General features: G+C 44.9%; 1 protein-coding gene across 1 annotated transcript; it reads left to right on the forward strand.

The window, feature by feature from the left end:
- Window positions 1–5,542: 5,542 nt before the first annotated feature.
- Window positions 5,543–54,609, forward strand: JAK3 (Janus kinase 3). Its single transcript, XM_060232538.1, has 24 exons — window positions 5,543–5,599; window positions 10,784–10,994; window positions 14,720–14,843; window positions 15,993–16,104; window positions 17,667–17,812; window positions 26,111–26,396; window positions 27,059–27,181; window positions 28,674–28,831; window positions 31,287–31,398; window positions 32,568–32,754; window positions 33,958–34,082; window positions 37,145–37,297; window positions 37,899–37,983; window positions 39,265–39,398; window positions 40,211–40,349; window positions 41,411–41,562; window positions 42,405–42,555; window positions 43,008–43,132; window positions 44,010–44,199; window positions 44,911–45,035; window positions 46,451–46,623; window positions 48,819–48,927; window positions 50,654–50,764; window positions 53,887–54,609. Exons 2-24 carry the CDS (start codon window positions 10,793–10,795, stop codon window positions 54,001–54,003), a joined length of 3,339 nt encoding a protein of 1,112 aa, XP_060088521.1. The 5' UTR covers window positions 5,543–5,599; window positions 10,784–10,792; the 3' UTR covers window positions 54,004–54,609.
- The last annotated feature ends 6,035 nt before the right edge of the window (window positions 54,610–60,644 follow it).

Genomic DNA, 60,644 nt, shown 5'->3' on the forward strand with positions numbered 1-60,644 from the left:
ATAAATATTGGCCTGGAAAGGGCAAAGCAGGTTCCCTTGGCACCAAAAAGTGGATGTTTGGATTTATGTCTCCTGTCACTTCTCTTGCAAAATCAAACAGCATCTTTTGTCTACTGAAGTTTCAAAGAGGTACACCCATTCGGCAAGGCTACTACTCTCTTGCACAAATGCCTCTGGTTGAGTGCCAAGAGGGAAGGATTTTTCACATCTGCAATACACCTCTGCTTGGGCTTGTGGTTTCATAAAGCTCCTTATCCCACCATCCTGATGGCCTGGGGCAGGCCACAACACTGCATGTGTGGCAACCTTTGAGGCAATTTCCCCATCAGAAACTATCCAAGTATAATCCCCTCCAAATTCCAAATTAATGGGGCCAGGCTTTCTTTTTCCTGCTTCATTCCTCACATTGTCTAATGGATTGCCAAAAAACAGTGAATGTATGCAACAAATCCCATCCTGCAGTATAACTGTAATGGAAAGATGTTGCTAGTGATGATTTCAATAGCATCTTTCTCTGCTGTTTGGTTCAGGAAATTCCCATTTTGAGTTTGTTTCCCCATTGTGCAAACCAATGAGGTGCAATGGTTAAGAGTGTTGGACTACAGTGTGGGATACCCAGTTTTAAATCCCCATTCCTGCCATGGAAACTCACTAGGTGACCCTGGGCCACTTACACTCAGTCTAACATACCTCACAGGGCTGTCATTGTGAGGATAAAACAGGGGAGAGGGAAACAATGTCAGGCCCTTTGGGTCCCCATTGGGGAGAAAGGGGAGTAGGAAATTAAATAAATAAATAATGTAAACACATCATTCTTGTGACATGTTGTTTCCTTGTACCAAACATCTCCCATCATTTTTGTGCACTGATAAATCAATATTATTAAAGTATTCTCTCGCTGTCTCTTTCCACATGCGCACACACATCCTAAAGGTAGGTAAAGGTAGTCCCCTGTGCAAGCACCAGTCGTTTTCGAGTCTGGGGTGACATTGCTTTCACGACGTTTTCGCAGCAGACTTTTTACGGGGTGGTTTGTCATTGCCTTCCCCAGTCATCTACGCTTTCACCCCAGCAAGCTGGGGACTCATTCTACCGACCTCGGAAGGATGGAAGGCTGAGTCAACCTGTAGCCGGCTACCTGAACCCAGCTTCTGCTGGGATCGAACTCAGGTCATGAGCAGAGGGCTCCGACTGCAGTACTGCAGCTTTACCACTCTGTGCCGCAGTGGTCCACACGCATCCTACATGTGTACAAAACACAGATGAAGCCAACAGCAAAAAGCCATTCAAGAAGAAGAGGAGGAGGAGGAGGATTTGTATGATCAATCATGAACGAAGCTTCTCTGTGCATGTTCAGAGGACCACTCATCCAAAGCCAATGGGTGAGTTTGGCAGTCTCACAATTCCCTTGTTATTTAACCCTTTGCTATTGACAACAAAAATTATCAAGTGTTTAGGCTTGGGGCTTTATGTATATGGGGGCCGTGTTCTTATTTATCTAATCATTTCTATCCCACTTTTCTCCCCAAGTGGGGACCCCCAAAGCACCTTACAATACGAAAACAAACAAAAATATGACAGAAACAGACAAAAAAAAAAAACCACCAGAAAGGGGAACAAATGGCTCCGAAATGTAGAGCAAGTCTAACCCTCCATCCCTGAAAACTGATTTCCCCCCCCCCCTCATACATACACACCAGCTCTAGGCTATTATGACCCTGAAACTAACAGCCAAAACGCTCTGAATCATAGAATCATAGAGTTGGAAGGGACGTCTAATCCAACCTCCTGCACAGTACAGGAACTTCACAAATACCTCCCTCCATCCACCCACACAAACATCCCTAGTGAACCCTGCTAGTTTGGTGTAGTGGTTAAGTGTGCGGACTCTTATCTGGGAGAACCGGGTTTGATTCCCCACTCCTCCACTTGCACCTGCTGGAATGGCCTTGGGTTAGCCATAGCTATCGCAAGAGTTGTCCTTGAAAGGGCAGCTGCTGTGAGAGCACTCTCAGCCCCATCCACCTCACAGGGTGTCTGTTGTGGGGGGAGAAGACATAGGAGATTGTAAGCCGCTCTGAGTCTCTGATTCAGGGAGAAGGGTGAAGTATAAATCTGCAATTCTTCTTCTTCTTCTTGCCCAGAAGATGGCAACAACCTCCAGGATCCTTGGCCAAACTGGCCTGGAGAAAAAATGCTGACTGAGCCCAAAGTGGCAATCAGCATTTCCCTGGGCAGGTACGAGAGGGCCTTTGACTGGCACCCTTGGTTACAGATAGACCTTAGCTACCTTTGGGCAAAGTACTATCTTCTCTACAGTAGGCCAGCTAGCGGGATCACACTGATATCTTCCAAACCTTCTGCTTGGCTTCTCTCCCCTCAGTCTAGCTCTGTGCGATAGTGTCTCTTTGATATCCATCTAGTAGTCACTACTCTTTTGAAACCATAGCTGAAACTCTTTTTTAAAAGATGAAGTGGCTCTCAGTGATTTCCTGAGTCCTAAGGTAGCCCAAAACAAGCTGCTTCATGTCTTTGGTTCACTTCAGTTTGTTATAAGTACTGACCAGTTATCAGTTCAAAAGTACCTATGTGGTGGAGAGTGACGCCACCTACAGGTTTCAGCCTTTATAATATAAATATGGGGATTAAATTGAAAGCCTCTTCGTGAACAGACAGGAATTCCTTCTTATATCACACACATAATATAGTGGGTTTGGGATGGAAGGTGCTAATTTGCATCTGAAATCAGTAGAGGAGAAAGGCAGAACCCACAGAAATTTAGTGGACTATTAAAGCCCTTCCACTTTTACATTCTGAATGTTTGGGTGGCCTTCAAAATTTGTTTCGTTTCCAAAGATTCAGTTTGCTAACTGGGCAAGTTGCATTCTTGCAGCGTTCGCATTTTCATGCCAGCCCAGCAAAATTCCTGTGATATTTTGCTGAAACAGATGAATTTGCTACTGAAAGGTAGCAGAGGGGAGGGAGGTCCTCAAGAATTTACTAAAATATTGGGATCCTGGCACATTCCAAAACTGAACAGCTTGAAAATTCTTGTTTTCAAACAATGCACTTATGGAAGATGCTTTTATGACAAAGAAATATGTATTGTTGCAGTCTTCACCTTTCTTTCCCTATCCATCTGTGCTCACTCGGTGTTCAACTTTTTACCACATATCATCCTTATTCTTAAAACCAATAACTTGTTTATGCAATCTTAAGACAACAAAACCTTCCCCTTCCCAAACCCTGCTTTCCTCAGGCTCTGTCCCCAAAATCTCCAGGTATTTCCCATTTTTTCCAGCTGCACAACTGAAAGGCTTTGATTTTTTAATAAGAGATTATTTCTATAATATCTGAATTGGGCTGGCCCAGACGAGCCCAATCTTGTTGGATCTCAGAAGCTAGGCAAGATCACCCTGGTTAGAGGGTTGCTATGTTAAGACAGGCAGTGGCAAACTTCTGGAAGGGGAAGCCTTTGCACCGTCTCTTAGCCTCAGAGTTCAGAGGGGGCTACCAACAGGGCCAGCTCTAGACTGACTGGCACCCTAGGCAAAGCTAACTTCTGGCTCCCCACCCCCTGCACTGATAACGTCACTTAGTCACATGGGAGCACTCGAATTTGGCACCCCCAGAAGGCCAGCACCCTAGTTTGTCTAGTGACAGGGCCAGCCCTGCCAATGAGTCAGAGAGAGAAAGAGGCATAAGCATCCTTCATTTCTTCTCTACTGCTGTTCCTTTGAAGTGTAGATTGCCAGACTCTCCATCTTGGCACCATGAGAGCAGGACACGTCTTGCATCTCTGGACATCCAGCTAGTTAGATTAGATTAGATATAGATATAGATTAGATATTACAAGATTATGCATGGGATAGAGAAGGTAGAGAAAGAAGTACTTTTCTCCCTTTCTCACAATATGAGAACTCGTGGACATTCAATGAAATTGCTGAGCAGTTGGGTTAGAACTGATAAAAGGAAGTACTTCTTCACCCAAAGGGTGATTAACACATGGAATTCACTGCCACAGGAGGCGTTGGTTGCTGCAAGCATAGAAAGTTTCAAGAGGGGATTGGATAAATGTATGGAGCAGAGGTCCATCAGTGGCTATTAGCCACAGCGTATTGTTGGAACTCTCTGTCTGGGGCAGTGATGCTCTGTATTCTTGGTGCTTGGGGGGGCACAGTGGGAGGGCTTCTAGTGTCCTGGCCCCACTGATGGACCTCCCAATGGTGCCCGTTTTTGGTGGGGGGGCCCACAGTGTGATACAGCGTGTTGGACTGGATGGGCCATTGGTCTGATCCAACATGGCTTCTCTTATGTTCCTATGTTCTTTTATGCTATCTCTCATCTTTCCTATCTAGAGAATGGAGTTCATATAATAAACTCCTTATTAGTGTGAAATCTTAAGAAGACTCCATGTATCTTTTGTTCCATGCTTGCACACCCACATCTACAGCTGACCACATGGCTTGCACAGTGCTTACAACCTAGCATACTCTGTGCATATACAGGGATATGTTGGAATCATTCCCTAACACAAACCACCTCTGTTCATTTCTTACCTTGAAAAACCAACAGAGTTGCCATCAGGTAGCTGCAACTTGATGGCACTTTGCACACATAATTGCTATAATGGGGGCTGATTAGGCGTGCCAGTTCCAGGTTGGGAAATACCTGGAGATTTGGGGAATGGAACCTGAGGAAGGTGGGGTTTGGGGAGGGAAGGGACGGGACTTTAGTGGGGTATAATGCCATAGAGTCCACCTTCCAAAGTGGCCATTATCTCCAGAGGAACCAAATCTCTGTTGCCTGGAAATCAATTGTAATCCTGGGAGATCTCTAGCCCCCAGGTGGAGGCTGGCAACCCCAGGAAGAAAGCATACAGAAAACTCTCTGTTGATACTCCCGCTGGGTAAGAATGAATTTCAACAGAGGTTGGAGATGCCCCTTTCCACTTATTTTGCACTGGACCTGGACTCATTTTGCCCTGACACCAATACAATTATTTATTTCTGAAAAATAAAATGGACACGGGAGGGACAGTGGTTCAGTGGTAGAGCATCTGCTTGGTAAGTAGAAGGTCCCAGGTTCAATCCCCAGCATCTCCAACTAAAATGGGTCCAGGCAAATAGGTGTGAAAAACGTCAGCTTGAGACCCTGGAGAGCCGCTGCCAGTCTGAGTAGACAATACTGACTTTGATGGACCCAGGGTCTGATTCAGTATATAGCAGCTTCATATGTTCATATGATCTAGCATGATTATTCTGAAGAAACTTTGTTGGAAGGTAAAGCATCGATCTCTGTTTGTGTGCACACTGTACTTCTGCCCGCTGCGGGCAAAGACTGCTCATGCGGGCTGCCGTTTCAACAAGCAACAGGAAATCTGTCAGAGACCTCAAAGTTCTCAGAAGAGAGACAGGAAACAAAGATAGGGGTTTTTAAAAAATTATTATTATCAACCTTCTAGCCATCCACCTACACAGTTCCAGAAGCTTTGGCCTACAACAGCAGCTCCTGCCAGGCTCAGGGCTTTGGGCCCCATCCCTGTTCAGGCAAGGCGTCACCTAATGGTTTAGGGGAAGGCGGAAAGACCCTCAGCAAGGTAAATGGGTATACTTTGCTCTCAGGAGAAAGGAAGGGGATGGGGGCTCAGATGAGAAACGGATGGGCAATCTCCTTCTTCCTTGAAAAGCTACAAGGAACAGAAATTTAACCGCACAGAGAGAAACCTTAGTGGGCGACAGTCGTCAGTTTGACAACTTGGTTAAAAAGGAACTGGGGTTTTTGTTTTGTTTTTTTAAAGCAGGTATGCGCAGGAACACAGTTCCGGCTGGCTTGGTGTCAGGGGGTGTGACCTAATATGCAAATGAGTTCCTGCTGGACTCTTTCTACAAAAAAGCCCTGTGCAAAACAATGGTGATGTCAGGGGGCGTGTGACCTAATATGCAAATGAATTCCTGCTGTGCATTTATACAAAAGCCCTGTGTGAAACAATGGTGATGTCAGGGAGTGTGGCCTAATATGCAAATTAGTTCCTGCTGGGGGGGGGGGGTTTACAAAAAAAGAACAACCGAGAGGGTACATTTGTGCCGCTCACTGTGATAGGAAGTTTGCTCAGTGAAAGGGTAGGATAACCTCCCAAAATTCATGGGTTCTAGCGCAAGCAGCTTCAGGGAATGCCACAGTGGCAGGCATACAGAGAACTCCTCAAACTCGCTCCAAGTCCAGCTTTTTATACTGTTCCTGTCAAACCTCCAGTACTACTGCAGCTCCCCAGTGTACACCTTGAGCCTCGCCATCCCATCTTGCTCTATGACTTTGACCATCCCTAAGAAAATCCTCAGACTCACTGGCACCCTAGTACATCTGTCAGGTGCGGTCGTTAAAATCATTTGTGGGGTCTGTTCCTCCTACAGAAGCCAGGCTCCAAGTGGGGCCTGGGGATCTCCTGGAATTCCAGTTCATCTCCAGACTACAGAGATCAGTTCCTCTGGGGGAAATGGGTGCTTTGGAGGGTGGACTCTTTGGCATTGTACCCCACTGAGGTCCCTGTCCTCCCCAGGCTTGAACCCCATATCTCTAGGAATCTTCCACCAGGAACTGGCAACCCTACTTTCTCTGCTTCGTTTGGTAGCTACCATTTTCCCCTTCCCACCACTCAAAACACAAATGTATCTGGGGAGAGCAAAGATACGAGAGTCGACGTGATGTTGCAGAAACAGTGTCAAAATAGAACATGGGAGACCCAAGTTCAAATCCCTACACCACCATGAAGCTCACAGATTAGGGCTACTAACTCTAGGTTGGGAAATTCCTGGAGATTTTTTGAGGATGGAGGCCGGCGTGGGTTTGGAGAGAGGAGGAACCTCAGTAGAGTATAATGCCATAGAGTCCACCTTCCAAAACAGCCATTTTCTCCAGATGAACTGATCTTTGTCATCTGGGGATCAGCTGTAATTCTGGAATTCTCCAGGCCCCACCCGGAGGTTGACAACTGAATCACAGAGTGATCGAGGGGTCTCTCTCAGTCTGACTCTGACCTACCGCTCAGGGTTCTTCTGGCTCTAAGTCTCTGGTATTAGTAGCATGTACTAGAACATGATATTGACAACTGAACAACAACATTGCTTAAATTAAAAACATGTCCAATTAATAATTCCCCTCTTGATTAGATCTGGGTTGAACTTCTGATTTATCCTCTGTTTGGGGTACCTAGTCTCAAAGAGATCTTTGAACATATGAAGCTGCCTTCTACTGAATCAGACCCTTGGTCCATCAAAGTCAGTATTGTCTTCTCAGACTGGCAGCGGCTCTCCAGGGTCTCAAGCTGAGATTTTTCACACCTATTTGCCTAGACCCTTTTTTGGAGATGCCAGGGATGGAACCTGGGATCTTCTGCTTCCCAAGCAGATGCTCTACCACTGAGCCACCGTCCCTCCCCAAATATGGCTTGTTGAATATGGCTTGTTGCATGTAACCCTGAGTACACCATGCTAGCAGATACAGGACCTGCCCAGGATGTGGTCTCAGGGACTATTTGCTTTGTTTACTTAAATTGTATTCTGTAAGTTGTTTTGGGTCCCCACTGGTGACAAAAGCATGGTTTAAAATGCTTAAATCAATAAAATGAGGGAGAAAGAACCATTTCCAGGGATGTCAAACTCATTTGTTATGAGGGCCGGATCTGAGATAAATGAGGCCTTGTTGGGCCAGACCATGTCGGGTTGGGCCGAGCCATGTCAGGCCTGGTCATGTGTGTACGTATTTAAGATTAAGAAGCATATATATATATATATATATATATATATATATATATATATATATATATAACGATCATAAACCAACAAACAATTCATAAAAGTCCAATTCATAACCAATACAAGGTGATATAAATATACAACAATTATTATACACTAAAATATGATACCACCTAAAATATACATAAAATATGAATACTGACTTTAAGACACTGAAGATGTAAAATTAGTGTTAAAACCAAGGATAAACAAAAACCCTGTCTAGACCTCTTTGTTTTTTCCCTTAATAAATTATTTATTCACTGCCTAAGCCAGCATTTAAAGCAGTAAAATCATACAAAATTAAAACTGATTGTCCATAAAATCATACATAAAATACTGTTCTAAAACTACAAATTTAACAAAACATGGCAATTACAGCCAACAGATTGGCAAAGGTGTTTAGCTATTTCCTGACTGAATCATTAGAGATTTCCTTATTCTTGTGGCAAGCCAGCCAAATTTTGCTAATTTGTGTGTAACCTCAGGGTTCCTACCGCTAAGAAGAGTCTTAAGGAGTTGCAATTTTTGGTTACTGGTAAAAGGTATGGCCTTTTCTCAATGATCATTATAAGCCTCACAGTCAAATATGACATGGACTAGAGATTCGATACCATCATTGCAGCAGCAGGGAATATAAAGAGATATAAACTTTATAAATGACACAGTCAAAAACAATTAAATATATATATTTCCTAAAAACATACTTAAAACGCAGCACTCATTGGTCTTAAAGGTGCTTTTTTTATTTCTCCCATGGGATCCAGGGAACTGGGCAAAGGAAACTCTGGCTTTTTCTTGGGGGACTGAGGGAGGGGAAGGAGGGGGAAGGAGCCTCAGCCAATATAAGGAAGAGATGCTTGGCTCAGTAGCTTTGGTGATTGAGAGAGCCTGGAAAAATTAGTTCTGCCTTCCTGCCCTTCCTCCCCAAGGGAGGAGCCTCAGCCAATGGAGAAAACAGAGGTTTTGCTCTGTAGCTCCTGTGCAATTGAGCAAGCCTGGCAAAGCAAGCCGTTATGCAGAAGGAAGCAGGAGAGGGGAAGAAGGAAGCAGATGACAGCCAGTTGCTTGGGGGCCTGATAGGAGCCCTCCGGAGGTCTGACGGCCCCCGGACTGCATGTTTGACACCCCTAATTTACACCACCCTGAGATCCTTGTAAGGAGAGCAGAATAAAAATGTATAGGTAACCAAAAAAAAAAAGGGTATATTCGGGGCTTTTTTGTGCAGGAATGCAATTCCAACTGGCTTGGGGTCAGGGATGTGGTCTAATATGCAAATAAGTTCCTGCTGGGCTTTTTGTGACATCAGGGGGTCCCATGGGGGGTGGCCTAATATGCAAATGAGTTCCTGCTGGGCCCCCGGACTGCATGTTTGACACCCCTAATTTACACCACCCTGAGATCCTTGTAAGGAGAGCAGAATAAAAATGTATAGGTAACCAAAAAAAAAAAAGGGTATATTCGGGGCTTTTTTGTGCAGGAATGCAATTCCAACTGGCTTGGGGTCAGGGATGTGGTCTAATATGCAAATAAGTTCCTGCTGGGCTTTTTGTGACATCAGGGGGTCCCATGGGGGGTGGCCTAATATGCAAATGAGTTCCTGCTGGGCTTTTTCTACAAAAAAGCCCTGGGTATATTACTGAAGGGGAAAGTTCACAGAGTAAATTGCAGTCTAGAGAATGACAATTTTTGAAACACCAGGAAGTTGACATTTGGGACACTCCTGGAAATAACTATATATTCCTTTGCATTTCTCTGTCTCCCAACTTTTTTCAACATCTGTGTCTCATGCCCCAACCGTAAATGTTGACTGACAGTTACAAGAAAGTACATACAGTACATCTATAGTACATCCACAATTTCTCATAAACAGTCAACATCTTGCAGTGGTTAGAGTGCCAGACTGGGATCCAAGAGAACCAGGTTCAGATCCCAGCTCTGCCACAGAAGCTTGCTGGGTGACCTGGGGCCAGTCGCACCTTCTCAGCCTAACCTACCTCACAGGGTTGTTGTGAGGATAAACTGGAGGAGAGGAGAACAATGTAAGCCACTTTGGGTCCCCTTGTGGGGGGAATGAATTAAATGTATGAAGGAATTCCTAGCACAGCTGACCAGTATCGATGGACATCTGCTGTAAATATGGTAGGCATTGCCTCCATGTAAGGTCCATAGATGCATTCCTGGCTTCCACCACAAACCCTCAGATACAGTCCTGGCTATGCTGTAAATCAGTCTCTTCTGGCCTGGCATTCTCTCTCCTTCTGTTTAGGACTGATTCTAATAATACAAAGTCCTCGTGAATTAGGTTTGCCAAACTCCAGGCAGGGCCTGAAATTTCAACTGATCTCCAGATGATAGAGATCAGTTCCCCTGAAGAAAACAGCTGCTTGGAAGGGTGGATTCTATAGCATAGTAACCTGCTGAGCTTCCTCCTCTCCTCAAAACCCACCCTCCTGAGTCTTTACCTCCAAAATCTCCAGGAAGTTCCCGACCTGGAGTTGGCAACCATAATAACATGGCGAAGGACTGGTTGCTACTGCAAAGTACATCTCACTGCAGATTTCAAGAGTAAACCATATATACTGGTCATGTTATAGGGTTGCCAGCTCTGGGTTGGGAAATTCCTGGAGATTTGGGGGTGGAGCCTGAGGAGGATAGTTGGAGGGGCCTCAGCAGGGTATAATGTCATGCAGTCCACCCTCCAAAGCAGCCATTTTCTGAGAGAATTGATCTCTGTCATCTGCTGTAATTCTGGGAGATCTCCAGCGCCCACCTTGAGGCTGGCAACCTTACCTGCTTTCTGTTGTGAGAGTACCTTACTCATTGTGAAACTCCTCAGACAGTGAGACCCAAGCATTTGTTTAAAAAAAAAACTGGAGGGGAGACTCCTTTCCTTCTTCTCTCACTTTAACATTTCAAAGTTGATCTTCCTGAGCCATAAACATCCAGGCCTCAGTCCACTAAGAAGTGCCACTTATGCCTTCCTTCAGGTCGGAACAATGTCTCCCACCAGTGAAGACTCCCCCTTGATCAGCAACAGATCTAACAGCCTGTCCTCCACGAGTTCAGGAGCCCTACACGTCTGCCTTTACCACCACCTGAACTCTTTCCAGTTGGCCCCACATTCAGCCGGAAACCTGACCTTCACATACGGGGACTACACTGCCGAGCAGCTTTGTGTGGCTGCTGCCAAAGCGTGTGGTAAGTTGAACTTTCATTTTTCACACACACCCGTTTTCTGTGGCAGCTACAACCTCTGAAGGATAGCAAGAGGAGCAGTCTGTGGAAAACCTGAAAGGGAGGCAAAGGGGGTAGTATTTAGAAGAAGGTTCTAGTAGTGTTCGTAGAACTAGGGTTGCCAGATTCCCTTGCTGTTGTGGCAGCGGATCTGGGGGGTATTCTGGGGGTGGGCAGGACATCACATGTGACATCCCCAATGTGATGGCATCACCTGGTAGTGACATCATTGCATTCGTGATGTCACATGGAATGCTTTGTTTTTGGGACAAAACTCTATGCTTCTTCCTTTCAAAACCATAGAGTTTGCCCAAAAATCAGAGTATCAAGGCATGACATCCCCCATCAGGGATGTTACACAGTGATGTCCCTGTTTGGGGGTGGAGTTTCCTCCACCGGCCAGCTGGCTGGTGGCAGATCAAAGCCCCCCAAAGTGGGGGGAAACCCACTGACAGGGGGCTGGCAATCCTACCCACCTGGGGGCTGGCAACCCTACTCAGAACTGCTACCAGCTCCAAATGCAGGAAGAGCTAAGGCAGGCACAGATTAAGGTTCTCAATGCAAAGATGGAAAGTGGGAGCCAGGAGGAAGGCTTTAGATTTATTAGGCACTGGAGAACTTTCTGGGACAAGCAGAACCTATACAAAAGAGATGTGTTTCACTTGAACCAAAGGAGAACCACGCTGCTGGTGCTTAACATCAAACAATGGAAGAGCAGTTTTTAAATTAATCCCCTGGGGGAAAGCTGACCAGAGCTGGTTGCCTTTGGGTCAGGATTACTCATTCCAAAGGCATGATAGTATAAATGCTTATGAAATTATTAGTAGGAGCACAATAGAATTTGGGAATGAGAGGTGGATGACAAAGGAAGTCCTTGTGTGGCAGCAAAATGGCTGAGGGAGCTGCTGGAGAGGGGAACGCATTATCAGTACCTATATGTGAATGCTAGAGGCCTCTGAGCCAAGATGGAGGAGCTGGAGCACTTGGTGCTAAATAGCAGTTTAGATTTAGTGGGGGTTTAAGAAACATGATGGAATGGGGAAAATGAAGAAGATATGGCCATTCTTGGATATAATCTCTATAAGTAGGACAGGTAGGGAAATGCTGGGGAGGTATATTGTATATTAAAGAGGGCAGATGGTCAAATAAGTTAGAAAACATTAGGGGAATGAATTCCCCAACAGAAGCAATATGGGTGGAAATATTGGGCCCTATGGATTGCTTAAAAGTGCAGGAGTACTACCACCCCCCTGATCAAACCCTTGAGGGCTGATCTCAAGCTGCAGAAGGAAATAAGGGAGGTGACTAAAGCAGATGATGATGTGATGCTGGGTGACTTCAACTACCCTCACATTGACTGAAGTCATACTGTAGAAACAAGATTCCTAAGCACCATAAATGACTATGTAGTGTAGGGTTGCCAAGTCCCCTTCAGCCTCCAGCAAGGGACTTTTTTCGCATGCGCATGTGGCACAATGATGTCACCCAGAAGTGATGTCATCATACTGGCGACACCACACGCTGGTCGCTCTAGGCATTTCCAGGGAAAATTCTATGGTTTTTCCCAGATGCTCTAGCAATTTGGGAGGTAAAAACTCCATGGTACCTATTGTACCATAAAGTTTTCCCTCCCAAATTGCTAGAGCATCTGGGGAAACCATAGAGTTTTCCCGGAAATGCCTAGAGCGACCGGCACACAGCGTCGTCAGCGCAATGACATCACTTCCGGGTGATGTCATCGCACCAGCAATGTCGCGGGAGGTTCCCAATGTGGGCTGGCGCGTTGGGAACCTCCAGTGCGGGGGAAAACCCACCCGGCCCAGGGGCTTGGCAGCCCTCATGTGGTGGAACAGTTGGTCACAGAGCCAACCAGAGTGGTGATTTTGGACTTGGTTCTCAGCAGGACTCAAGGCCTGGTGCAAGATGCAGATGTTTGTGGCACTAATTTAGAGCAGTAACCAATTAAGTATTAAGTTCACCATTCACATCAATGGAAAGTTACCCCTAAAGTCCAAAAGAGTAATGTTTGATTTCAAAAGAGGGTATTTTACAAAAACGAATATTTGAAGGAAGCTGAAAGAGAAACATAACAGCATCAAATCCCTGGAGGGTGTTTTGAAGCAATGTAAAACCACACTAGTTGAAGCCCAGATAGAATTCATTCCCTAAATTAGGAAAGGTACTGCCAAATCTGAAAGGATTGTGGTTAAGTCCAGGAAGTCATAAAGCAAAGAGACTTTTTCTAAAAAATGGAAGGTCTGCCCCAATGAAGTTAACAGAAACATTAAAATTTACATCAATTTTGCTACATCAGGCCAGTTTACACATGTACACAGGGAGTTGCTTCGCAAGTGAGTTCAGACCCAATTTGTCTAGGTCCATTGTAGACATGGAAAAGGGACTTCAGTCTTTTGCAATGTGTGAATTGCCTCTACAAGTCAGCAAGACACTTGCTGCTTTCATGCACAGGATGCATGTAATTGCCCTATATCAAAGTCAGAATTGTCTACTTTGACCACCAGTGCTCTTCATGGTCACAGGTGGAAATCTTTCACGTCACCTGATACCCCAGTTCTTTTAACTGGAGTTGCCAGAGATTGAGCAAAGGACCTTTTGCATGAAAAGCAGGTCAAGATCTTTCACGTCACCTATCACCTGACCCTTTTCACAAGAGATGCTGGCTACTGAACCTGAGTGCTCTATCACTAGTGCTCTACCACTAGTCGCCCCTCCCTAATGCAAGAGTTTAAAAATCAGTAATAAGTATTTCTATACCCGCCTTTGTTGTCAAAACAATGGATCTCAAAGTGACTCACATAAATTACATGCAGCACTAAAATTTAATACAAATATTCCTTGGAGAGGGTGCTCCTCAGCTGGACCTAAGCATCATGGAGGGACCCCTGAATGCTGTCTCATTTCCCTTTGAGGGTCCTAGGGCAAAGGGTGCTCCCTGAGGTTCCTCAGCTGGACCTAGGGTTGCTAAGTCCCTTCCATTGTCCAGTGGGGGACTTTAACGTGCATGCTTTCCGCACGTGCGACACAATGACGTCACCCAGAAGTGACATCATTGTGCCGGCGATGTCACTTGCTGCTGCTCTAGCCATTTCCAGGAAAACTATGGTTTTCCCGGACATCTAGCCATTTGGAAGGTGAAACCTCTATGGTACCTATTGTAATATAGCGTTTTCCCTCCCAAATGGCTCGGGCATCCAGGAAAACCATAGAGTTATCCCAGAAACACCTAGAGTGGCTGCCAAGCACCATCACTGGCGTGATGACATCACTTCCAGGTGATGTCATCACTGCGACGATTTCTGGGGAGGTTCCCCCCACCGGCCCAATGTGGGCCAGCAGGTTGGGAACCTCACAGGTGGGGGAACCCCCACCTGGACCGGGGGCTTGGCAGCCATAGCTGGACTTTGGCATATTGAAGGGGTATCTGGATGCTGCCTCCCTTCCTTCTGAAGGTCCTGGGAAAAGGGTACTGTTGAGATTCCTCAGCTGGACCTAGGCATGATGGAGGAGTGCTACCTCCCTTCTCTCTTTTGGCCCCGAGAAAAGGGTACTCAGTAAGGTATCTCAGCTGGCCCTAGGCATGCTGGAAGGGTCCCTCATCATGTTTCTCCCCTCTCTCTGAATGCTCAGTGATGACCAGAAACCAAGATCCATCTTCTTGTTTCTCCCAGGCATTCTTCCTGTCTGCCATCCCCTGTTCTCCCTGGCCACAGAAGATCTATCATGCTGGTATCCGCCCAACCATGTCTTTCACGTGGACGAGTCATGCAGCACAGTGGTGATTTACAGAATTAGGTACTGTGGATGTCTCCAGGCTGAGATCAGCCTCCCTAAGATAAGTCCTCTGTTTGGCACTCCCTTCACCTTGTGCCTTCCAAGCTCTTTGGCATTTCATGTTCTGCTTCTCCCATTGTATCTATAGCCTCTTCCTTTCCATTTCCCAGCCTCTATCCTTGCTGAGTTAAACCCACAAACATCATAGGCCTCTCTGGGGTACCTGAGGGAAAACAGCATGGCTTTCTGAAGGCTACTGAGGCAATCACAGCTGCACCAAGACTATCTGATTTGAACATAAGGCTCTGGAGCTCTTGTGCCCCACCAGCCTGTTGTCATGTTTATAACAACACACAGTGTGGGGAAGTGGTCAGAGAGTGACTTGCCCCCAGCTGCTTGGCAAGTCACATCAAGAACATTTAAAGAGAGGCTTTCCTAGTCTATTGCTCTGCCTATGAACTAAATATCCTCTATTAGCTGCTCTGGAGTTCAGACAGTCATCTTATCCATCCTTACCCTAATCCAGATAGGGTTGCCATGTCCAATTCAAGAAATATCTGAGGCCTTTGGAAGTGGAGCCAGGAGAAGGTTGTGACAAGCATAATTGAACTCCAAAGGGAGTCCTGGCCATCACATTTAAAGGGACCGCACACCTTTTAAATGCCCTCGCTTCATTGGAAATAATGAAAGATAGGGGCACCTGCTTTGGGGGCTCATAGAATTGGACCTCCTGGACCACTTCTTTTGAAACTTGTGGGGGAGGTGTTGTGAGGAGAGGCATAGAATGCTATGCTGCAAATTTGGTGCCTCTAACTCAAAAAACAGAGCCCCAGATACCTAAGGATCAATTTTCCATTATACCCTACAGGAATCAATCTCCATAGGGAATAATGGAGTGCCCAGCAGACATTTCCCTCCCCGCCCCCCACTTTCTGATGACCCTGAAGCAGGGACCCTCCAAACTGGGGGATCCCCTGCCCCCGGCTGGGGATTGGCAACCCTAAATCCAGATCTTCCATCTCAGCAGAGCAATAGTTCAGACCCCACTTCAGATGAAAGCCCTCTCTGCTTTAAACCTCTGGTCTTTTAGAAAGTTTCATTTCAAATAAAACCCTCATTCCTCCCAGTCCAATCCTCCATCAAAGCATGTGGATCTTATATCTTGGGCAGATTTTTCTTCCCCAACTGGTTTGGGCCACGGAAGTCATATCGGTTTGGGCCAGCAAATGACCAAGAGAAACCTGTACTGGATTACCCAACACTGGATTATCTCTTTGCCCAAGTGAGTATGTCAGTTTCTAGTAATGCCTCTCAAGGAACAGTTGACTGTGCACCATTTCCTGTACATTACTTTTCCCCGGAATGACTTCTTGGTGGGGTGGATGGGAATTGTAGTTTTCATGGCATTCTGAAGGCCAAGACTGCAGTTCCTATCATCCCCAGCAATTTAGTAGTTTTTGAGCATGCACCAAACAGTAGCTATTACCTGGCTGCTCATGTAATAATAAATGTTGCCAATTACACAGGCCCTTGAAATGTGGCTCATAATCATTTAAATGTGCACAAAAGTAAATGCACACAGCAAGCCGAGCAAGACTGATTTTCAGTCACATTCTTTGCAATTTCTAGACTCAGTGACAATTTCTAAACTCAGCATTTGACTTGCTGTTGGTCAGAATGATTCATACAACTAAATGCCAACTCCACAACCTCCAGACCTGACTCAGAACTGATGCCACTCAAAAATATTCACAATGAGTGCCATATATTCAAGATCTTAATGACCTTCTATAGAAAATGGGCCCTGACATGTGAATTATTTGAACAGCCTATCATGAAAAGTGCTTCCACAATAATATGTTAGGGACAAACTATGTGTTATGTTTCACGCAAGTTCCTGGTGGGGACCAGCAGCCATATTAGAGCTGCAAGTCCTTGGTGGCAACTCTGTGTAATGCCTTAATGCTATGGAAGAGAATTCAGGGCTTTTTTTGTAGCAGGGACTCCTTTGCATATTAGGCTACACACCCCTGATGTAGCCAATCCTCCTGGAGCTTACAGGGCTCTTCATGCAGGGCCTGATGTAAGCTCCAGGAGGATTGGCTACATAAGGGGTGTGTGGCTTAATATGCAAAGGAGTTCCTGCTACAAAAGAAGCTTCACAAGGCTCTTAGTACAGGGCCTACTGTAAGCTCCGGGAGGATTGGCTATATCAGGGGTGTGTGGCCTAATATGCAAAGGAGTTCCTGGTACAAAAAAATGCCCTGGATGAGATGCATCAATTTCACACTCAGCTTCAATGTATTGAGTCTTAAAGAGGGAGCTGAACCCTCTTCACACACTAGGCATCCCCAAGGGACAAAAATGGGGACAGAAATTCACTAGGAAACTAGGGCTTTCCCTAAGTAGTAGGGAACAGTCCCATTTAACAGTTTTGTCACTTCCAGTCTGATGAAGAGTTCTGGTGAGCTCACAAGCTTGAACAATGTTTTGTGGCAACTTGGTTGGTCCTGTGGTTGCCAACCTCAAGATGGCACCTGGAGATCTCCCACTATTATGATAGATCTCCAGGTGATCAAAATGAGTCCCCCTGGATAAAACATCTGCTGTGGACTCTATAGCACTGCACCCTGCTGAGGTCCCTCCCCTCCCCAAACCCTGTCCTCCCCAAGCTCCACCCCCAAAATCTCCAGGTGTTTCCCAACTCAGAGCTGGCAACCCTACCTAATAAAAGGTATTGCAAAATTTTCATTCTCAGTTTTGGACTCTGCACAGACCAATATGGCTGTATGACTGTTTCTACTGTTGGAACATGGCCACATGAGGGAAACCATTCTTTCTCAGTCCCGCAGTGATTTCCTCAGTGGACAGATGGATGTGCCCTTAACTCTGGAGTCCCAAGAGACGTGTCTGAGCCTAGCTGTGCTTGACATGCTACGAATCTCAAAGGAGAGGAAACAGAACCCGGAGGAGACCCTCAGAACAATCAGGTGAGAATATTATCTGTTTGGGAAAGGGGGCATTCTGGAAGAAATGGTGCAGCCACTGTGAACAGGACTCCTAAAAAACTACAGTGCTGGGGACTTCTGGTTTCAGCAACATGTGGCTGGAAAACCGACACATCCAGAGCTGCTTTCAAATCGGTCCAAAGAGGGGTCCTCCCGAAGGACGACTCGATTCTGGGGCCCAGGAAGGGTCCTAGAAGGGAAGGGGCTTGAGCGGTAGAGTGGGGGTGTCAGCGGAGGCAGCTGCTCCTCGATCCCGCTTGCCTCTAGCCCCATCGTTCCGATCGCCATTTTTAAATGGCAAGAGGGTCAGCCACCGGCTTCTTCTTTTCTTCTTTCGCACTCTACATTTTGGACCTTATATGCCTTTAACATCAAGATTCTACTACTGTAAGTGTTGTTTTTTCCTTACTATTTTCTTGAATGGCAACTTCTCTACCAAGCAGGAAGAAGGAGAATCAGGAGTGAAGCAGATTTCAAGTGGGGCTAAAGACTGAGAAGGGGGGGGGGGACTCTCCCTCATTCTCTCTTACGGCTTATAAAAGTTTCTGCCTAACCTGATAACACTGAAAATACCTGCATGAGGAGACCATACCAACTTTTTGTTTTGTAAGAGACTGGATGGCTGAATTTAACTGATCTGCTTTAAACCCTCTTTGGGGGAGTAAAATGTTTTGGATTTTGGAAAAGATGCTTGCTTGCAAGTATGTATGGATGTGAAAGACAGCTGGCTTAAAAACACTTTGAAGCTTAAACTGAAGTGCTCTGAATGAATTTATAAGAGTTTTAATTAACTTCCAAAGGTTGGTGGGTACCTGATATTGATTTATAAGATATAGAAGGATCTCTGGCTGTAAGAAGAATAACTTTATAAATTTTTCAAAGTGGGTTTTTATCTATTTTTGTTGGATGATATGGATATAACCTTTTAAACTTGTTTTTATTTTTTCTTTGCCTTCTTTTTATGTGTAATATGAAAAAGACAATGGTAGCACAATATACAAAATACAAATATGCCAAAAATATTGTGCAAATCACACTCTTAGATAGTTAGTACAAATTAAATATATTATGAAGAACATTCAAAGGTTATCATAAATTCAGAACATTTTAGCCAAACAAAAGTCTCAAATGTAATATTTCAGGGAGGACCCCTCAAAGTCTCTTAATTTCACAAAGAGAGTACTAAGACTCAACAACAAAGTTCCAAAGGAGTCCCTCCGTTGCTTGTTGGCTTCCGAAGGAAAAATTCTTGCCTTCATGCAACCACCGGTTTTTAATTGCGTTCCGCTGCTCCTGCAGCTTCCTCATAAGCCAACTGAAATTTCCAGCCAAGGTCTCTCTCAAACTCCCATTTCAGTATCTTAATTGTGTGGCTGGAATATTTTTTTTACATGATTTAAATATTTTTTGGTTTGGGATTCCTTTTTTTTTATGCACCCTTTATTCTTCATTCCTTTTTGTATCACCAAATAGGGGAACTTTTTCCTTTTTTCTATATTTTTTGCCTTTTCTTTTAGGAGTGCCTGATTTCCTTTTTTTTTTTTTTGGTTTGGATTATTGGCTTAATTTTTAATTCTGGACCTCACTCTTAGATTACAAATAGGGCATTCAGCCCTGGATTACAAATTTACATTTTGAAGTTCCTGATATTTGAAGTTATTTGAAAGACATTGTGGGGATTTGGATTTCATCTGAATCTGCATTGCTAGAGGATTTATAATAGAGAATTGTTGTTGTTGCAGTGAACTGAATTGTTTTGCCTATTGACTATTTAGTGGGGTTGGCTAAAAAGTTTTGTTTATTATTATTCTTATCATTGTTTTGGCTACTACAAATTGTTGATAGAAGTTATCTTTTTATTGTTTTCTTTTAAAACTATTTTATAATAAGGAGATTGCTTGGTGGAGATTAGCTTATCTGTTATAAACAGGAACATAGAGTTTCAAAACAAACATTGAAGAGGCACTATTGAACTTGTGGCTGTGATTGGTTTCAAGCTGGGATTGGTTTCAAAGAAACAGTAAAAAAAAAAGAAAACAGAGAAGGAAAGCCACCATTTCCTTCGCCTAATGCTCCATCTGGCCCAGGGAAATTTATGACCATGCAGGGAAATATGAAAGAAATGCAGAACACTTTAATGACTGCTATAACACAGCTGACCAGTTAAGTTGACAATATTGGTGAACAGATGGCAGAGATTAAACAAGAGCTTTTGGAGAATAGCAGACAGGCAGCTGAGACCAACAAAGCCTTAAAAGTACTAGGCAGTCAGGTGACAGAGAATATACAAAAGGTGGAGCATTTGGAAAAAGAACAGAATATACATGATTCTAGACTCTTGCAGCTGAAAGTAGATAGAGCCGCCTACATGTTGAGGTTTCAAATTATACCAGAAGAGAAAACTGAAGATTTACAGAAAATTTTAAGTGAAGCCTTGGCTGAAATTTTACAGGTGACTCCTCAGAGGATGGAAGAAGAGTTTGATCAAGTTAGATGGGTGCCACCGAGTTATACAAGATGAAACAAATTACCTAGTGAAGTTCATTTGAAACTCACAAGAAAGAGGACCAAAGATGACATTCTGAAGCAAGTAAGAGACAGACCTATGATGATAGCTGGAAACATGGTGAAAGTTCTAAGAGAGGTACCTTGGCCAGTGAGACAAAAGAGGAGAGAATATCAAGCATTAACAGACTTTCTGAGAGGAAGAGAAATATCCTACATGTGGCCAATGCCAGAAGGCCTTCTTTTTACCTACCAGGAGAACAGATACAGAATCAACTCCATTTTTAAAGCTCAGAATTTCCTGGATAGAGTGAAGGAAAAAGAAGGCAGGGAAAAGAAGAATGAGGAGGAGGAGGAAGAAAGTTCTGGTGAAGAGAATCCAAATGAACCACGGAGATACCATACAAGACAGCATTCGAAAAAAGATAAGAAAGATAATGATAAGCAAAACCCATAATGGCTTCAATAGTTTCAATTAATGTGAATGGACTCAACTCTCCTGCCAAAAGGAGAAAGACTTTTAGATATTTGACAAAAATGGATATAATATAAGAAACTCATATTTTAACTAAAGATCAACATCTTTTGAAAAATAAAAACCGTGGTAATTTATTTACAGCAACAGACATGAACAAGAAGAAAAAGGGAGTGGCAACATATATTAAAGATAAATTGAACCCACAATTGCAGTATGCTTCTGAAGATGGAAGAATTCTATTAGTGGAAATTACAGTGGATAATAAAAAAATTTTATTGGCAAATATCTATGCTCCAAATGATCATCAAGAGAAATTTTTTCAAGATTTGTGTCTTAAATTATCAAGTTTGGAGTATGTAAAATATTGCCTAATAGGAGACTTCAATGCAGTTTCTGACAGACAACTGGACAAAAAAATGCACAAACAGATGAAAGGTAAAGGTCTTCAGTTGCCAACAACTTTTTGGAAATTAGCAGAAGAAATGGATTTGGTGGATATATGGAGAACAAGATATCCTAACTCCAAAGACTTTACTTACTATTCCTCTAGCCACCAAACTTGGTCAAGAATCAATATGTGCAAGTATGACAGAACAGTTTGTAATATCTTGGAATATTATGAAACTCATCCAGAGAAACAACTGGCTTTAATTTGTTTAGATGCTGAGAAGGCCTTCGATAATGTCACTGTCACCCTTGCATTTTGTGAAGAATATATTGCTTCTACTGCTCTCAAGAAGTTTTCACCACATTCCATGCTTTCAGTTGCTGTAGCATAAAGTGCCAACGAACATTATCTTTTAAATATCTTCTAGGAAAGAATCCTGCTTGATCATGATGTATTATAGACTGTAGGACTTTATCAAACGTTGTGCCAGTATTGCAGCAAAAATTTTATAAACCACATTTAAGAGGGAAATTGGACGATAATTTTTAATATCTTTCAAATCATTATTTTCTTTTGGAATCAGAGATATTGTAGCTTCTTGCCATGAAACTAGTATTCGGCCTTCCTCTTGAATCTTTTCAATAAGACGCTTAAATGGTAATAGTAAAGACCCTTCATAAGCTTTGTAGAATTCTGCAGGTAATCCATCTGGACCCAGAGTTTTACCATTCTTTTGAGATGTCATTGCATCTCCAAGTTCCCTTATTGTTATTGGCTCATTTAAATTTTTTTGTTGTTCTTCTGTAAATTTATTGAGATTATTTTGGTTGATGTATTCTTCTAAATCTATTTTATGAACTTGCTTATCTTTTGTCTATTTTTGCTTATTTTTTGTCTAGCATACCTCAATTTAATCTCCATCTCCTCCATAAGTATTAAATTGAATTTGTGTTGCATTTCTTTCACTTTTTTTTGAAATTCATGTTTTGTTGGCTGTTTTTTAAGATTCTTTTCAGCTTCTCCAGCTTGCGACATTAAGTTTTGAAAATTTTCAGTTCTTTCTTTCTTTTTCTTGATACTATATCTAATTGCAAGGCCTCTATAATAAGCTTTAGCAGTGTCCCAAACTATTTGTATCTTTACCTCTTGTGTTATGTTTGTTTGAAAAAAGATTCCATTTCCACCTTAGATTCTTTAAGAAAGTCTTTATCTTTCAAAACTGAAATATTTAGCCTCCATGATCTTCTCATCCATGGACTTTTGAGCTTTATCATTACTTCTTGAGAGCAGTAGAAGCAATATATTCTTCACAAAATGTAAGGGTGACAGTGAACGGCGAACTAACAGATGTAATCAACATTCAAAAAGGTACAAGACAAGGCTGTCCATTGTCACCTATACTTTTTATCTTATCTCTAGTGGTACTGAATAATCAAATAAGGGAAGATACAAGTATAAAGGGAGCTGTGATAAAAGATGAACAGTACAAACTCAGAGCCTTTGCAGATGATTTAGTTTTTATACTAGAACAACCGATGGACTCAATAGACTGTCTCATAAATAAGTTTAAACAATTGGTTACTGGGCAGGATTAAAGATTAATGGCCATAAATCAAAATTTTTGACAAAGAATATATGATGGAACAAATTCAATCCTTCCAGCAAAAATCAGGGGTTTTGTATGAAAAAAGAATTAAATATCTAGGTGTTATTTCAAATAAGTGTAGCAACTTAAAAACAGATAATTATGACAAACTACTTAAAGAAATTAAAAAAATATTTGGAAAAATGGCACGACTTGAACTTATCTTTAATGGGAAGAATAACCTTAATAAAGATAAATATCCTCCCAAGGTTACTATTCCTGTTTCAAACCATTCCAATATTTCTTAATAGTATTTTTTCAAGAACTGAACAAGATGGTTGCCAAATATGTTTGGCAAGGCAAAAAACCTAGAATCAAATTAAAGACACTGCAAGACTCTAAATTAAGAGCAGGTATGGGCCTTCCAGACTGGCAATTGTATTATAAAGCTTCTGCGCTTTTATGGGTAAGACACTGGATACTACTGAATGACAAGAGACAATTGCTAGAAGGACATGATCTTACTATGGGATGCCATGCATATCTATGGTATCAAAGACTACCATTCCTATTTTAAGAATCACTGGTTTCAAAAATCCGTGTACCATACTAGTTCATAGCTAAAAACTAGAATATATCAAAAAATTCCAAGATGGGTTTCTCCAGTAGAAGCATTTACTCATCCAAATCTCCTAAAATCAAATCAGAATTATAGGTATGGTGATCTGTTGGGAAAAGATAATCAATTGAAAACCAGAAAAGAGCTGGAAAATATGGATATCAAAATGAACTGGTGGTTGAGAATACAAGTTGAATCCAGATATGCCAAAGACAAGGTGACAGGTTTTAATACAGAACAATATTTATTTGACAAAATTCTTTTGGGTCCACAGGAAAAGCTAATCTCCAAATTATACGCGTATCTACTTCAAATGAAGACACAAGATGAAGTTGTAAAAGATTGTGTGGTCCAATGGACAAAAAATTTTGGTCATAATATTACATTAGAAGAATGGGAGAGACTGTGGAAGCTCAACGTTAAATTAACTAGGTCAGCAACTTTTAAAGAAAATTTGTATAAGATGTTTAATAGATGGTACTTAACCCCACAGAAATTGTGTAAGATTTATACTAATATGTCTAACAAATGTTGGAAATGTACTAAACAGGTTGGTGCTTTTTACCATATGTGGTGGACATGTGAGACGGTGAAGGGCTATTGGAAAATGGTGCATGAATTATTACAGGAGATTATGGAGACACAGATCCATTTCAAACCAGAACTATTTTTATTGAACATATTTCCTAAGGACTATTCCAAAGAAATGAGACATTTGTTGGCACACATTAACACAGCAGCTAGAATTCTCTTAGCGCAGAGATGGAAATCTCAGGAAATTCCCACGAAAATGGACTTGGTGGGAAAAATTTTGGAAACAGCAGAGCTGGACTTTCTATCCCAGCTGCTGACTGGCAAATCTAAAGAAGAAGCAAGAAAATATTGGATGAAATTTTATGCCTGACTAGGCATTCAAGACTCTTAAGATTCTCTGGTGTGAACTAATTTCTCTTTTCTTTCCTGTATTTTATATTATAAAATTGCCTTTACTAGAATTGTCAAAACTAATAGATAATTTTAACAAAAGATTTATACTATAAAATTTTAAAATGTTGATGATGTTTATTATAGACATAATAATATGGGACAATTTATGTAAAGAAAGTATAGTAGAAGTGAGCTTGTATTTTTTGAAAGTATTCTCATGCAGAATAAGGTCAAAATGTATTGTACTTTCTATTCCCCCTATCCCCTACCCTCATTCTTTCTGAAATTAATAAAACGTTTGAAAACTGAAAAACTACAGTGCTTTGTGAAATGGGGCCTTATTAAAGCCAAGCCATATGGTCACTGGTGGTTGTGACCTTTCACTTGGAAAAACTTAATAGACACCTCAGTGACTGAGGATTTGTGTGTCTGTGCAGAATTCTTTCTTGTCTTGCAAAGAAGAAGAAGATATTGAATTTATATCCCACTTTCCACTCTGAATTTCAGAGTCTCAGAGTGGCTCACAATCTCCTTTATCTTCCTCCCCCACAACAGACACTGTGTGAGGTGGGTGGGGCTGAGAGGGCTTTCACAGCAGCTGCCTTTTCAAGGACGACCTCTGCCAGAGCTATGGCTGACCCAAGGCCATTCCAGCAGCTGCAAGTGGAGGGTGGAGGAATCAAACCCGGTTCTCCCAGATAAGAGTCCGCAAACTTAACCACTACCAGGGATCATTTTGCAGAAAAATAGGTGGTAGAGCTCATACAGGGATTGTTATGCAGCTGAAATACTATTGAATGAACAAGGAGGTAGAACTTTCAGAAGGAGGAGGTGGAACTCTCAGAAAGGTTCAGGAGCTGCGCTTCTGTGAGCACCCACTGAATCTGAGGCCTGACCACTACAGTAAACGCTCTCAAAGAGAATTTCCGATATGTCTATGAAGGATTTATAAACAAGGTGCCCATGACCATGACCAGAAGTGAATGTTTCTGAAACAGATATCTATACCAAATGTGACAGCTTCAGAAATCACATTTGGTATATGGAGCCCTAGGTTAAAGGATGATCCCACAATGCCTTGTGAGAAGGCAGCACTGTGGAAACTTAACTTGGGGCCACTTCAGAACCCTCCTGTCCATTCCTTATTAGACGAGGAGGACTTGTCTTACACCCAAGTAGACTAAGATGTCAGCCTCAACCAGATGATGAAAAAGTTTTTAATCCCTGCTTTTCTCTGCTTTAAGAAGTCTCAAATCCTCTCCCCACAACAGGCACCTTGTGAGGTGAGTGGGGCCGAGGAAGTTCTCAGAGAACACTGACCGGCCCAAGGTCACCCAGCATATTTCATGTGGGGGAACGGGGAATCAAACCTGGTTCTTCATATTAGAGTCCACCATTCTTAACTATTACACAGTGCTGGCTGATATGTGCATCACTCATGTTGCTAGATCTCAAGGATTTTAGTCTCCTACTCAGGGTTTCCCACCAGAAGGCCAAAATTGGAAAGTAAAGGGCATGAAAACAGAGCAACAATTTTTCTGGTTGCTTGAGGAGAGTTTTATTAGGGTCCACTTGTAATCACCAGGCACAGCTAGGCTCCACCCATCCTATCAGGAGAAGGAGGTGGCTGTACAAGTCTCATGACAACTCTACACACCTTTCAGTTTCTAGTTCTTAAACATATTGGGGTTGTATGCTACTACCTGGCTCAGCTACCTTCTTCCAACTCAAGCAAGTAAGCTAATTTCTGATCTTGTTGCTCCATCTCTCCTGTCCAGCTACAAGTCCTGTCTTCCAGTGAAGTTGCGGAGCCAGCTGCAGACACAAAATTTTGTCACTCGCAAACGTATCCGTCACCACGTGGGCCTTTCCCTCCGCAAGATCAGCGTGCTTCAGACCGAAAGCCGTTCTCTTAAGCTGAAGTACCTCATGGAGCTTGAGAGTCTTCAAGGAGCCCCAAAACAAGAGACCTTCCTGACCAGGACCCCAGGGGCAAAGGAGGCTAAGTGGGTGATCCGAGTCTCTGGAGAAACAGGGATCTCATCAAGCCACAGTAAGGATGAGGTGAGAAGATTAGGGTTGAATCTATTTCCAGGTTCAGTTTATGGAGATGTCAGGGGATCTGTGGAAAAAAAAATCAGAACGGAAGCTAATTTAGGGATAAAACATATCTCATGGTATAGTATCCTAATCTGAATTGGTTTGGGGACAATGAGCTTTCTAGACATCGCTAGCAACAATATCTGGGGAATATTAGTGGGAGGAGACCAGCTACTTATTTACTGCTTATACTAACTCATATCTATGTACACCAAATGAAAATTGTTCATGTAAGTCCAGGACAGTCTCCACAGCTTGAACTACATGTTACGTATAGTTTCTTAATTTTTGTTCTAAAAAGAAAATGCAAACATGGAGCTGCAGGTTAAACTGAGAGAAGGGCAATTGAATTGCCTAGCAAAAATCATGTGCCATAAAGTTTCCCTGGTAGAGCTAAAATCATTTGGGCTGACAGCTGTCGGGAGGGGGGTGGAAATAGCCCAAGAGGAAATATTCAAAAGAGCCCTTCTTTCTACACATCCATTTCTCCTATTCCGCTGCAGCTCCCACTGCTTCATTCTGTTGATATGTATTGTTTAAGAAAAATAATCACAAAACTGTGCACAACTTATTTCATTTCTAGCCTAGATTAATTCTTGTCATTTTCTTCTTCCCCATCCCTCCAGACCTGCCAGCCATTTTGTGATTTCCCCGAGATTACTGATATTAGCATCAAGCAAGCCAGCCGAGACGGTCTGCCAGCAGAGAACCGTATTGTCAGCATAACCAAGACAGACAGTCGAGTCCTAGTGAGTTTGGCGTGGTGGTGGGGGGGGCATGGTGGTCTTCAATATTTCTCTCTCCCAATTCCCTCCTTCCCCACCCCCAAGCTGTTTCAGTGCCTCTTCTCAGTTGCCCAATGTCTGAATGAGAACTGAGCTGTAATCAGGACACACAAAAGGAAATTTGCAAGCATTTTTGACAATGCGCCCCTCATGTTTTGGCAAATTCTCACATATCTTTACAAAATTTAAGTGGGAAACTGTTCTCAAACATCCGTGTTGTCAAAATGGCCAGAATATCCTCTCCTACTGGGATGTACAATTAAATGTTAATTCCCATACCCATTAAAAGCAATATGATGCAGAGAAACGATACCTCATTTTGAACCTAGATTCAGCTTCCAAAGCTCTCCTAGAAGGCTCTCCAGGGATGAGGTCTTTTCTGCTGTGGCACCAAGAGTTTGGAACTCCATACACCAAGATCCTGTGCTGGTTCATTTTAGAAATACATAATTTATTTTGTCAAGACTTAGGTCGAAACATTCCCCTGCCTTGTATTATCTTTCTGTTAGGGGTGGAATTCTAGCAGGAGCTCCTTTGCATATTAGGTCACACACCCTGATGTAGCCAATCCTCCAAGAGCTTACAAAAAAAGAGGATTGGCTACATCAGGTAGTGTGGCCTAATATGCAAAGGAGCTCCTGCTAGAATTCCACCCCTGTTTCTGGTCCTTCTGTCATCCAAACTACCCTCCCTCCCTCCCTCCCTCCCTCCCTCCCTCCCTCCCTCCCTCCCTTCCTTCCTTCCTTCCTTCCTTCCTTCCTTCCTTCCTTCCTTCCTTCCTTCCTTCCTTCCTTCCTTCCTTCCTTCCTTCCTTCCATCCTTCCTTCCTTCCTCTGGGTTGTTACGTTATATTCTTTAAAAATAGAGTATTGCTGCTTTTCAACACTCATTCATTTTCCTTCACCACGTTAATTAATTATTTGAAGCAATTTTGTACCAAGTTTTATGCTATTAAATTCTTTCTCTTTTCTTTTTTTTGCCATTTTTAATATTTTTAATGCTCATGGCAACCCCTTGAAGTATTTTATGAGATATATATACTTGAAAGGGATGTGAAATGATATGATATAGCCAAGTCTTATCAGATCTCAGAAGCAAAACAGGGTCGGTACTTAGATGGAAGATTACCAAGGAAAGCCCCTGCCAAGAGAGCCAATGGCAAACCAGCTTTGTTTCTCACTTTCCAATGTCAGTTGCGATTCGATGGCACTTACATATATATTCTTGAGGACAAATAAATGACATAGAACCTGCTCATTCCATTTCCCAGGTCATCCCCTGCTCTCACAGGCAGCTGAAGACAGCAGCTCCTCCTCAGAGCAAGCACAATCTGACCCTCAACAATGTGAAGTGAATCTTTCCCACTCTGTTGCTTACTCAGAACTCAAAAGTGGCTGCAGGAAGGGAAGCCATGATTGATGTTCCTCTCCAGCACTAGTTGCTTCTCTTCCAACAGGAGATGGAGTTCCTCACCCTGCGAGAGGCCTTGGCCTTCGTCTCACTGGTTGACAACTACTACCGGCTGACAGTTGACACCCAGCACTACTTTTGCAAGGAAGTGGCTCCACCCCAGCTTCTTGAAAACCTGGAGAACCAGTGCCACGGGCCCATCAAGTGAGCAAAGAACCGCACACACCACCACTATTAGGTGGAAGAGGGTTGTCTCCATCAGGCCAAGGCAATAATGAGGTTGAAACACAAAAGGCAGACTTCAGCATGTAAGGAAGGACAGGGACAGGGCCTTTTTTTGTAGAAAAAGCCCAGCAGGGACTCATTTGCATATTAGGTCACGCCCTCTGGCACCAAGCTAGTCAGAATTGCGTTTCTATGCGTTCCTGCTTTTTTTTTTTTTTTTTTTAAAGTCCTGGACAAGGCCATGGAGGCAGGACCAGCCCTGTCACTAGGCAAACTAAGCAATTGCCTAGAGTGTCGGCCCTCTGGGTGTGCCAAATTGGGTACCCCCCATGTGACTTGGGGACATTATCATTGCAGGGGGCGGGACACCTGGAGTTAACCTTGCCTAGGGTGCCAGACAGTCTAGGGCCAGCTGCATGGAGAAATGCCATTCAATGATTATTAAGCCAGCAAATCCTCAAATGGAAACTCCGTGTTCAAAGGCAGTGTACCTGAGCTCCTTTGTCCAAGGTGTTAAATTGTTCTCCCCTGGTGATGCAAATTAGGCTCAGACAGAGCAAGTGGCCCAAGTGAGTTTTGTGGGAGACTCAGGTTTGACCCCAGTCTACCCAGTTGCCATCTGACGCTCTAACCACTAGAACCACTAGACTACTTCTAAAACTAACTCTAAAACATTAATAAACTGCACTGCCCAAGTAGGCTTCAGGGGTGTGTGGCGTAATAGGCAAATGAGTTCCTGGGGGCTTTTTTCACAAAAAAGACCTGTGTGGAACAATGGTCACATCAGGGGGTGTGGCCTGATATTCAAATGAGTTCCTGATAGGCTTTTTCTACAAAAAAGACCCTACCCAGAATTACAATTAATCTCTAAACTACAGAGATCAGTTCCCCTGGGGGACACACGCAGCTTTGGTGTTATGTCTGGACTGAGCTTCCGCTTCTCCTCTCTCCAAGCACCTCTTCCAAATCTGCAGGAATTTCCCAAGCCAGATTTGGCAACTAACTCCAAATGCAATTAAACCTTTAATTTAGAAGTCGAAACAGCACCATTTCTGAACATGCTCAAATTGGCTCTTGAATCTTGAGAGGTCTTCTGGTTAGATAAAGTAACCATTTCAAGTTATTTAGAAAGTTTTTAGACACAGTTCAATTTTTTTTTAAAAAAAGTCAAGCAAAATATGAACTGCACTAAGACATTAAGAAAACCAAGACACCCTGACCTGGATCGCCCAGGTAAGCCTGATCTCGTCAGATGTCGCAAGTTAAGCAGGGCCAACCCTGGCAAGTACTTGGATGGGAGACCTACTTGGGATACCAGCAGTTAGGAGGCATAGGCAGGCTTTATTCAGCCATCTCTCCGAATATCTTCCATGCCACCCCAATAGGTGTCAGTCACCAGAGGCCACCATGACTTCCGGGTGCACATGCACACTCACATGCATGAACATATCACATAAAAATACAAAAAAAACCACATTACAAGAAAACCAAGGCAACCATTGATGTAGCCATTACAATTCAGAAAACATTAAAATCCTAGGAATAAAATAATCAGATTCCTCCAAAGGCCCCCCACTTTACTTGAGACAATTAACAAAGAAACAAACAAAAAGCCGAGGTGCAGACTACCACTGTGTACTATTTACTGGATGTTGTAGTCTGCTGTTCATATTGATTTACACTGTGTAATCTGTTGAGTCTTAGTGAGGCAGGCAGACTATAAAATAATGTAAATAAGATTACAAATACTTTTGAACTTACAAATACTTTTAAACCCTAAATGAATCTGTAATCGGAAATGTCCACAGATTCAAGGGAGCTCTACATTAATTCAGGCTTTAGGCTTTTCCACATTCCCATTTTCCCTGTTTGTGTGTTCCTGTTGCTTCAGGGGGGTGTTTTCTGTTCTACAGGTGTTTTGCTCCCTCTAGTGGTAGATTCAAAATTACATTGTTTTATGTCAGGAACAAAAATTTGCTGTTTAAATATGCAGGGAGGTATGCTGGACATAAAGCAATGTAATATCGAATCGACAGCTAGAAGGAGCAAAACACATGCGGAACAGGGGGTGGAGAACTCAAAGCAACAGGAACACACACACGAGGAATGCAGAAAAGGCCTTACTCTAAACTAGTTCTAAAGCAAGACTAGGCAAAATGGGACCTGGATATCCAAGGGAGATATTTGAGGCCATGATTTTAAAGAAGTCTCAGTGCCTGTTAGAGAATAATTTTAATTTAGCTTTGGGGGGAAATGAGAGAGTGAGCATTACAGTACATAGATGCTGGGAGGACCCTGGAAAATGCCTTTTGGGGGACACCCACTAACGTGCATCCCACCATGAAGAATTATCTCGTGGTCCAACCACAGGACCCCAGAATCTGTGTCAGGAACATTTTTACCAAATTACTGCTCTCACTTCATCTATCTGCAGGTCAGAATTTGCAGTGAACAAACTGAAGACAATGGGCCACGGGGCAGGATCCTACTTGCTTCGCCAAAACCCAGAAGATTTCGACAGCTACCTGCTCACCATTTGTATCGAGGTGATGGAGTGGGTCTAGGAACTTACAAGTCGGGCTTACTGTGAAGGGGTGGGACAGAAATATTGCTTACCCAAGCAACAAGAGCAGTTTTAAACATCAACAGCAGGGTTCATTCTGAAAGGAGGGAACAGATTAGCGACGCTGAGGCAGGAAGCAGAAGAGGGGGTGGCTGTTTTAGAGGTGTCTAGCAATGCTGAAGTTATAAAACAGGTCCTGGACTTCAGCTACACAGGGCTTTTTTTGTAGCAGGAACTCCTTTGCATATCTGGTCACATGCCCCTGATGTAGCCAATCCTCCTGATCAATCCTCCTGATAAGAGTTTATAGAGCTCTTAGTATTGGGCCTACTGTAAACTCTTGATAGATTGGCTACATCAGGGGTGGGTGGCCTAATATGCAAAGGAGTTCCTGCTACAAAAAAGCCCTGCAGCTACATATCTCAAATATCAAACTAACAGGGAAAATGACTGATGAGAAGAGGGGTGAACTGCATAACCTCCATTTTCACAGAATAAAGGTGAGTGGGAAAACATTCTCGCTTATAACATGATTCTGGAATGGATTCTGAGATCTGGGTAGGATTGCCAGCTCTGATTTGGGAGATACTGGGAGATTTGGGGAGGATGGAGCCTGAGAAAGGTACAGTTTGTGAAGGAAAGTGACTTCAATGGACTACTATGCCATACAGCCTACCTTCCAAAGTAGCCATTTCTTTAGATGAACTGATCTTTGTTACCTGGAAATCAGTTGTAAAGTCCAGGAGATTGCCAACCACCAGCTGGAGGTTGGCACCCCTAGAGCCATGCCAGGCTGAAATCAGTGGGCAATATTGTGATGATATTTATTTATTTATTTATTTATTCGATTTCTATCCCGCCCTCCCCACCGAGGTGGGCTCAGGGCGAGTCACAACATATGGAAATCAATGGGCAATATTGTGATGATATGGAAATTTTCTGAGTACTGTTGAGTTGTCTGTCCATAAAATGTTTTATTGCATTTTATTGTTTTATTACATGTTGTGCTCCCCCCTGAGCCCAAAGGGAATGGGAAGAATAGAAATACACTAAATAAATGTGCCCAACCTGGTAGTCTGATAAGCCCCATTTCCCCATCCTCATTTGTCTGGATCATTCCCCCCATGGCTGCTTCCATGCCTACACCCCCAGGCACCAATCGGGAAAGACTTCAAAAGCCTGCTCATCCAAAGGCACAAAGATGGAACTTTCTCAACCGTTGGTGTTCACAAGAAATTCTGCAGCATACAGGAGCTGCTGGGAGTTTGTCGGCAATTCAGTCTCCAGGTAGATGGGGTGACTATCCAGCTGAACAAGTATTGCTGCCCGCAACCCAAAGGTAAGTTCAAAAGGGGTGCCAAGACTTACTTCCCCTAGGTCTGGAATACCTTTATTAGACCTTTGGTCTCAGGGGTGGAATTCTAGCAGGAGCTCCTTTGCATATTAGGCCACACACCCCTGATGTAGCCAATCCTCCCAGAGCTTATAAAAAAGAGCCTTGTAAACTCTTGGAAGATTGGCTGCATCAGGGGGTGTGGCCTAATATGCAAAGAAGCTCCTGCTAGAATTCCACCCCTACGTGGACTGATTCAGCAGAGCTCACACTGTTGCATTAACAATGCAACATGAATTGTGTAATAACAAACACTGATAGCAAAATGAAACTTCCACATTCAGAAGCAGTATACTTTTGAATACCAAATGCTTGGGGAACAACCAACTGAAGAAAGACCTTGCTTGCATAGTCTGTATGCTTTCCATTGGAGCATCTAGTTACCCCAAGATAAAAGGACTATATAGATCCACCCTTGATTTGATCCAGCTGGGCTTTTGTGAGGCTCTTTTTAAATGGAAATAAGACACCTTCATGGGAGAAGGTGAAGAAGCAGATCTATCAATGGCTGTTAGCAACAATAGCTAAATGGCTCCTCCATAAGGACAGTCTGCCTCTGAACACTAGTCAGGGAAGCAACAAGGGAGGGCTGTTGATTTCATACACTACTCTTGGGCTTTCCTGGAGACATTTGGCTGGCCTCTGCAGGATGTTGACTGAGGTGGCCTGATCCAGCCCAGATATGGAGCTTTCCGGTATTCTCACTTTCCTCACTTGTGTTCCTGCTGCTTTAGGGGAGGGAGTTCTGCTCCCCATGTGTTTTGATCCCTCTAGTGGTCAACTCAATATGACATTACTTAATGTCTGGCTTATCTCCCTGCAAGTTTTTATGCCTGACATAAAACAATGTAATATCGAATTGGCCACTAGAGGGAACAAAATATGTGCAGAAGGAGGCAAAGCGATCCTGAAGCAACAGAAACACACAAGCAAGGGAAATGAGAGTGCAGAAAAGGCAGCATTCTTAACAGAAAGGAGCAAAAAAGAGAATTTTTCTCTTCTGCACATTACGGGGGTGGGGGGAATCACTGAATGGGAAGGGATACATAAGTTAGAACTGTTTGTTAGAATCAAAATGGGGAGGTGGAACCCTTTGCCGCAGATTTTCATTCATTTCTGGACTTCTTTCCTTTTCTCCCCCCATCACAGAAAAATCAAACCTACTGATAGCACGGGGCGGCAGCTGCCACCAGCTTCCCACTTCTCCATTTATTCCACGCCGGGCCATCAATCAGATGATGTTCCACAAAATCCAGGCAGAAAACCTGGTTCAGGTAAGAGAGAGAGGATAATAAGAGTGACAAATGGCCTAATGGTGCAACTGCTGTCCCCGACCAGTGGACAGCCTTACTGGAAAGTGTGGGGTGGAAAGCTCCCTCCACCCATACTTGGCAGCTGAGATCATTGCCAATACACGCCATAGCCATACACACCAATTTGACTTGTGTGCTTCCCAGCTGAAGTACAGAAAATACTGGATTACACCTAAAGTGAGTCTGTTCTAGTTCACCATAAATGATCTGCCATTTGTCTCCCATAAGCAAAGCAGAAAGAAAACAACCCTCCTCTGTCCCCAGCAACTGATAGCCGGCGGTAGACTGGTCTTGAACACAAAGATTCAGCCCTCCTTGAGATTCAGCTCACAATCAGGGCTTTTTTTTTAGCAGGAATGCACAGGAGCACAGTTCCAGCTGGCTTGGTGTCAGGGGTGTGTGGCTTAATATGCAAATGAGTTCCTGCTGGGCTTTTTCTACAAAAAAAACCCTGTGTAAAGCAATGGTATGTCAGGGGTGTGGCCTAATATGCAAATGAGCTCCTGCTGGGCTTTTTCTACCAAAAAAAGCCCTGCTCACAATAAAAACACCTTTTCTGAATATAGGGATACCCTTTAAATCTACAACTAGGAAGCAATAGAGTAGATGAATGGTAAGATACACATTGCTCCCCAAACACACACACACACCAAAGTTCAACCACAGTTGTTGTCTTTTGCAAAATAATTTTTGCCGCCAAGTCACAGCTTATGGCGGTAGGGTTTTCAAGGCAAGAGATGTTCAGGGGTGGTGTGCCATTACCTGGCCCTGGTATTCCTTGGTGGTCTCCCTTCCAACTACTGACCAGGGTTGGCCCTGCTAAGCTTCTGAGATCAGATGAGACCAGACTAACTTGGGCTATCCAGGTCAGGGCTAGAAAGACTCCAGATTTGAAGTTCCCATAACCACTTCCATATTCTTTAGGGAAGAAGTTTTACACAAGAAAAGAGGGATGAACAAATGGCCAATGCAGACTCTTTATCTTTGGTTAGCACTGCTGCTAAGGCATGAAGCTTTCTGCTGGCAGCTCAAATAGCCCACCACTGCTCACAGAAGCCATGGGGAGTGGGGAGCGGGGAGCCTCTGTCTGTTCAGCACTTTAGCCAGGAGGTTTTTTTTCCCCTTGGGAGGGCAAGCAGGGGGCAGTTTAGCAGTGGAGCTTACTTCCAAGGAAACCTGCTAACATCGGGCTTTGCAAAGGAATGGAGAAGCTGCTCTTGTTTTGTTTTGACCGTGTCTATTCTAGGTCAGGGCTTTACCATATGACGATCTCTTTATAGTCCATTAACAACAATCATTTAAAATTCATTTAACATGACTGCTTTTATTTCCAATCCTTAAATTTTTCTTTGATAACTTGGATTTACTACTTGCAGTCTGTATCTTAACAATGTTGTCTTTAATCATGGATTCCAGTCTTACTTACTAACCTCAGGGTATAGCGTGAAGTTTGGCAGGGTTTGTTTTCATTTAACTTGGACGGTAGATTTAGCAAAACAGAAAATGCAATGTGTTAAAAATACAGGCAGTGATATTTTCTGTTGTGGTGCTTCTGAGCATTACAATGAATGAGGAATGACAACAATGCTGTAAGAAATCTTGCCTGCCGTCCAACAGCATTTTAGAAATGCTTGCAACCTCCCTGGCCAGAAATGGTCAGTTCACACCTACAGCTAGAACAGCTGGAAGCTGTCAGCTAGCTGGGAAATTAAAACAGCTTTTACCTACAAAAGGGATTTTTCTCTCTGTCTCTGCTACCAGAGCAAACAAGGCACAATCAAACTTTTGGCTGGGTGGGAGAAATGGGGGAGGCGGCTTTGATGAAAGCCCTCTCATAACTATGGGTCTATCTGTATTGCTACGTTACTTCCAGGGAAAACCCAGAAGTGATGTAGGGTTGTTCTAGAAATTGCCAGAAACTCTATGGCAATCCTGCTCTAGGAATTACTGGCAACTCTAAAACTATAGAGTTTCCAATTATTTCTGGAGCTACCCTACATTACTTCCAGGTTTTCCCTGGAAGTGATGTAGCCATACAGACAACACTGTGTCCCCACATGTCCCTCCCCCAACTTTCCTGTTAGTTGCTGTGCATGGCCTGGCAACACTAGCATTTACATGTCTCTGGGCTGGATCCTGCACACCCACACTCATGATAGCATTTTCCTTAAGCACAAATAGGCTTCTCTCAGAGGGTTTTTTTACAGCAGGAACTCCTTTGTATATTAAGCCACATACCCCTGATGTAGCCCGTTCTCTAAGAGCTTACAGTAGGCTTTGTAAGAAGAGCTCTGTAAACTCCAGGAGGATTGGCTACATCAGGGGTGTGTGGCCTAATATGCAAAGGAGTTCATGCAACAAAAAAAGTCCTGGGCTTCTTGCATTAGAGAAAGGCTCCTCTGCTGAAGGAAAAGAGCACTTCTAGAGGAACAGATTATAGGATTCAGACCCCTGCTTTTGCTGGTTTGCCTTGTGTATGCATACTGTACAATTTGTATGTTCAATTTGTAGGGTAGTTATGCATTCACCGTGAGTCATTTAAGCATGCAATATACTTAGACTGATTTCTTGGTTCATAAATAATTCTGGAAAACACAAAAGTTTTATGGAGAATTGGGGCAAAATAAAGAGCCATGGGCCAGATTTGCCTGACAGAGAAACAAAATAGAAATGAGGATTCTCTGATTCTTGCAACAGGGGAGGAGAACTTTTAAGCCACATCAAACACAAAATAGGCCTGAGGGTTGTGTTCCCTCCAAGCTGAGCTAGCTCAGTTTTTTAGCCTCCGGCTCACACATTTTTGTCTTAGCTCAGGAAAAATGGCCCCAGAGCAAACTAATTTATGCAGTAGCTCACAATTTTAATGCCAGTAGCTCACAAAGTAGAATTTTTTGCTCACAAGACTTCACAGCTTAGAGGGAGTATTGCCTGAGAGTGGAGAAGGAGGGGGAAGCAGGTGGAATGAGCCCTGCCCACTTTACCCTTTTTACCCAACACACCTTCCTTCCCTTCTATGTGTGCAGCTTGAGAACTTGGCTCAAGGAACTTTCACCAGAATCTATCAGGGCATCAAAAAAGAGCCGACCAAGGAGGAGGAAGAGGAAGGGGAGGATGGGAACCACGTGAAAGAGGTCGTGATGAAAGTCTTGGATGTCAGTCACTGTATCTGGGTGGAGGTGAGCTGATCTCCTGCTGGCCTAAACGTTGGGGAGGTCATAACTCCAACTCCCCCATTTCCTGACACATGGGTATGATGTCACATCCTTGAAGCTCAGGTGTACTGGTAAATGGTATAGTGAATCCAGGGTCTAGAAAGGTTAAAGACTGCTGGCCTAGCAGCTAGAACAGGGGTCTCCAGCCATTGGAATTATGACAGTGTGAAGAGTGCAGCCACAAAATGGCCACCACAGGTGCTGGAGCCTGCCACAAAATGGCTGCTGCAGCTTACCTTCAGGTATATGGTGAAGCTCTGTGTGCTGTGATCGCAGCTGCTGCCAAAGCAACATTTTTTTTAAAGTCTGCACAGCCAATCAAATCCCTAGTGGCCAATCAGAAGCCCCTCTGGGCAAAAGTTCTTATGGACCCACCCACTTTCTAAAAATACTTGGTGGACACCTAGAAAGGTATCAGTGGGCGCCATGACAACCACAGGCACCACATTGGGGACCCCTGGGCTTCAGCCTGAATCTCACCACACATTTTATCCCCTCCTTCTCACCCTCAGCCCTGGCCCCTCCATCCTGGTGTCTATTTACCATGTCATTGTCTTTCTTGCAGCCCTTCCTAGAAGCTGCCAGCATGATCAGCCAGCTGTCACATAAGCACCTCATCCTTCTCTACGGAGTCTGCATGGGAGCTGAGAGTGAGTCCTTCCAGCACCTCATTGGCATCTCTTTCTGTACCTCTTCCAAGGTCCTTAGAAAAATGGAAACATAGGAAGATGGAGGCCTTCCTGACCCTAACTTTGGGTATTAGAGGTGGGGGGCATCAAGTCAGAATCCCAGAGGTCCATCCAGGCCTTGAAAGAGAAGGGAAGCTTCAGAAACCAGAAGCTAGCTTGGGGTAATGGTTAAGAGCTGTGGACTCTAATCTGGAGAACTGGGCTTAATTTCCCCACTCCTCCATGTGAAACCAGCTGGGTGACCTTGGGACAGTCACAGTTCTCTCAGAGATCTCTCAGCCCCACCTACCTCACGGGTATCTGTTGTGGAGAGAGGAAGGGAAGGCAATTGTAAGGTGCTCCAAGACTCCTTTGGGTAGTAAACAGTGGAGTATAAAACTACTACTACTACTACTGAGTGTAGCCAGAAGTGCATTAAAGCATCCCCAGTTTTCATTTTCTAATCAAAATTAGTGTTTGGGGGAGACAGAATGTTTTCCCAGAACTCCTTGACTGTGAAAATGTTCACCTCTCTTCTGCTTAAAACCCTGTCTTTCCCATTTTTGCTGCTGCTGCTTTATCTTCAGTCACTAGAATTGCCAGCTTCAGTTTGGGAAATACCTGGAGCTTTGGCGGATGGAGCCTGAGGAGAGTGGGATTGGGGGGGGGGGGAGGACAATGGGGTAAAATGCCATAACGTTCCCCTTCCAAAGAGACCATTTCCTCCAGGTGAACTTATCTCTACCACCTGGAGATCAGTTGTAATCCCAGGAGATCCCCAACCATCACCTGGAAGTTGACAACATTATAATCACATGCACAATCCCAGCCAATCAGGGATCACATAGTAGAGACCAGAATGATTTCACGGTATTCCATAATCAAACAAGACTTGGCTGTATGATGTAGTTAAATTCATTTTAAAAAACAACAACACTAAATTATCAAAATGCTCCCATGAATGTTTTTCCCGGGTAAATAAAACTCATCAAGGTAGGTGCCATATATTAACATAGGAAGAGACAGTATCACCACCAAGAAAGACCTATTGCCAGAAGATACTCTCTTCACCTTGGAAGGTAGGAGCATTCAAAGCTAGATCTGCAGCAAGCAACTTATAACAGTTCAGCACATAATTATGGAAACATTCTGGTCTCAGGTCACTGAAGGCTTTATCATTCCAAAATAACATGGGCATAGATGGACAGATGGATGAGCCTATTAAGACTTCTAAGAGTAGATTCAGTTTTCTCCCCTTTGCAGACATCATGGTACAGGAATACATCAGACATGGAGCCCTGGACACCTACCTGAGGAGGAATCACACCACTGGCAAAGTGACACCTACCTGGAAACTTCAGGTCGCAAAGCAGTTAGCCTATGTGCTCAACTTCTTGGTAGGTTCCCTCTTGCTTTCTCAAGAGCTACTCAGATCCACACCCAGTGCTAAACCCATTGAATGTTGATCATGGGCTTTTCCACACTCTTATCTTCAACGTCTGTGCGCCTGTATTGCACCATCTTTTGCTTTTCTGCATGTGTTTTGCTCCCTCTCGTGGTCGCTTTGATATTTGATAAGCTGGAAATACAGCAGTGTAATATAGAACCAATCACTAGAGGGCCAGAACACATGCCGAAAAGAAAAAAATGCAATGTGGGCGCACAAGTTTATTTATTATTTTAGTTTTCTATCATGCCCTCTCCACAAGCAGACTCAGGGCGGCTAACAACCAATCAAAACACAATTTAAAATTACGATTTAAAACAATAAAAATTAACAATTAACAATTAAAATACATTTCATGGTGCTACTCAAAGTTCAGTATAGGCGGGATCATAATTTTCTTTTTTCTGACAGTAATCTTGTGGTGGATATAATGCCTCATAAATGATGTCGCTCAGCAGTGTAGAGTGGCAGTCCTCTCCTGTTAGATATTAAAGGCCTGTCAAAACAATTCAGTTTTACAAGCCGTGGAATTGGGAGAGATTCTGCAGGGCCCTTATGGCCTCTGGGAGGGCATTCCACATTGTTGGGCCTACCACTGAGAAGGCCCTAGCTTGTGAGGAGCTCGTGTGGCAAGAATAAAAGTGCAGGAGAGCCCCATGTCAGTAGTGACAGAGGAAGAACTGCGATCACATTCTGCAGAGATGACTGCATATCCCAGCACTGAATTTTGAGGGCAAACACTGAAAAACATTCCTTCTTTAGGAGGACAAGAAGATTATCCATGGTAACATCTCTGCCAAGAAGGTGCTGCTAGCCCGTGAGGGAGATGCCGTAAGAGGAATACCCCCGTTCATCAAACTCAGTGACTCAGGAGTCAGCACTGCCCTCCTTGCCAAAGACCGTGAGTCTGTGAAAGTCTTCCTTGATTGGCTAACCATGTTGACCTCCAAGCAGGTCTGTCCAAGAACGTCTAGTGTCCTAGGAGGGGAGCATCCCCAGGGAGCCACACCTCACCCTTGCCCACCTACACCATGACAGGAAGCTGTGCCTGCCTTCTCTGCCCCTCCCTCAAAACACAATAAGGAAGTGAAGGGTGGCAGGAAACCACAGCTTGTCCTCCTCACCCTCTGGTAAGGTGGAGCAAAGGAGGAACAGAGCCAGGCCAGACCCACTCCTAAGAGCCAGTTTGGTGTAGTGGTTAAGTGCACAGACTCTTCTCTGGGAGAACTGGGTTTGATTCCCTACTCCTCCATGTGCACCTGCTGGAATGGCCTTGGGTCAGCCATAGCTTTCGTAGGAGTTGTCCTTGAAAGGGCAGCTGCTGTGAGAGCTCTCTCAGACCCACCCACTTCACAGGGCATCTGTTGTGGGGGAAGAAGATAAAGAAGATTGTGAGCTGCTCTGAGACTCTGAGATTCAGAGTGAAGGGAAGGATATAAATCCAATATCTTCTTCTTCTTTCCCTCCTGACAGGGGGAGGGAAAGGGCAAGTCCCTACCCACTCACTCTTGCTGTGGGTACACCACCGGTGGGCAGGCAGGGGGAACAGGACTAATTGGCACCAGTGTTCCCTCTAAGCTGAGTTAGTGTGAGCTAGCTCACAGCTTTTTAGCCTCCAGCTCACAGATTTTTGTGTTCGCTTAGGAAGGATGACCCCAGAGCACACTAATTTATGCAGGAGCCAAATCACTCACTCACAACTTTAATGCCGCTCGCAAAGTAGAATTTTTGCTCCCAAGACTCCACAGCCTAGAGGGAACATTGGTTGGCACCCCTCCAATTCTAGTAGCTTAGGTAATTACCTAGGGCTACCTAGCGAATGGGGCAGCCCTATCTCCAAGATGAAAAGCAGGGAGGGGGATGCACATCAATAACAAGGAAACTGCAACTGGCAAAGCTAGTGAGGTAGGATTATCAGTTCCTTGCTGATCTGTCTCTTCTTCCCGTTGGCCCTCATCAAAGTGTTAATGGACCGTATCCCATGGGTGGCCCCAGAGTGCCTGGAGGACCCCAAGAACTTGACACTGGAATCAGACAAGTGGAGTTTTGGCGCTACTGTATGGGAGATCTTTAACGGCGGGATCATGCCCATGACTGCCATAGACCCTGGTTTGGTGAGTTTCCTTGTATAATTACGAGGGAGAGGTTTTCCTGCTTCCCATTTCCCCTTCGGCAGGAGCTATCAGAATCACCATGTACCACAGAGATGAGGAAAGAAGAATTAGTTACTAATGATTTTTAGATGGTTGAGCTGATGGCTGTTCCAATTACAGAATTTTTGTGCAGGGCAGCTGAGACAAGAGGGAACTAGAGGTACAGAATTCCAGGATCTCTGGTCACCTGGTATTCCTAGGATGCCTGGATTGAATTTAAGTGGTATCGATGGAACTCCAAAGGAATTTCTGTCTGGGCTGCTAGGGTTACCATCCTCCAGTGGTGGTGGAGGTCTCCTGGGATTACTACTAATTTCCAGGCAACAGAGATCAGACTCTCTGGTACACCCCACTGAAGTCCCTCCCCTCCCTGAACCACACCCTCCTCAGGCTCTGCCTCCCCCAAATATCCAGGTATTTATCAACCCAGACCTGGCAACCCTATGTGAGCCCCATGGTAGCTATCTGTGGTCTCAGAGTTCAAGCCTCCAATTCCTTATTATAAAATTGCATGTCTATTAATAGAGGCTTTTGCTTCTATTTTGGTACTCATGCCAGCCAATGAAAATAGGCTGGAGGTTGGCAGCCCTACTGGATCAGCCACATGCCTACTCAGTTCTCCTAGCCAAGAGGGGAAAGATTCTAGATCTCTGTTTAACTACTGCCTTGTTCATGCAGTAGGTATCTGATCAGGCAACAATTCAACTGAGGTAGCCTCCATTTCTTACTGGACATGGGGAAGGCAATGCCTTGAACGTGAGGCCTTTTCATCCCTTATTTTCCCTCATCCACCTCTTTTGCAGAAGCTCAAGTTCTACCAAGACCACCATCCACTCCCGCCTCTCAAATGGACGGAGCTAGCCAACCTGGTAGGCCAGTGCATGGATTACAACCCTCAGCAGCGGCCAGCTTTTCGCGCCATTATCCGTGACCTCAACAGCCTCATAACTTCTGGTAACATTCTTCCCCCACCCTGATGGCCAGACGGTGACTTAGGCTGCCAGTTGTTAAACCAGCACCCCCTGCTAGCTTTCCCTTGAACCCCAGTCAGATCTGGAATTAGTCACGCTTCACCATTCAACTTGCAAAAGTTTGATCCAGCAGACCTGACTTGTGTTCAAGGCAGGTAAGGTTGGAGGCTTTGAGTTTGTTGGCAACTCTAGGGATGAAAGAACCGGTAAACAAGCACAGCTGTTAAGAGCAGGCCAGAAGAACAAGCTAGGCAGGTCCAGCCTGTCCTCCAGAAAAACAAGGGGGCATCTGCAAAAATGACCTTAACAGAGTTATTATCAGTAGAAGAATCTTCTCCCTCCTCCTTTATCTGACCACCAAAAGTGACCAGGGCAAATGATATTTTGCTTTCTTCCCTTATAAACTCTAATCCATGCCTCTCCTGCACTTCCCAGATTATGAGCTTCTTTCGGACTTCCCGGCCAGTGACAGCTTCGGAGGATACGTGGACATTGCTATGTGCCAGGATCCCACCCTCTTTGAAGACCGCCACCTAAAATACATCTCAGTGTTGGGGAAGGTGCGTGGAGGTCTTTGTCCCTAGCCTAGCATTGCCAGGTTCCCCTGGCCACAGGCAGGAAGGTTAGGGTTGACAGATCCAGGTTGGGAAACGCCTGGAGATTTTGGGTAGGGTTGCCAGGCTTTACCTTGCTTCCGGTGAGGGGTTCCTGGGTCCATTCTGAGATGCTCCACCGCAATGATATCACTCAAAAGTAACGTCATCACACTAGGAACGTCGCACACAGAAACTCTAGCATTTTGGCCAAAAAACTCTACGGTAACCATAGAGTTTTGGCCAAAATGCTAGAGCGTCCTCATGCAACATGCCCAGTGTGATGATGTCACCTGCATACCTTCCTATGTACCCTCCTATTTTGGTCCAGGAGATTCAATTTCAAAAGGAAATATGAAGCCAGTGTAACAATGAGTGTGTTATTGGTTTTTATATTGGACCCCCTAATTTGTATCCATTTAACCTTTCAGGTTCTTAATGAATAATTTGGGACTTCAGGGGGAGAAAGATAAGTTGGGAGGCATGTGATAGACAAAGTTATACAAAGGGTGGGGAAAATGGATAAAGAAAACATTTCCTTTCACTTCTGTAGTACCAGACCTTTCAAAGAGCGGTTGATTCACAACAGTCAGAAGCAAAAACGGTTCTTGACACAATGCATGATTAACTTACAAATATCACTTCTGCCAGCTACAGCGATGTGGCACTAGTGTAGAGGGTTTTTAAAAGCCTTTAGCAAACTCACTGAAGAAAGATCCATCAGTTAGTCTTGACAGCTTCTGCCATGTCCCTGACTTGGAATGGTAAAAGGAGGAGGGACAACAGAAGGAGCTTTCTGCTCAATTATACTTTGTTCTCAAAATGCACCTGATCTCATTGCCAGGGGAATTTTGGGAGCGTGGAGCTTTGCCGCTACGACCCCCTGGGCGACAGCACTGGGGAGCTGGTGGCCGTGAAGCGGCTGCAGCAGAGCTCGCCCAAGCACCGCCTGGACTTTGAGCGAGAGATCACTATCCTGCGCTCTTTACACCACGACTTCATAGTTGCCTACCGGGGCGTGTGCTACAGCCGAGGTAAGGCCTGAGCTAATGGGTCTGACTTGATCTAGCCGGTCTGCTCTTGTGGAGAAACCTATTCGTTTGTGCATGATAGCTAAATAGAGCCTCCATTTTCAGAGGCAGTGTTCCTCTAAATGCCAACTTTCACCCAGTATCCTGCTCCTTCCCTTGTCCAGCCTCCACAGTGCTCAAGGTATCAAAAGCTTGGGGGGATGGAAAGTGCCGTCAAGTCACACAGCTGACTTATGGTGACCCCGTGGGGTTTTCAAGGCAAGATGTTCAGAGGTGGTTTGCCATTGCCTGCCTCTGCACAGCAACCCTAGGCTTCCTTGGTGATTTCCCATCCAATACTGACCAAGTCCAACCCTCCTTAGCTTCCAAGATCTGAAGAGATCAAGTTAGTCTGATGAGATCAAACTAGCCTGGTCAAAAGCCTTCCTGAATTAAACTGTCCTTTGTGTTTCTAGGAACTGTTGCAGGACAAGAAATGTGGGTTTACCCAGGGCTTTTTAGTAGCATGAATTCATTTGCATATTAGGTCAAACACCCCTGATGTAGCCAATCCTCCTGGAGCTTGCAGTAGGCCCTGTACTAAGATTCTTATAAGCTCCTGGAGGCCTGCCTACATCAGGGGTGTGTGGCCTAATATGCAAAGGAGTTCCTGCTGCAAAAAAAAGCCCCACTCTAACCATCACAGCAAACTCTCTCTTTCTGCCCTAATCACAGGCCGCAATTGTCTCCGCTTGGTCATGGAATACCTGCCCAGCGGCTGCCTGCGAAACTACCTGCAGAAAAATCAGGAGCGGCTGGACCTCAAGAAATTGCTGCTGTATGCCTGGCAGGTCTGCAAGGTCAGCTCAGTTTGTCAACACTCAGAATTTTTCTTTTAAAAGGACTGGAAAATAATCATTTCATTGAGTAGCTTTGGTGTTGGCCTGCAGTAGAACAGCTAGATTCAAGTCCATTAGCACCTCGGAGGCCAACAAGATTTTGCAGGGATCAGTTTTCAAGAGTCAAAGTGGAGTTTTGCTATTCTTACACAGTAAAAATCCAGTTGCAAAACGCATTATTTAGTGTAGTGTGAACGCACTCAAAGTATCTGAGAAAGGGAGCTTTCACTACCCTGAAAAACTTGTAGGCATCTAAGGTGCACTGGACTAGAATCTACTTAGAAAATAAGAAAGTGTTGGGAGAGCTGGTATAGTTAGTCCCATCCCTAGAACTAGTTTAGCAGAGAGCTTTAAAGCTACACATGCAGTCTTTGCACCAGGCATCCAAGCTTACTCACAAAGTTATACAGAGCCACTTCTTCAGTTTTAAGGCTAGTAATAGTCACTGTATTATAGAACTACATTCCAGATAGGAAAGAGTAGAGATAGGATAGTATACTAGTCTAACTTACTAGGGATGGATGCAGATGGTGACAGGGCCATCTTCATCATGGTGCCAAGATGGAGACAGCATGTCCTTCCTCTTGGTGTGTGCAAGAAGTGGGTTGTGGGAGAGGAAGGAAGGAAGGAAGGAAGGAAGGAAGGAAGGAAGGAAGGAAGGAAGGAAGGAAGGAAGGAAGGAAGGAAGGAAGGAAGGAAGGAAGGAAGGAAGGAAGGAAGGAAGGAAGGAAGGAAGGAGTAGCAATCTAGATTTTAAGGGGAACAGTGGCAGAAAAGTAAACAAAGGAAGAAAGCTAGCTCTGTATATCTAGTCTATCTGATTCTCTTGCCACCTAGTCTGGAGGCTGAGGTAGGAGACAGCATCCAGTCCTTCACTTCCAACAGAAAGCTTTCTTGTAACAAGCCGGCTACAATCTTCCTGCCAAAATCCACAGCAAATTGATGACTGATAGGTTTAGATGTTTGGCCACATACGGTTTTAAAAAGTGAATAAGCACATTTAGAGAGATGAAGAGCCCTATCAACAGCTGTTATCCATAATCGCTAAATAAAACCTCCATGTTCAGAACAAGTCTACCTTTGAATATAGAAGGGAGGCCTTTAGGCTTCACACACTGCTCGTGAACTTCCAGAAAAGCATTTGGCTGACTACTATGAGGGAGATGATGTCAAAATAGATGGAACTTTGGTCTGATCCAGAGCACGGCTGGTCCCTCAGAATGCTGTTAGCCTTAACAGTAAAATGGAACCTTCATGTTTGGAGACAGTGTACCAGATACCAGGGGGCACCAAAAAAAGGAAGGGCTCCAGTACTCCTCTGGTGCTGAATAACAAGATGGTCTTTCTGAACACCCATTCCCCAAACTCAATCACAGGGCATGGAGTACCTGGGGTCCCAGCGCTACATCCACAGAGACCTGGCTGCCAGGAACATCTTGGTGGAAAACGAAAACCGTGTCAAGATTGGGGACTTTGGTCTGGCGAAAATTCTCCCGCATGGGAAGGAATATTATGTGGTTCGAGAGCCTGGACAGAGTCCCATTTTCTGGTAAGAGGGACACTTGTAACCTTAGTAGGCATTTGGAGACTCTAGCTGCATTTGGAGAAAGGGGGCAGATTCTGGGATTGTAGGTTAAGTCCTGCGGATGAGAGAACGGAGTTAGGGATAGGCTGGCAGCTCTTTTGTGCCCTGCTTTTCTTCCCAATGGGGACCCAAAGCAGCTTATGGCATCATTCTCCTCTCCTCCATTTTATCCTCACACCAACTCTATGAGGTCTGTTGCAGAGCTTATTTTGTAGCAGGAACTGCATTACATATCAGGCCATGCACCCCTGATGTAGCCAATCCTCCTGGAGCTTACAGAAGGCCCTATACTAAGAGCCCTGTAAGCTCTTGGAGGATTGGCTACATCAGGGGTGTGTGGCCTAATATGCAAATGCCTAAGATGCAAAGGCTGAGAGTGTGCGCCTGGACTAAAGTCACCCAGCAAGATTCCTATGCAGAGTAGTGATTTGGACCTGGCTCGCTCACATCCTAGTCCAATTCTGATGCTGCCATCTCTGCAAACCTGCTTCCAAAACTGAACTCACTCTACTTGCAATGCCCATTTTCTCTTGACCCTTTCCTGGGTCTCAAACTGGTGACACATAGATGCAATTTAAAATGAGCTCTCTCTTGAGCATCCATGCAGCTGTGGGGATGAGGCATCACAATGTGTGGGCATACTCAGAGATCTCAGTGCCCAAGCAGCAGCATCAAAACAGACAGAAAGTGATTGTGATACGATCTGGAACATTCAACAAAAACCAGCCCCCCCGCTCCCTCCCAGCATTTTAAGAATCTCATTTATGCTTCAGGGTGAAGAGCGATTCTCTGTCTGCAAACCTCTGGAGCAGATCTCCTATCTTTCAGCTTCATTTGCAAAGGGGTGTCAATCTCCAGGTGCTGGCTGGAGATCTTCCACAATTACAACTGGTCTCCAGATAAAAGAGAGATCAGTTCCCCTGGAGAAAAGGTCTGCTTTGGAAGGTGGACTCTGTGTCATTATACCCCACTGAGGTCTCTCCTCTCCCCACCCTACACCCCCCCCCAAATCTCCAGAAATTAAACAATCCAAAACTGGCAACCCTAATGCCACACAAAGTCCATAAAATGGGCAGAGTTGCCTGCAGATGAGTCAGAAAGGATCGCCAAGCACTTTGCTCGACTACGGGCACAATAAGAGAGGCAGTTACTTCTGATTTTTTAAAACGCTCTCTGGCTGAGATCACACATGCTAAATAATGCAATTTTCAATCTACCTTCAATGCACTTTCCAACTGGATTTTACTGTGAGAACTGGCAAAATCCAGTTGGAAAGTGCATTGAAGGTGGATTAAAACTGCATTATTGAGCATGGGCGATCGAAGGATCTAATTCACCTTTTGCACATTAAGCAAAGGCAGCCTGCAGTCATTTTCAACAGGGGTTGGCAAATTAGGCCTCCAAAGCCAGATAAGGCTCTTTAAAAAAGAAAACAAAATCTTATCGTTAAGGCATATTGGAGGGAGAGGTGGGTTGTGAGAATAACCAGGATGTGAGGGGAATGTTGGGCAAATATTTGAATGGAACTAAAGGGCTTCCTAGAGATACTTTACATAAGCGGAGATGGCAGAAGTGAACAGTAGCCCATAATCCAAGCACGAGCCATATACAGATTTATGCCAGAGCACTAAAACCATCATGCAAGCTGCTCCTGTGGAAATTTATTACTCTGTGACTCCATGTGCACCATTTCCTGAAAATGGAGGCATGACCACTGTTCAGTCTGCAAAAACATGTATAGATTATTAATCAACATGTAAATTATTAGTAATGTTGAGCTGCATAGTTATGCCAGTGGACTCAAGGAGAGGGACTGACAGCCCTATTGGTGCTTGTGTGGACCAGGGTTGGTTTTTTTATAGCAGGAATGCACAGGAACACAGTTCCAGCTGGCTTGGCATCAGTGGGTGCGGCCTAATATGCAAATAAGTTCCTACTGGGCTTTTTCTACCAAAAAAAGCCCTGGTGTGGACTGTTCAGAAAAAAACACGTTGAGGACAGAGAAGGCTCCCTAGGTGGCCACAGTTTGAACTGGATGCTCCTGAAACATATCTTTCGAAGAAAATCTGTAATCTTTGCCCCAATACAGCCATGCCCACTCTTTGCTGCTCTCTCAGTCACTGTTTCATGGTAGCTTTCCTTCCCCCTTCCCATGTCAGGTACGCACCAGAATCTTTAGCCGACAACATCTTCTCCCAAGAATCAGATGTCTGGAGTTTTGGCATTGTCTTGTATGAACTTTTCACCTACGGAAGCAAGATCTCAGAGGTAAGGGCCGGGAAAGGACGTTCTCGTGAGACATCAGCTGCTGATCGATCCAAGTAGCTTTCTTGATCATTCCTGGAGGCACCAGCAAGCTGGATTCACACAACCTTCACAGTATATGCAGAACCTGCATTTGCCAGTTCCCAGGTGCTGGGCTGGCCAGTTGCACATATTTGGCATTAAATCAAGGTCTCTGGTTCATGTGCTTCAGCAATTAAACTAGTTAACTCATTCTGAGAAATCTGGCCAACAGACAATTTTCAAGGTGGTTCCGCATATCCACAAGCTAATTCCCCTATGTATTCCTTTCCAGACTCGTTATGTTGTTTGCTTTCTGGGGTGAAATCAATGCCCAAGAAACAGTAGTGTTCCATTTCCAGATTTTATAAAGATCTCTGTAGTGTGCAGCTTGGCAAATCATCCCCAAGTGCTATCCATCTGCAGACGTACAGTAAAAACGCTACAATAAAACAATCTAACGACTATCATTATCCCATTCTCCTTGGGCAGGGCTTTATTAACATGCACTTCTGTCCCTTTGCATCAGTCCACTAGCACACAAAAAAGACTCTTTATACCACCATACGCCCAATATCAAGATAGCTTTATAGCAGTACGAGTCAGGTGGGTAGCCATCTCGGGCTGAAGCAGTGAAACAAAGTTGGAGTCCAGTGGCACTTTTCAGACCAACAAGGTTTTATTCAAGCACAATTCCTCAACTCCAATTTTGTTTTATTGCAGTGTGTTATAATGTGCATCAGTAACACAGAAGGGACTGCAAATGAAGACACTGAAAAACTGCTACATGCTGCACATATTTTGATTCCAGAATTCAGTTCCCCCAGTCACAGTGAAATTCAGCAAGGGCAGAATTAGCACAGATTGGACCAGGGTTGCCAAGTCCCCCGCCATACCATAGAGTTTCCCTCCCAAATGGCTAGAGCATCCGGAGAAACCATAGTTTTTTCCCGGAAGCAACTAGAGCGGCCAGTGTGCTACGTAACTTACAAGTGACATCACCATGCTGATAATGTCAGGAGGGGATCCCCTCCCAGCTGCCGGCCCACTGTGAGTCGGCAGGTTGGGGACCCCCAAAACGGGAGAACCCCTGCCTGGGAACTTGGCAGCCCTGGATCAGACCCTTAGAACAACAACAAAAAGGAATCTAGAGATTCTACTGCCATCTACTGTTGTCATATCCCCAATAATATGTGTACGTGCTGGGATATATGGTTAATATAGCAGAGGTTGGCCAGTCATAGCAGCATGATACTGAGTGTAATAAATAAATCTCCCAAGGTGTATATTACAAAAAAAAAAAAAAAGGAAACGTACGTCTTTTCAAGTAGATTCAGTTCACATTCAGATTGCAGTCAAAAGGAGAGAGAAGCCTAATCTAAAAAGTACTTTCCCTATGACAAGTGGCCAGATAAATCTAGCATCTTGTGTCTGGAAGCATAAGGGCTCTGTTTCTACAGGAAAGACCTGTGGACATGTGTGATTCCATGCACAGCCATGTAAAGGATGGGGGAGAGCAAAGCACAGAGTAGAGGGGTCAGAGGGCAGCTTCCAAGTTAAGACAATGAGAGAGATTCTGTGCAAGGAGATAACACATACACATTTAGAGTGATGTAGCATGCACACATGCACACACATCAGTGTCCAGGCACGCTCCAGCAATATGCACATGCATGCTGAACATTATTAAATAGTATTATTTTCTGTCTAGGAATTTCTCTGCATGATGGGGCACAGCAAACCCCTCCAGATTGTCTGTCAGCTTCTGGAACTCCTGAAGGGGAACAGGAGACTCCCTCCCCCGGCTGGCTGCCCCACAGAGGTAAGCTGCAGTTCTCATGTGAAGTTCTAGGTTGAAATTTAAGGTCAGACAGTAGCACTGCCTCTCCTGGCGGGGGGGATGTACGTGCAAATATCACAGGGTGTGATTCTGTTTAGGATTGCACTACGAGAGTCTTATTTAGGGTTACCAATCCAAGGTTGGGGAATTCCTGGAGTTTTGGGGGTGCAACCAGGGGAAAACAAGGTTTGAGGAGGAGGAAGACCCTCAGTGGGGCATAGAGTCCACCTTCCAAAGCAGCCGTTTTCTCCCAGGGAACTGACCTCTGTTTGGAGTTTACAATAACAAATAATCTACACCAATGCAAGCTGATAAATGTAATTTCTATCATTTTGCAGAGAGCCAGTTTGGTGTAGTGGTTAAATGCGCGGACTCTTACCTGGGAGAACCGGGTTTGATTCCCCACTCCTCCACTTGCAGCTGCTGGAATGGCCTTGGGTTAGCCATAGCTCTCGCAGAGCTGTCCTTGAAAGGGCAGCTTCTGTGAGAGCTCTCTCAGCCCCACCCACTTCACAGGGTGTCTGTTGTGGGATAAGGGGGAAGGTAAAGGAGATTGTGACGGCTCTGAGATTCAGAGTATAGAGTGGGGTATAAATCCAATTTCTTCTTTTTCTTAACACCTATAATAACAGATGAGTCATTCATGACTTAACAGGTGTTATAACAAACACACTGGCAGAACTATTATCTTCTGGCAAGGCCTCAAAAACTGATAGGGTTGCCAGGTCTGACTCAAGAAATATCTGGGGACTTTAGGGTTGAAACCAGGAGCAAGGGTGTAACAAGCATGACTGAACTCCAAAGCGAGTTCTGTCCATCACATTTAATGGAACCATGCATCTTTTAAATGCCTTCCCTCCATTTGGAAATGCTGGAGGATAGGGGCATCTTCCTTTGGGACTCATAGAATTGGACCCTCTGGTCCAATCTTTCTGAAATGGGAGGGGGGATGTTTTGAGGAGAGACACCAGATGCTATGCTGAAAATTTGGTGCTGATGCCTCAAAAAAATGCCCCCCCAGATATCCATGGGTCAATTTTCCATTATACCCTATGGGAAATTATCTCTATAGATTACGACGGAGTGCCAGCAGACATTTCCTTCCCCCCCCCTCCACTTTTTGATGACCCTCAAGTGCGGGGAGGGCCTCCAAACTGGGAGATCCCCTGCCCCCAACTGGGGATCAGTAACCCTAATTTCAGAGAAACAATTCAATGTCCAAAATCCCTTTTTATCTCTCTTGTAGAGCAGCACTGTTCAAATCGCCACAAAGACAAGACTGATGTAATCTGGATCAGACATTTTGATGCCTTCCTCAGTTTATTCCTTCATCCAATTTAACACTGGCACCAAGGGCAACTTCAAAGAGCCTACTATAATATCAACGTTCAGTGCTGCTACACTATATTTGGCAGAAATAGATAATACTATTACTATAACTGATATTATAGTAGGCTCTTTGAAGTTGGGGGGAGGGTTATTTGTGGCAGACCAGCAGACGCTGGGGGTTAAAGCTGCTGTTTTCCTTAGGGCGATGGAGGGTTTGAAGCTGGAGAGGGTGGATACCCCAAATGGGGATTATGTGAACACAGCCAAGTGATTGCCCTTTCTAGATGATCACCAGAGGAAAGGAGAAATGACCCCCAGATCAAAAGGGGTCTTGTCACCTACACAGTTCATCACACTGTAATGCAGGGGTCCCCAATCGTTTAGAACCTGCAGGCTTAGAATTCTGACACTGTATGGTGGGCGCAGCCACAAAATAGTTGCCTCAGTAGGCAAAGCCAGCCACAAAGCAGCTGCTGCACCTTCCTTTCAGTCACACAGTGATGATCCTTGTGCTGTGGTTACAGCTAATGTTCCCTCTAAGCTGTAGAGTCTTGTGAGCAAAAATTCTACTTCATGAGCTACTGCATAAATTAGTATGCTCTGGAACCATTCTTCCTGAGCTAAGACAAAAATGTATGAGCGGAGGCTAAAAATCTGTGAGCTAGCTCACACTAGCCAGTTTAGTGTAGTGGTTAAGTGTGCGAACTCTTATCTGGGAGAACCGGGTTTGATTCCCCACTCCTCCACTTACACCTGCTGGAATGGCCTTGGGTCAGCCATAGCTCTTGCAAGAGTTGTCCTTGAAAGGGCAGCTTCTGGGAGAACTCTGTCAGCCCCACCCACCTCACAGGGTGTCTGTTGTGGGGGAGGAAGATAAAGGAGATTGTGAGCTGTTCTGAGACTCTGAGATTCTGAGTGGAGAGTGGGGTATAAATCCAATATCTTCTTCTTCATCTTCTTATTCCAGCTCAGCTTAGAGGGAACACAGGTTGCAACTACTGCCAAAGCAGCATTTTTAAAAATTTGCACAGCCAATCACATCATCAATGGCCAGTCAGAAGCCATGCTGGGGAAAAGCCCCACCCACATTCTAAAAACACTTGGCAAGCACTGGGAAAGGTGGGCAACCACAATGGGGACTCCTGCTGTAATGTTCTTGTAGAGAAGCCACAGGTCACTGAAGGACGGTGCAGGAGAGCAGGCTGGATTGCCAACTGACCCCTGTTGTTAGCTTTTATGCCTTTCACAGCAGCAAGCAGAAATCTAAAGCGCCTTTCCCAAAATTGGAGGTGACCATTGTCTGTTGATGCTGCTCTGGAGCAGGCCCATAGCCAAAATTTTAAGAATTGGGGGGTCATGTAAATTTAAATGGCAGCGGAGGGAAAGTGGGTGCTCCTGGTACCCCCCATGCAATTTAAATCATGGGCAAGGAGGCGTGTCCCCCAGTCTGCCAACTTTCACTCCTGCAGTGGTGGCAAGCGGGACAGAGGAAAGAGGAACAGTCAGGCGCATGCAACAGGAGGTCAGGGGCAGGGCCTCCACAGGCCCCCCTGTAGTTACGGGCCTGCTCTGGAGTGAGACTAGGGGAGAGGTGCAAAAACTGGCAATCCTAACAGGTGAAAGGAGAATTAGTGGGACTGTAGCATGGGGAATAACTCACAATCAAGGCAGGGTGAAATTTCAAGTTCCGTTGCCTCAATGAGGTACAACCACTCGAGACAGTGTGGTCACTGCCTTGATCTTCCCAACAACCTCTCTTTCTCTCTGTCTCCAAGGTCTACGATTTGATGCTGTCCTGCTGGGCCTTCGTGCCAAACCAGAGGCCCCGCTTCTGTGAGCTGAGCCTCCAAATTGAGACCCTGAGAAATGGCCGCAGCAAAGCCCGGGGCTAAAAGGAGACGCAACAGCTGTTAAAACTGCTCCCCCACCACCACTGCCGACAGTGTACAGAAGAGAAGCAAAGCATGTTATGAAATCCCACTTACTTTCTAAGTTTATTTCTTCTCAATAGTGTTCACTCCCTCCACACCTACACACATGCATGCATACACCCCACATTGGTTAGCCCAGCCATGTCCCACAACTCTGATGCTGTTTTATTTTCCCTCTCACAAGCACCCACATGCTCACGCTCATGCAATTGTAGGACTATTGCCAGAAAAATTGCACGATTAGACCCATGACCAACAGCAGACATCCAGATAGTTCACAAAGCCAACCTGCAGCTCACTGAAAATTAAGCTTATTCCCTACTGACAGTCCATGAAAACCAGTGTGTTGTAGTGGGTAATAGTGTCAGATTTGTCTCTGGGAGACCCAGGTTCGAATCCTCACTTGCGCCATGGAAGCTGACCTTGGGCCAGTCACGCTCCTTCAGCCTAACCTACCTCACAGGGTTGTTGTGAGGATAAAGCAGAGGAGAACAATGTAAACTGCTTGGATCCCACTGTGGGGGGGGGGGAACAAGGTACAAATAAATAAAATTAAATTGCCTTTGATGATGGAGGTTCCACTTGGTTATTTATCATCAGTAAAAATTGTGCCATGAGAGGATTTCCTCAAGAGGAGATGAAAACAAGAATGGCAACACCTGTAGGCAGAAAAAAAATGTAGAAAAACAGGTGCAAGGTGAATAAAAACCCATTAAATCCTTGTGGATCCCTACACACTTCACAGTTCACTTCATTGGGGATCGTTTCCAAAGTTATTCACTTTCCATCTTGCACCTGTTTTTCGACAATTTTTCTTCCTCAATAAGAGACCATGCCAAAAGGCCTTCCAATCCAGTATTCTCCAAGCCACTGGCTTGGCTTGGAGAAGTGATTTAAAGAGAGAAATGCCTTCTCCAAGTCAGCTGATGGGGCAGTGGGCATCAAAGCCGGGACCACGGAGGTTACTGTAAAAGAAAACACCTCAAAGCCTCTCCGTGTAACAAAAATAATACTCATTATTATTCCTACTTATCCAGTATTTACTAGTAACAAACACAGTGCTTACAGTGATAGCCAAACATAATATAAACAAAACATATTTATACAACACAAAATCCCTCCGGAACCAAAAGCACCCGCTGCTCCAACTGTATGATGGATCAATGTCCTATAGAAAAAATATGGAGCTGTATTACAAGTCCGACAATATCCAAGTTCAGTCCAATATTGTTTCAAGTGCAGAGACTCTTCTTCTTGGGACAGTCTTCTTTATTGTCGATTCAGCAGGTAAGTGGTGCTTCTTTTCATTTTTGTCTCACTTTCATGGCTTTGCTTTCATTTCTCCTTGGAACGCCTGCAAATGATCTTCATATCCTTCTGAAATGGAAGGCCATTTACCTACTGAATCAACAATAAAGAAGACGGCCCCAAGAAAAAGAGTCTCAGCGCTCGAAACAATATCAGAATGATCTTGGATATTGTCGGACTTGTATTACAGCTCCGTATTTTTGCTATAGGACATTGATCCATCATGCAGTAGGAGCAGCGTGTGCTTTCGGTTCCAGAGGGATTTTGTGTTGTATAAATATGTTTTTTATATTATGTTTGGCTACCACTGTAAGCACTGTGTTTGTTACTAGTAAATACTGGATAAGTAGGAATTATAAGGAGTATTATTTTTGTTACATGGAGAGGCTTTGAGATGAGGCAGTGGGGGCAGGCCTGGCGCTGGCCTTTCCCCTGCCCCTTTTTCTTTTATTTTTTTCCCGCGTGCTATATGCACGTGCGGCCCAATGACATCACCAAAAGTGACGTCATCAGGGTGCACGCTCCCCACCAGCAGTCCATGCAGTCCTCCCACCCCCTGCTTCAAAGGGAGCATCTTCGGTTGGGCGGCAGTGGGCTGAGCACGCTCCTCGCCAGCACTCCCTGCAGCCCTCCCGACTCCTGCTTCAGAGGGAGCAGGAGGGCTGCGTGGAGCATCTTTGGCTGGGCGGCGGGCTGGGCGCACTCCCCGCCAGCGCTCCCTGTGGCCCTTCCATCCCCTGCTTCAAAGGGAGCCAGCTGGCTCCCTTTGAAACAAGGGACAGGAGGGCCGTGAAGTGTTGGCGGGGAACGTCTTCGGCTGTGCGGCGGCAACCACAGCGGGCTGTGCACACTCCCCGCCAGCGCTCCCTGCGGCCCTCTTGCCCCCTGCTTCAAAGGGAGCCAGCTGGCTCCCTTTGAAGCAGGGGGTGGGAGGGCCACGCGGAGCGCTGACAGGGAGCATCATCGGCTGTGCTGAGGTGACGGGCCCCCCAAAGAGCGCCCCAGAAGAGCCAGCGCCCTAGGCAGCTGCTGAATGCTGCCTAGTGGACGTGCCGGCTCTGAGTAGGGGCTTCGAGAGCCACACAATATGTGCGAAAGAGCCACATGTGGCTCCCAAGCCACAGTTTGGCAACCCCTGCCCTAGAGGAAACGGCTGCTTTGGAGGATAGACTCTGTGGCATCACACACACTGCTGAGGTCCCTCTATAAACCTTGCCCTCCTGAGGCTCCGCCCTCAAAATCTCCAGGAATTTCCCAACCCAGAGCTGACCCTTCTTTACAGAGATGGTGGCAATAAAGTCGCCGCAGATGCAGGCATATACTCCCTCCCCTTCACAAGCAGTACCAAAGGCTTCTTTTTTAAAAAGTCACCACTTTATTTAGTGCAATTATATTCTAGTTGAGGGAGAGCGCGTGCAGCGAGAACACACAACCTTTTCCTTTTGGCAGTTTCAGCACAAACGGAGACCCTGAGGAACTTTGCAAGCACTACAAACATCCCATCCTACATTTACCATGTATTTCACAAGACCAGGGAAGGGAACTGCACTCTTTGCAAAATAGTTTGACATTCCCTCCCCAAGAAAGGGAGACCCATGCTAAAATAATTTGGTGGGAGTGATCCAATCGGGTTTGTTAAAAATCCATCTGTCAGACCCAAGGGCACTCCTTTCCTGTTCTTTTTTGCCAAGACTGACAGTGAAAAGACTGTACAGTTGTACCTGAAGGCAATTCTTTTTTTCTTTAGGTGGAAATGTTGTGTTACCTGAAATGTCAGCTCTGGTATGCAAAGCCCTCCGTTTTTCCAGAGTCACCTCTGTTTCCGCTTGAGCCCATGCCAATGGCTTTCGCATAACACGTAGGCCAAATCTACGTAGGCCAATTCCAACGTCATGGAAACATGCAGCCAACTGAACAAGCACCTCGCCACAGAGAAGGGGCAGGACCAATTAGGATAAGGAACTTAAAGGCAACAATATAGTATCAAAACAATGAGGCAGATATTGTGCAATTCTACTACTGATAAAAAGAAGTTAAATGTGGGTGTGTGTTTATTCCAGGATCTTAAAACAAGATACTTTTGTTCTGAAGTTCGTAAACTCTAGGTGTTGCCCGTCAGGCAGAGCAAGACTAGTGACCAGCACAGCTGGAGTTTATTTGAAAGAACTAAGTGAATGAGGGAAGGTTAAGGCCCAGAGGGCAATTCCATTCCACAGTGGCTTCCAAAATCCTCAATATCTGCCCCAACATGGCTCATAATCAGTGAGGGACAGCCAGGGCCCACAGGGCAATTCCACTCCATGCTGGCTTCCAGACTCCTGGGGCGTTTTCGCACAGGGCTTACCCCGGAGCGATGTCCCTCTTCACCGCGCAGCGTCTGCGCGGATTTCGCACCAACTGCTCTGCAGAACCCGGAAGAGCCGCAAAGTCCCCCGGCTTTTGCGTCGCAAATGTAAACTGGTTTTTGGCGGTTTACATTTGCAACGCAAAAGCCGCGGGACTTTGCGGCTCTTCCGGGTTCTGCAGAGCAGTTGGTGTGAAATCCGCGCAGACGCTGCGCGGTGAAGAGGGACGTCGCTCCGGGGTAAGCCCTGTGTGAAAACGCCCCTAGAGATTTGCCCCAGCATGGCCCTTAATATATATATAGGGTTCTCAATTTTTTTCTCAATAGGGTTGCCAAGTCCAATTCATGAAATATCTGGTGACTTTGGGAGTGGAGCCAGGAGACACTGGGGGAGGAGCCAGGAGCAAGGGTGTGACCAGCATAATTGAACTCCAAGGGAATTCTGACCATCACATTTAAAGGGACAGCACACCTTTTTAAATGCCTTCCTTCCATAGGAAATAATGAAGGATAGGGGCACCTTCTTTTGATGCTCATAGAATTGGACCCCCTGGTCCAATCATTTTGAAACTTGGGGGATATTTTGGGGAGAGGCACTAGATGCTATACTGAAAATTTGGTGCCTCTACCTCAAAAAACAGCCCCACCCCAGAGCCCCCGATACCCACGGATCAATTCCCCATTATTCCCTAAGGGAATCGTTATCCATAGAGAATAATTGCCCAGTAGACATTTCCCTCCCCCCCTCACCACCGCTTTCTGATGACCCTAAGTGGGGGAGGGCCTCCAAACCTGGGGATTGGCAACCCTCTCTCTCTCACATACACACACACAGTGGTTTGTTCCTCCACAAGACATCTGAAAAGAACAGGGGCTAGGCTGCTCTCTCTCTCTCACACACCCACACCCACGCTCAGTTTCTCTGAAACGAAAACAAACTGAGGAACTGTATTGCTGACCCTTCTCATGAAGTACTTCCTGCTCAACTTTAAAGGCACACAGACACACACACGTTTTGAAACTGACTTGTTTGCAGGTTTCTAAACCTGCCAAAGATCTAGAGCTGCATGGTGGCTGTGGGGATGGGGCTTCCCCCACCGGCCAGCTGGCTGGGGGCAGGGGGAAGCCTGTAAAACCAGGGGATCTCCTGCTGGGACCTGGGGATTGGGAAGCCTAGTTTTCTGGGAAGTCCAGAAAAGGGCATGATTAAAGGATTGGAACATTTTCCCTATGAAGGAAGCTTGGGGCTCTTTAGCTTGGAGAAACGTCGACTCTGGGGTGACATGATAGAGGTTTACAAGATAATGCATGGGATAGAGAAGGTAGAGAAATAAGTACTTTTCTCCCTTTCTCACAATACAAGAATTCCATGGGCATTCGATGAAATTGCTGAGCAGTCAGGTTAAAACGGATAAAAGGAAGTACTTCACCCAAAGGGTGATTAACATGTGGAATTCACTGTCACAGGAGGTGGTGGCGGCTACAAGCATAGACAGCTTCAAGAAGGGGTTAGATAAAAATATGGAGCAGAGGTCCATCACTGGCTATTAGCCACAGTGTGTGTAATTTTTTTGGCCACTGTGTGACACAGAGTGTTGGACTGGATGGGCCATTGGCCTGATCCAACATGGCTTCTCTTATGTTCTTAGTTCTCAATGACCCATCTACCCTATGGTCCAGTGCATCCTTTAAGGCAGCGGTTCCCAACCGTTTTGGCACCAGGGACCGGTTTCGTGGAAGACAATTTTTCCACAGACGGGGGGAGGGGGTTGCTGGTTTTTTTGCTGCCCCAGGCTGTCCCCAAACCCCATCCCTGTCCCCATGGGGGTCTTTAAATGAGGGGTAGGCAAAGGTCACAGTCGCGCTGCCCATTCTGCTTGGGACCTGGGTGGATAAAAGAGGTGGACTTCAGAGTGAGGCTACACTGCTTCTTTTGTTTGCCCAGGTCCTGGGTGGGTGAAAAGGGTGGTGTGGCACCTCTGCCTTGCTCCGCAGCCTGGTTGCTAACAGGCCACGGACCGGTACTGGTCCACGGCTCGGAGCTTGTGGACCCCTGCTTTAAGGTAACTACAAATATCAACAACTGAATCAGTGCAGAGAATTTTGGATATCCTGAACAAAAGTGTGAAACTCATGGATCCCATTTCCTCCCTCCGCACTTTCACGTTTCTCGATCCTCTTATGTGTTGTTGTTGTTACCCCTGAATCTTTAGCAGTGCAATCCTGAACAGAGTTACACCCTTTTAAGTCTACGGGCTTCGAAGCAGGTACATCTGCTCTAGGAGGTAGCGACTGTCAGTTAGCATTCCTGAGATATTACTCAGGCATTATATGTAACGTGTTTGTGTCCTGGAGGTTGCACCTTACAGGAGACTTTGAAATGCTGTGGAGGAACCAAGGGTTGCCAACTCCAGGTGGGGAAATTTCTGGAGATTTGGGGGAGGCAGTGCAGAAGGGATGGGACTGCACAGAGTCCACCCTCCAGAGCTGCCATTTTTCTCTAGAAGAATCCGTCTCCTTATTCTGAAGGTCAGTTGTAATTCAAGGAGAACTACAAGCCCCACTTGGAGACGGGCAACCCTAGAAAGAATTCACCAGAAGCAAGTTGAGTCAGATTTGCCTTTGAACTAGGGTTGCCAGGTCAAATCTTCTCCCTGGTGGGGGAATTTGGGGGGGGGGGCATTCCAGGAGGGGGTGGGGACTTCCTGATGCGATAACAGCAAAATTTGACACTTGGAGATCATGCATAGGCAGCCCCCTGCTTGCAAAAAAAAAACCCCATTTAAATGGAACCTTCCCTTTAAATAGCTTTTTGCAAGCAGGGTCTGCCTGCACATGAACTCCAAGTAGCCAATTGGCCACTTTGGAGTTCAGGTATGTAGAGCCCACTTGCAAAAAAAAAAACATTGAAAGGGAAAGTTCCCTTTAAATGGTTTTTTGCAAGCAGGGT

The sequence above is a fragment of the Heteronotia binoei genome, chromosome 2 (assembly GCF_032191835.1).
Source record: "Heteronotia binoei isolate CCM8104 ecotype False Entrance Well chromosome 2, APGP_CSIRO_Hbin_v1, whole genome shotgun sequence".
Classification (NCBI taxonomy): Eukaryota; Metazoa; Chordata; class Lepidosauria; order Squamata; family Gekkonidae; genus Heteronotia; species Heteronotia binoei.

Coding starts and splice junctions, on each gene's coding strand:
- JAK3 (XM_060232538.1), top strand. CDS start 10,793: ATGTCTCCCACCAGTGAAGACTCCCCCTTGATCAGCAACAGATCTAAC. Junction 28,832..31,286: donor CAGTGCCACGGGCCCATCAA/GTGAGCAAAGAA, acceptor ATCTATCTGCAG/GTCAGAATTTGCAGTGAACA. Junction 48,928..50,653: donor ACGGAAGCAAGATCTCAGAG/GTAAGGGCCGGG, acceptor TTTTCTGTCTAG/GAATTTCTCTGCATGATGGG.